Source organism: Gobio gobio (assembly GCF_949357685.1).
Source record: "Gobio gobio genome assembly, chromosome: 1".
Lineage (NCBI taxonomy): Eukaryota > Metazoa > Chordata > Actinopteri > Cypriniformes > Gobionidae > Gobio > Gobio gobio.
In genome coordinates, this window is record NC_137097.1 from 62082915 (window position 1) to 62155003 (window position 72089).

The 72089-nt window shown below is 38.5% G+C and overlaps 1 protein-coding gene across 1 annotated transcript; it reads left to right on the forward strand.

Moving 5' to 3' along the window:
- Positions 1-6536: 6536 nt before the first annotated feature.
- hs3st2 (heparan sulfate (glucosamine) 3-O-sulfotransferase 2) lies at positions 6537-50172 on the forward strand (the record flags this gene model as incomplete). The annotated part of the gene is made up of 2 exons (XM_079820531.1): positions 6537-7096; positions 49554-50172. The coding sequence occupies exons 1-2, from the start codon at positions 6564-6566 to the stop codon at positions 50170-50172; spliced, it is 1152 nt and encodes a 383-aa protein (XP_079676657.1). The 5' UTR covers positions 6537-6563.
- Between the last annotated feature and the right edge of the window lie 21917 nt (positions 50173-72089).

Genomic DNA, 72089 nt, shown 5'->3' on the forward strand with positions numbered 1-72089 from the left:
AGAGAATAGTCCCATAGCTTGCATATCTGCATGCTAAGCCCTCTGAGGTAAAAAAATATATATATATTATGTAAAATAAAAGTAAATACACCTTATACAATATAAAAATACAAAACGATATATATTTCAACTGACAACTGACAATCCCAATGTGTTAATATTATTTTTGGGTACAGTGCTCATTTCGCGGTGTCAACATCTGTATAAATACAATCTGCACATTCAGTATTTTGTGGGAAATGTCAAACCGACACTAAACAAGATAGTGACATTTGCTGGCTGAAATGCTCTTGTCCTCTTGAGCAATCCATGTCTACAACGTCCAAGTCTTCGGAGATGGCAGAGGTTAGAAATGATTTATTTGCCTCTAAGTAGAAGTACAGGCCACTTAGGATTATATCCAATAAATGCAGCCAAGATTAATAACGTGAATGTGTTTATCACCTTAAGCCTCCTACTCCACACTAAGACCTCTGGACATTCAAATCCTCCGCTCTGAGAGGATGATTGGAATCGTAGGGATTGCACCAAAGCCTTTTTGAAACAAGCGAAATGAGACCTGTCAACATTAATATTCCTCTAGACAGACACATTGAAATAAAGCAGATTAGGGAATGAGGATTAAGGGCCTGTTTGTCTTGATAATTGTCTTTAGGAAATATGAAATATTATTTAACCTTAAAAAACAGCGGCTGATATCTCCAAACAAGAAAGTGGGGATTTCAATCAAGCTGGCTGTCCTGCCTCCTCAATAAACAAGCTACAATTAGTCCAAAATGCAGCTGCTAGAGTTCTTACTAGGTCAAGAAAATATGATCACATAACACCAATTCTAACATCCCTAAACTGGTTTCCTATTAAGTTTCGTATCAATTATAAAGTATTGCTACTGACATATAAGGACCTAAACGGTTTAGCTCCTGTGTATTTAACTGATCTTCTATCGCCTTATAACCCATCACAATCTTTAAGATCACTAAACTCTGGGCTTCTGGTAACACCTAGGATATCCTAGTTCACTAAAGGAGGAAGAACATTTTCATTTTTGACACCTAAACTAGCCTTCCTAATAATGTCCGGGGCTCAGACTAGATTCAATCTAGATTAAAGACGCATCTCTTTAGCCAGGCATTCACTTAAAACATCTCCTAACCTTATACTCCAGTTATATCAGTGCACACGATTGTCTTTGCTTAATGCTTTGAACAGCAGCTACGCTAATTATTTTTCTGTTCTGTTTTATCTCGGGACGCCCATCCCGGGGCAACTAGAGAGTCCGTCAGCTCCAGGGTTCCAGCCCCACATAAAGACTGCAGATGACCAACAGCAGCTCTGCATCAACCCAAATCATTAACAACATGTTTTCTTATTTCACTTATTTCTGTGCCTTAATTTAATTATTATATTGATTAATAATACATAGCTAATCTGTGTGCTTTGTATATGTGCATTTCTAAAATGCATAACGCGGACAAAACTTTAAATTGTAATGTAGACGCATGCATTTTCTGTGAAGCTGCTTTGAAACGATATGTATTGTGAAAAAAGCGCTATACAAATAAACCTGAATTGAATTGAATTGAATTATCAGCACAACAATTTGAGTAAAAAGTTGGATTTGGCAATCGGTAACACATTATTTTAAAGTGTCCTTGTTACGTACTATAGCAATAACAGTAAATTATGCATAATTACAAAGCAACTAACCCTAAACCAAACTCTACTCCTATAACCCTTTGTGCATGATGTTAATTACTGCTACTCAGTACTTAAAGGGATAGTTCACCCAAAAATGAAAATTCTGTCATCATTTACTCACCCTCAAATTGTTCCAAACCTGTATGAGTTTCTTTGTTCTGCTGAACACAAAAGATGATATTTTGAAGAATGTCTGTAATAAAACAGACAGAGCAAAGTATTTTCCCCCTACTTTGGTAGTCAATGGTTGATCTATAATAATAATTTGTTACATTTATATAGCTTTTAATTTGTTACATATATATATATATATATATATATATATATATATATATATATATATATATATATATATATATATATATATATATATATATATATATATATATATATAATATTATATATCTTTTCTAGGCACTCAAAGCGCTTTACATAGAAGGGGGGAATCTCCTCAACCACCACAAATGTGCAACATCCACCTGGATGACATGCTCTATTTGTTACAAACATTCTTCAAAATATCTTCTTTTGTGTTCAGCAGAAGAAAGAAACTCATACAGGTTTGGAACAACTTGAAGGTTAGTAAATGATGACAGAATTTTCATTTTTGGGTGAACTATCCCTTTAATTGTATAATTACACAAGGATGCCTTAAAATGGTGTAAAAAAGTGTAACAGAATATTAACATGAATTAAAGAATTGCTTAATATTTAGTATGCTCCCTTTTGTTTTAATGAAAACATGCACATTGTAAACACTGTTTGGGATGTATTTGTTTAATTTGCATGTAGGCTATTATTTATTTAAGTAGAATAAGTTGAAATAACATGGTAAAATGTAGCCAATAGATGCATCTCTTTCTGAGCAACAGTAAAGGCAATCTAGAACTTGAGGCTCAAATAATTAATAAAAACACTTTTTACATAGTTTTTATGACAGCAATAAAACTTAAGTTTTCAGAGCAATGGTACTGTGAACATCAATGTGCTCTTAACACCTCTGGTGTGAGAAGCTCATAAATTATAGTTTTAAGCAGAGAGCTGTTTACTTTCGAGTCTAAGAGAAGTAATCTTGTAAAACTATAAACATAATTTAGTATTGAAGACTCCATTAATAGGCTATTCCATGTCGCGGTGGCAAGCAATTCGTTTAGACGCAGATCGCACTTTAATGTAATTGTACACGCAGCTGGGCAGTAGGGGAGAGTGGGGACAGTTGCAACGTGTGGCAGTTGCAACATTGCTGATTTATCCAATCAGGAATGAGCTGGAGTCATGACACTCCTACTGCACATGCTCAGTATGCCCCTCCTTCTTTCTGGAAGTTAACAGCCACATGTGAAACTACCTTAAGGGAGAACTGAAATTAAAGGTATAAAAGTAATTTTTTTTACTACTAGATTTTTTGTCATACTGTCTAAACAGTTTTAGTATTGATCTTTATAGTTTTATAGTTTGAATGTGCAGTTTCTTAGCTCTTAACAGATCTAGGTACAATGTGTTCAAGCTAATGTGTTAGGCTAGCATCACTAGTTTTAAGATGGCTGCCAGGGGGTGGGACAGTTGCAACACATTGTTGCAACTGTCCCCACATGGTGTTGCAACTGTTCCTCATGACAATAATAATGACAATTAGATAAAAATAAATAAAAAAAGGCAAATCAGTGGTTTGGTAAAGAACATATTTCAATAGCCAGGTGTCTCCTCTTTGTATTTCAGCAAATTGCTTTTTTAAAAGTCAAACTAGGCTGCAGTGTATCCTACATTTTCTGTTCTGTTTTTTCAGTATGCCACGAGACAGGAAAAGGACAACAGATAGGGGTGTCCCTCTACCTATTCTGTCCTTAGCTGCTGCTGTAGTGAGCAATGATGGCAGGACAGTGAGGTCTGTGGCAAAAGAGTATTCAATTTGCCACACAACCCTCTACCGCTTTATTAAAAAGAGAGAGAGGTTAAGTCCAGGAGAGGAGATGAGGACAGGTTATTGGACCCCGAGGAGGGTCTTCTCAGTCCAACAGGAAGATAGTCTGGCAGAATACCTAAAAAGAGCAGCTGATCTTTTCTATGGTCTCAGCACTAAAGAGGTAAGGATGAGGAAGGTATTAAAGCAGAGAGTAGGCTTAAAGGGAGGGCTGGTAGGGAGAATTATATAAGAATATTGAGACTGTGAAATAATAAGATAAGAGAAATTACCATTCCACCTCCATTTTCATTTACCATCCAATTCGCAGGTTCGTAGATTAGCCTTCCAACTGGCTGTCTATTACAAGTGCTCCTACCCTGAAACCTGGAATGAGTGCTCCCTGGCTGGCAGGGATTGGTTTATGGGGTTCATGAAAAGACAGCCCAGTCTGTCTATACGGTGCCCTCAAGCTACCAGTCTCACACGGAACACAAGCTTCAACCGTCACAATGTATCCTTGTTTTACGACAATCTTGCAAATGTGCTTGCCAAAAACAAATTCGAAGGGAAGGACATCTGGAATATGGACGAGACCGGGGTCACAACTGTCCAAGAACCAGAAAATGTTGTTGCCGGGCGCGGCGTCAGACAGGTGGGGGCAGTAACCTCCGGAGAGAGAGGAACACTGGTAACAGTTGCATGTGCAGGCAATGCATTAGGGAACATGATTCCACCCATGTTCATATTCCCGCGGGTTAACTTCAAGGACCATTTCATCCGCGATGGCCCGCCTGGATGCATTGGAGCCGCCAATAAATCAGGGTGGATGATGGAGGACCATTTCCTTCAGTTCCTTAAACATTTCCACCACCACACGAGGGCCTCATTGGATGCCAAAGTCCTCTTGATCCTTGATAATCATTCCTCCCATCTTTCTGTAAGAGGAATAGATTTCTGCAGAGAAAATGGCATTGTCATGCTATCGTTTCCACCCCATTGCTCCCACAAATTACAGCCACTCGATCGTACCGTTTATGGCCCCTTAAAACGTCATGTCAACTCATTTTGCGATACCTGGATGAGAAGTCACCCAGGCCTGACGATGTCCATCTACGACATTCCTGGAATCGTTAGGTTGGCCCTCCCATTGGCTGGAACACCAAGCAATGTGCAGAATGGCTTTAGCAGCACTGGAATTTGGCCTTATAACCGAGATAAATTCAAAGACAGTGACTTTGCACCATCTTTGGTGACAGACCGGCCGCCACCACCAGTTCTTCCAGAGCAAGCTGGGACATCTGCTCCTTTGGAAGTTTCTCCAGTGCACGCTGGGACTTCTGCCTCTTCTGCAGTTCCTCCAGTGCAAGCTGGGACTTCTGCCTCTTCTGCAGTTCCTCCAGTGCAAGCTGGGACTTCTGCTTCTTCTGCAGTTCCTCCAGTGCATGCTGGGACTTCTGCTTCTACTACAGTTACTCCAGTGCAAGCTGAGTTCTCACCTGAGACTGTTAGACCTCACCCCAGAGCAGGACCACGGAAGATAACAAAAGCAAACAGTAGGAAAAAATGCAAATCGGCCATCTTGACAGACACCCCCGAAAAGGAGGCTTTGGAGAGGGAGAAAGCAAAAGTTAAGAGAAAGCCAACAAATGTTAAGAGAAAACTGACAAAAAACACACTGGAAACAAGCCAACAAACCAAAACCGCGAAGAAAAAGCATACAGAGAAGGACAGTGACTCTGAGAATGAAGAAGATTTTTGCATTGTCTGTTTGGAGAGCTACTCCAGACCGAGCGAGGTGTGGCTTCAATGTTGGCAGTGCAAGGCATGGGCTCATGAAGCCTGCACTGATGGTGGTTCCATTTACGTTTGCCACAATTGTGAGTCAGATGGGGAATTGTGAATACGTGATGCTATGAAATAATTAGTTTGTGTTATTTTGGTGGTTATGAAATTGTTAGGGCCTACATAAATCAGTTTGTGGGATTGACAAAGGTGTTACATGCTTGTGTACTTGTTTTTGTACTTTAATAAGTTAACTCAGTGAACTCTGTTCTCAAATAAACTAAAAAAGAATGTGAAAAATGATGCCGAAGTATGAGTTTTATTACATCTAAATGACTGTTGCAACTACCCCTCAGTACTGTTGCAACTGTCCCCATATATGGGGACAGTTGCAACATTTTTCAGGGTCCATTTAAGTACAAATTACTTTCATATTATCACATGTACACATGTTGCAACAGTATGGGCAGGTAGGTGACACATATGGGTTTAATATATATATTTTTTGTCTTTCTAATACAAACAGTCGCTGAGAAACTTGAGAAAATGTAAAAAGTGTTGCAACCGCCCCCACTCTCCCCTACTCCTTTAAAAAGACAAACGCACGAGGAATATGAAAATATGACGTGACGTCAGGCGTCGTCTTTAAATATTGATCTCGAGCGCTTGACTGCCGCAAAGCCGCTCTTGAGAACTTTAGAAAGACACAAACATGAGCTGAACGGTGACGGGGCGAGCGCTGCGCGGCTTCGCGTTGGGAACTTGGGAGCTAAATGTGCCTTTTAGACCTGGAATATGCGATTTCCAAAGCGGATTACATTTAGCAAGAGGTTGTGTTACATTACCAGGTCAAAGAAAGGGATTACTTTAAACATTTTCAACACAATATCAGCACAGAATCACTGAGGTGATTTAACGTACAAAAGTGACGCGACGTCTAAACTAAAGGGCAGTGGAATTACATTTGTGTTTTGCTAGTAGGAAACTTTATCTTGTTATTGGGAACTGTTCTCCTCAGACTTTCCGTCATCTTGTGTGTCCGGTTGGAAATATTCACTATCGTTTTCCCAAATGAGATGTAAGTTCGCGCAGTCGGAGTTGATGGGGAGCACGAGACCACCAGCAAACCTCACTGAGAAGCTTACGGAGAAAAACATGCCGTGTTTTCATCCATGGAGACATGGCATATAGGTTCCTGTCCAGCCGAGTCGTGCCATCCTCCAACAGATTAAGCAGAAGATTTATTTTTATATTCACCATCTCTTTGTGTTTCATGTATCTATGCTACAGCATCCTCTTCTGCTCAGGTACAATCATGCCTAACCAGAGATTGGAGGATCACCGCTGCGTCCATCCGAAGAACATGGGGAGTAAAAAACTTTTACAGAAGTCACATTATTGCACTATATCCGCGAAAGCGAGAGTTCTCTCGGACGAGACGAGGGCTGTGGGTCTCTTAAACCTTAATGGCAACCAAAGCAAACATTCAGCTTTCCAGAAGACACAAGATGTGGTAGATAACAAGCAGAGTAATAACAGTAATTCGCCAAAATACGGGAATAAGAAGTTGCCCAATGCACTTATAGTTGGCGTTAAGAAAGGAGGCACCAGGGCGGTGCTGGAGTTCATCCGGATTCATCCAGATGTTCGAGCTCTTGGGACTGAACCACATTTCTTTGATAGAAATTATGACAAAGGATTGGATTGGTACAGGTAGGTTTTTTTCTGTCTTTTTGCATTGGCATTCTGGATAATAATGTATAATATATATATATATATATATATATATATATATATATATATATATATATATATATATATATATATATATATATATATATATATATATATATATATATATATATAAAATAGTATATAATAAGGTAATTGTATTACCTTAAAAAAAAAGTCTTTATTAAATTAATGTAATATCACACAAGTGCTGCTGTAGCCTACTGGCAAATTGGCTATGATAATAATAATAATAATAATAATGATATTTATTATATATTTATATTACTAGTAATAATGAAATTAATATAATATTTATATGTATATTACTAGTAATAATGAAGTTAATATTGAGTGACTTGCAGTTCAGTCAAAAACTGGCCTCCTATTATGTTTCTTTTTCTCCAATGAAAATATTTCCAACTTCCAAAATAAGTCAAGTATCAAGCTTTACTGTATGTCATCAAGCAGTGCACTGACTAAAAGCCAGACAGGAATTTATCATATGAGCGGAGTGGAGTGGCACAGATTTCTCTTCCCTGCTCAAATAGCTCTTTACAATAGCAAGAAACAGAAGTTGCGATATTCTTTTCTTCCCTATTGTGATGTACTGTATATCTAGTAAAATGGCTTTTTAAACAAATGTAGTGCAGGGCTTGATTTTATCTATTCATTGTGATTTGTTATTGCCATGTCATGTGAGTGGCAGGTTTTCCTGCCCTGGCATCATCAGAGAAGAGGGGGAGTTATGTTGATTAAAAATAAATAATGACGTGCATACACTCTAAAAAAAAAAAGGTTCTATATTGCACCAAAAATGGTTCTTGGCTCGTAATCATAGGGGAACCTTTTTAAGTGCTATATGGCACCAATTTTGGTGCTTCAGTGGTTCTTCAGCGGTTCTTCACTGGTTCTTTGACTAAGGTGCTATATAGCAACGCTACCATATACAGAACATGTTAAGATATGGTGCTATATAGCACCAAAAGTGGTTCCTCTATGATTACGACGAAGAACCATTTTTGGTGCCAAATAGAACCTTTTTTTAGAGTGTATTTAAATCTTAATAAAAACCGCAATATTCCATTAAAAAAAATACAATTTGGATTTCATGGTGAATTTAATCATTCCAACTTCCGCTCACTCTAGGTTTAACATTCTGTTGGGAACCTGATCATGGAGAGAGATTAAAAAATATATATATATAATAATGTTAAAAAAATTTTTAAACCTGCTCCATTTTTTCTAATGCAGTTTACGGGAAGAAACAAAAAACATAGTTGTTCCATGTTTCAAAAAAAACTTTTTTTTGCTCCAGGTAAATTTGTGGAATTCTGAAGTTCAAAAGGTGTACAAACTGTTTATACTGTGCTTAAAAAATATTCAATTGTTGATATTAAGTTTTGTTTAAAAAAGGGAAGCTATCCCTTTGATGGCAACCATCATGATCCAATATAATACATAAAATAAATATAAACACAGAAAAAAACGAATCAAATAATATTAATTAAAGAGAAAATGTACATTTTAAGCAAAAAATAAAGATAAAAAAATGCACAAATTTGAAAAAGAGCTGCCTAATGGGTGAAATGTCATAAAGGTAATATCAGCAGGTTGCAAAAATGATGAAAACTGCCTTTTTGCGGTGGCAGTAAAAAAAGAGCTGAAAACTCGAAGTGCTGACAAGGAGATGTTAGCAGTAAGTCATACTGAGAGAGCAGGAATGATAGCGTTTTGGCCAGAGACCCAGAGCGGAATGACACAGAGTGATTGCAGTGTTCGGTTTCAGGGGGAAAATATGCAGATAAAGGCCAATGGATCTCTTTCAAGAGTAAACCTTCCATAAACCCTGCCAGAGAACGGCATGGATCATATTGATCAGTGGGCAGATTAAAATCAACTCCTTCCTTCCTTCTTCCCTTTTTACTGATGGGCTGCCGTTCAAATACCCATCGGGGAGCAGCCGCTCGACTGTGCGAGAAGTCAGTGCCGATTCTGTGTGGCGTGTAGGGCCGTGGTGCAGGGGTCTCTGGGAGACAATATCATCCCTCCCTCTTTCAGCACGGCGTCTGCCTGCAGCTCAGCTTCAGTAATTACACACACACATCACATCCCGGCTCAGACAGGACAGAGAGCGAAAGAGCGGACTCCCCATGGGCCATGTCCAAACGTGAGGGGGGAAATCCATAGAAGCCAACAGTACATACCTGTGTGAGAGCAGCCCTTCAGCCATTAGCAGGTGTTGCTGCTTGCTCAGTCTGCTCGTCGTCTGGAAACCGCAATAAAACACACTTCTCCTCTGTTTACATTCGTTCGGGGGCAACTCCACTCACCCACAGCCTACTGTGCTCGAATCAATTGAAGCGGATGTGTTTGTGAGATGTGAGGATCGATGCTAGTCCCTTGTATTTGGACATGGGGAGAAAAAGATGCAGGGGGAAAGATGTAATGAGAAAAAGAGGCAGGATGAAGGAAACATGAAAAGGAATTCAGAGATGTTGCGCTGTGCCGTGTGACTGCTAAACAAACAAATGCCCACAAACAAGCTATTAATAGAATCTATATGTTCTTTTTGTAAACTACAGCAACATGGACCGCCCATTATAAAGTAGTTATTGTGATATTAGAAAAAGATTGGATGCCAGGAACAGTTTGTGTATGGCTTTGCTGGTAATATATAAAAAATGGTGCTATTTTTGGCTCGTAGTCATAGGGAAACCACTTTAAGTGCTGTGTAGCACCAAATCTTGGTGCTTCAGTGGTTCTTCAGCGGTTCTTTGGAATGACTGAGGTGTTATAGCACCGCTACCATATAAATAACCTGTTAAGATTATGGTGCTATATGGCACCAAAAGTGGTTCCCTTATGATTGCGAGCCAAGAACCACTTTAAGTGCCATATAGCACCATTTTTTTTAGAGTGTATTATTATATCAAATTCTTTAAGTCCCGCTGTAGTCAATAATTGTATCCCTTAAAACTCATCTTTAATCAACCAAATGACACTTTTTTTTTCCTGTGAAAAAAATGTATTCATGCCTTAAAATAGCTTGAATGTAACTCTACACCCTTGCTTTTAGTGTATACATTGAGCTATGAATATGCAAATAAGCCCCGCCTTCATCTACAAGTCAATGTATCAGAATAGTAATGCGTTTTATGTATGTATCTTCACAACGTCCGGCACAAAACGGTAGTTGGGAACATGGTTTGTTTAACATCATGATAACGCAGTCAAGCTAAAGTTTATATCGTTCACCATCTGAGTCAGACAGCTGCCTTCTGAAAATCAGCATCCTTAGAAACGCTCTGAACAACTTAGAATGTCAGTGGAGAAAGGTATACAGTTCATCATAACATAATTCACCCGCTATATTGCTAAATGTACCCGATTTTTCATATCAACAGAAAACCAGACCGGGATAAACTGGCTTCTCTTGAGACTCTATGCTAAAGCCCGCCCGCACATTGACGTGATTGGTTACAAGGTAGTTTGTGACGTCAGAAACATCAGGGATTTCAAACCGTGTTTTTGAGACTGTCTTTTTTTCCACAGCAGTTATAAGGGGAAAATAATCAGCAATGGCATTGAATAATGAATTTTCACATGGTTTGTCTTAAAGCATATTAAAAACACCACATAGAGATATACAACATTTAAAACTTGATTTTCACCACAGGGGGTCTTTAAAAGGATAGTTCACCCAAAAATGAAAATTTACCATCAAATGTAGGTGATTTTTTTATTTTGTTCAGTAGAACAGTGAAGATTTTTAGCTGAAATCATGCTTGGTGATTCATATATTGCAAGTCAATGGCTACCGTTGCAAGTGTTGGGGAAAGTTACTTTGAAAAGTAATGCATTACAATATTGCATTACTCCTTTAAAAAGTAACTAATTGCATTAGAAAAAGAATGTATTACGAAGAAAAAAGAAAAAGAATGTGTTACGTTACTTTTGCATTCTCACTTGGGCTGGGCTTGTTTGCTCTAGTTTTTTTTTATAAAAAGTTCTATTTTTGGGCAAATGTAAAGACTTTCACACCAAAGACTCAGGCTGAAGGAAATGCAAATTCACAGCTGTACAGAAATCAAACAAAACCTTTTATCTGTGCTGCTATTCTGGATAACGGAATAGGACGCAGGAGAAAAAAGTTTAACACATACTTCACCAATAAAAACTAAACATCTAAAGCCATTTTTGCTAATGGTTTAACTGAATCGGCGCAGGTTAGCAGCAAGTACATTGGTCAATAAAGTGAGATTAAAATATTAAAATATTTGTTTTATTTAACATATTTGATTATTGGAGGTTTGCATAGTATTCTGATTTTGCATTTGACTGATTTTATTCATTTTGAGGAATACTAAATCTTTTTTTTGGGCAAGTGAGATGAGTGAATGACAATAACTATCATGTCAACACACAACACCACTGCACTTACGATTTCTCTCAACATTGGGACTAGAGAGCTGTCAGTTAATAAATGGGAAAATTCTGATATTTTGTTGTAAATTTTAAGAGTAATGCGTTACTTTACTAATTACACTGAAAAAAATGATTCGTTGAATTTACTAAATGTTTTTATCGTAAGTGGTCGCAGTCAATTTATTTTATCTCAATTTAAACAAAAACACATGCAATTCCCATAAAACCAATTCATTTTTTAAAATTAAAATAAAAAAACTAAATTTAAATTACTTAAACAAGCACAAATTAATTATGCTTAATTTAATCGGGCAATAATCATATTTTTCCTTGTACTTGAAAACGTAATCTGATTACATAATTCAAGTTATTTTACCCCCTACACTGACCGTCACTTTGAGAGTCATATCAAAACAAAATGAATACCCATGGCTACTGTTGATATTTGAGGTCTTATGAAGGAAAACGATCAGTCCGTGCAAGAACATTATTTATAACATTATTACCTGTAATAAACAGCCTCGGCAAACAGATCAAAAAGTTACCTGTATCTTGGATGGCCCGAGGGTGAAACAGCAAATGTTTTGGTGAACTATTCAAGTTTTATCAATACATTTAATTAGAATAATAAGACACTATAGGGCTGTTACCAAATGAAATCATTATCAGCAAAATGTCCACTGCAGAGGAAACACAGAAGCTGCATCTGTAGTGGCATTTAGATGTATTTAGACTTTTTAATGGATCTCAGAAGTGGCATGAATGCATTTACACTGCAAAATTACAACTGCATAAATGTTTTGAGATTCATGCTTTTTTATGTAAATATATAAATACAACATGTTGGGAAAAACGCAATGATACTTTTTAATATGAAACTAAACCACATCTTGCGGCAGCAAGTGAGTGCCTTAAAGGGATAATTCACCCAAAAATTTAAATTAGCCCATAATTTACTCACCCTCAAGTCATCCTAGGTGTATATGACATTCTTCTTTCAGACGAATAAAATCGGAGTTATATTACAAAATTCCAGGCTAATCCAAGCATTAGAATTGTATTAATAGTTGCTCTGTTTTCCATAAGTCCATAAACAGTGCATCTGCCCATCAAATGACATGCTCCACGCGTCTCTGGGGTGTTAATAAAGGCCTTCTGAAGTGAATCGATACGCTTGTGTAAGAAAAATATCCATATTTAAAACTTTATAAAGTAAAGTTTTGGCCGACCGCCTTCCCTGTTCAATTTATGGAAAAATTGTTGAAAGTTCCCCTGCCGATCAAAAGACTAACGCGACCAGGTAGGCTCGTCATGACGTCACGTCCGCATCTTGAGTTTCACTTTCAACATTCAACACTTTTCCATGGAAGGCGCTCTTTAAAAAACTTTACTTGATAAAGTTTTAAATATGGATATTTTTCTTACACAAACGCATCGATTCGCTTCAGAAGGCCTTTAGTAACACCCCAGAGTTATTTGACGGACAGATGCACTTTTTATGGACTTCAAAAACAGAGCAACTATAAGTCCAATTCTAATACTTGGATTAGCCTGGACTTTTGTAATATAACTCCGATTTTATTCGTCTGAAAGAAGAATGTCATATACACCAAGGATGACTTGAGGATGAGTAAATTATGGGCTAATTTTCATTTTTGGGTGAACTATCCCTTCAATAAATGAGTCATTGAGTCATGCATTCAACTGATTTGTTCAGATGGCAGATTAATTTAAGAATGAAGCAAGTGACTGAATAGGTCATTGTGTCATTGACTTTCTTTCAAAAATCATTCTGTAATAAAACTTTGGATATGCACAACAGTTCTGCTGTGGCTTTCTTTGGAACTATTTTCATTGGCGGAATAGAGGAAAAAAAGAGTCAATACTGTGTCTAAAATGGAAGTCACTTTATATTAATATTAACTACTTATGTATTAAATCAATATCACATTTGCAATCTTGCTGATATTTGGGAAAACAAAGCAAATATTACAGAATTTGATGATTACAATCGTAAAAGTCACTGTCCCCATTGACTTAAAACAGACACCCTAATGCGTGCGATGAGTTTTGTGCTAGGTCATTTAAATGAATGGGGAAAAGTCACATGAGAGGAGGCAATGAATCCATCGTGCTATGGATGTGACATGTTATAATTGGATATGATTGGTTCATGCGATAAATCCTGCCTCTTGTTTTCGTGCGTGTTCACGGATCAGCCTGAATAACGATAATATGGATGCCATTGATCGGAAGACTAATGAAAAAGTAAGTAAGCATCTCAGCAACTTAGATACATGAGCGTAAATTTACAGTAAACAACAAAAAATATCCCAAAGGCAATTTTTGAACAATTAATACAGCCAAAATTGGACTTGTAAGTGTATGTGTGGCGTTTTGGTGCACTGAAAAATGATCTGAAGTCTGTTTTTTATCTGGCCAAGGACGCATAAGTATAAATGAAAATCGATGCCCACGGCGTAGGTCCGACGCAGAAGTATAAATCAGCCTTTAGTTGTAGTGGGTAAAAGTATCTGACTTTTTTTGTCATTGCTAATTTATTAACAACTCCGCATCATCTGTATTAAAGAGAAAATAATCACTTTATCCAATGTTTAAAGTAAATAATATAGCCTTAACAGACTACTTATTGGAACTTTGTACTCTTCCACCGGACTTGTAGGTGAGGTGCGTGCTGGACCAAACCACTGCGAGGCAAGAGAGGGGGGACTTAAAATATTTCTAAACTTCTAAACCCCATTTGCGTTTTTATTGTTTTATTACTGTCACATGTCATGTGTCGTTGATCACATGTGGGGTTTTGATATTTTGAGAATGTGCTCTTGTCCTTGTCTGACTCCACCCCTCTTGTTATCCAATTATTGATTATTTGCCCCACCTGTTGTTCCTCATCACCTGCCTTGTTTGTCCCTTATTTAAACTCATTGTGTTCTCTGTCCTGTGCTGGTACGTTGTTCTATGTCATGTCAACGTCTCCTGTTTCCCCGTGTTTGGTATGTTTTGAGTTTGTTTTTGTTTATGAGTTTGACTATGTTTTGCCCCATTGTGGGTTTTGTTTTGTGTTTATGTTTGTTTTTGTAATAAATACCTTTTTTCCCTGCACTTGAGTCCTCGCACCAGTTTCCTTTGTTTGTGTCGTGACAGAACGTACCAGCCCGGAAAGGATTGACAGATTGATAGCTCTTTCTCGATTCTGTGGGTGGTGGTGCATGGCCGTTCTTAGTTGGTGGAGCGATTTTGTCTGGTTCATTCCGATAACGAACGAGACAGGACAGACATGTGACAATTACCTTAATTATTTGAAGTATATATCAATACATTATTTACAATACACAATGTGGTTTTTAATTATATTTTTAAGGGGGGACAACCCTCAGAAAGGGGGGTCCTGACCCCCCCACGATTTATGCCTATCCTTAGATATCACCACTTAATGTCATATCAAAATCACTTGAAACTTGAAATGACCTGACCATGATGACTGAGGTTTTTAGTAAGAAAACAACTTGGAGAGATTAAAGATACATCTTCATGTCTGTGTACAGTGTAGCCTACATGTACAAGCTTGATGATGACTGATGAAAATAAGTTGACTATTAAAAAGAATAGCTGAACATTAGTTCACAAATAATACATTTACATTTACACATTTGGCAGACGCTTTTATCCAAAGCGACTTACAGTGCCCTTATTACAGGGACAATCCCCCTGGAGCAACATGGCGTAAAGTGCCTTGCTCAAGGACACACTGGTGGTGACCGCTGGGATCGAACCAGCAACTTTCTGTGTGTCAGTTCCATGGTTTAACCCACCGGACCACCATCTCACATCTCACAATATATATCAATGTTTCAGTGGTTCCATAATAATTTTTTATTGACATTTTTAAAAATGCTACTTGTCCACATGCCACTTCAGAAAAAAATCACTTATCTCGGCAAGTGTTAATGTCGAGCGATGTACACAGTACCATGCCTATAAAATGTGCACAAGCACACATTAACACAAGTACACTGCTCCTCTTATTCTCACACTAAGAAACTCATCAATACTATTTGTGGACAGGTTAATTAAAATGCCACCGAGGCCAGGACACTGAAACAGTCCCCCTAATCCTCACTGAAAGCCATTTTATTTTAGCCACTGACATCTTGCAATAAGAGGACCAATAAGGCCTGCAATAAAGGGCAGAAGTAATGAGAAAGATGAATTGGCTGATTAAGTCAAAAGTTCCTTTTAAAGCCCTTTAATAATGTATTTTAGAATCTTGTTTTTCATTTTACTTCAGTCTTTGTCTTGGCAGGGCCCATTCATTAAATTCACGTAGCGTTGGTTGAGATTACCCCTGGGTTTTTACTAGAAGTTGTCCTAGATGGAGCAACAAAGTCCTTGCTTGAAATAATAAGATGTCTCCCTTTACCTAACAAAAAGTGCGAGCAAGGTTTCTGCACAATTTCATTAATTGAGTTTTGTGTGCTCTTCTCCAAAACGTACTGGAGACATGCATATGTGGCGATGCTCATTACTTTATTTTTAGAATGGACAAGGAACCTTATAGCCTCATTTGTTGTAGGCAAAACTGTTTTCCCATTACGAGTGGACAATCGTGAGGATGCTGATGTTGGTTTCATATTCAAGCGGTTCATCAAATCAAACAAATATTCTGCACTACACACCATCTAAACTTAAAAGGGCATCTGAATTCCATTTATTTTTACTACAGTTGGAGGTTCTTCAAGTAGATTCCCAAAGAAATCCTCAGATTGTACAAGACGTCTTTTAGCATTTGCTAGAGCCAAGAAATTCCTCCTGGTCCTCCATTAATTGGCTCGAAAGGGAAAGGAGCAGCGGAACCCAACAGTCAGAAAGGTTGACGAGGACAGAAAGTTGGACAGAGCTTATTTAACTGGAAAAAACGCACATTTCTCCATGCACACGAGAGACTTTTCTATTCCCCTGCATCACTAACGGGAATTGCTAATCCCAGCATGGTTCAGAGAGTTGTAGATCTGCCTGTAGCATTAATTACCTACACAATTCTTTCTCGGATGTGCCCCAGAAGGGAACGGCAAGCTACCGAGATGTTTTGATTTGGTGATTTTAGTGTAAATTACTCATTAGACAGGAGTGCCACTAGCAAGAGCACTGAGTAAATATGAGCTACTCCGAGAAAGAGCCTCTACTGATGGGAGTCCATTATGGGACTGACTGGATTAAGGATGAATGTTGAATGCTCCGAGTCACTCTAGAGACAAACCACAGAACCGCTGAGGAGCTGAAGGTGAGCGCTCGGATTCACTTAGAATACTTGAGGAGAAGAAGTCATCATATATTATCATACATTATGGCATTCCCTCTGCGTTGCAGATTAAATTGTGCATATACCGGGCCTATAAAATGCATTCACCCCTTTGGAATTTAGCACATTTGATTGTGTTACTCTATAATGCAAAAAATGAACTAAATGCACAATGCATGCATTTCATGAAAATCTTGCCCTGCTTTTACACATGTGAATTACCCCTGAAGTTTTTTTGGTAACACTTTCTATGAAGACCATGGTTATAAAGTTTAGCTCCATTTTTACTTATTTATAAGTAAGTATTACTATTTTTATAAATATATTTATAAATACTCATTAAGACCTATACTGCATTATAAGAACAGTTATAGTTACATTTATATTATTTTACTATAATATAACAAGTCATTCTTTGTCTTTTTCAATGCACATGCTCATAATCCGTTATACACTGATATTATAAGTATTAATTTTATAAGTACATTATATAAGTAATGTATTGAGTTAATTAGTCAGTCGTATGGTTCCATGAATGTATTTATAAAGATGCAACCTGCATTGCTACAATTTTATTACATTATAGTTACAATTACCTTTTAGTCATTCAGATTTATTTGTCAAATAAGTGTATACATTGTTATTAATAGCGTGTTGTGTTCTTATAAATACTTATTGTGAGTGATAATACAGTTACTAACCGCTGTAAATTCATCATTGATGGCTTTAAGTAAAGTAAAAACATAGGATGCAATTTTTCTAAAGCAAATGTTAAGAAATCATGATGTCCTCATTATACTTTTTAAGTTGTTTACTTGTAAATGTAACTAATGAACAATTCCTGTAATAAAATAATGGGGGGAAATATGGGGGGAAATATGGCATATGGTTGAGGAGATAGAGATTTTAACTATCAAAATTACCATTCATGAGCTCTAATGCAAACATTAGCCATTAAAGACATACCTAATTACTGGTACAGCAAAAAAGTGTCTCTGATTTATAATGATCAAATATAAAATAGTTCCAATTTATAATATATTATGACTGAGCATGCACATTGAAAAAGTAATTATACAAATAATACAAATATGTATAATATGTAACTATTGACTAGTTACATTTTTTTATTATTATTATTCTTATGCAGTATAGGTCTTAATAATAATATAATAGTAATACTTACTTATAAATAAGTATAAATGGGGCTGTAATTCATTATAAGCATGGTCTTCAAAGTGTTACCGTTTTGTTATACACATGAGACCACCAGTGCAGCAACAACAAAAAAACACTTGTGTGTGGGAGAATCTGCTCCAATGTAGTAAATTTCTAGGAAAATTGTACACCATAAAGACCAAGGACACACTTCATAAACCTGCCTCATACAATGAGAAGAAATCTTTTGTTGGAAAAATAAAGTCTTGTGAACCTTTAACACTGTAGGCTGTTCCGTGATAGCCTAACATTGCACATTAGAACAAGTTCCCAACAGTGAAGAACAGGTTTTCATGCTTGAATATGCCAAAAACACATATTTGACATTGTTGCAGCACCTCTCTTCCCAGTCTGTCTGTAACGTTATGTTTCGTTCCTGTCTCTATGAAGCCCCTCCTTCGGAAAAGCACAATGTGCTCTGATTGGTCGGCTGGATTTGTGTGTCGTGATTGGTCAACTGCTACAAGCGTGTTTCAGAGTAATGATGCTGAAAATTCAGCTTTGCCATCACAGGAATAATGTATTTATATAAAAAAAAATTCACAAAAATTCACAGTATTAATTTTTTACTGTATTTTTGATCTAAGAAGTTAAGCGTTGGTGAAGATAAACCCTGATGTTTGTAGATGAAATTCAATGAATCTAGTAGCTTCACTCCATTGGTAGTCACTGATATGCTTTTGCATAAACTCTAATTGTTTGTAATGTTTGCAGGCAACGTCGACAACTGCAAAGATTTCAGATGAAGGCAACTTTGGCTCAACACAAAACGTTCAAATATTATTCTAAATACATTTCTTGTGGATGCTTCTCAGTTCATAAAGACGGGGGAAATTAATGGAGCTGCGGGCAAAAAAAATCTAGAGAAAAATGTGCTGCGGTCTGCTGAAGTACTGAGATGATGATTAATCTTCCAGCAGGACAACGACCCAAAAATATACCGAAAAATATAATTGTTATACTGGAGTGGCCTAAAGGGGAAGAAAAAAAAGAGGGAGAGAAAAGTTCATGCTCTAAAGTGGCCCAAATCAAAGTCACTCCAGATGACTTGAAAAATGACTTATTCATAAATTGTCCCCATCAAACTTGGAGCATCAGCAGTTTTGTTAAGGTGAACAGGCATGTTCTGCATCACCTGTTTCGACCGAAGAAAATAACAGCTGGAGTGATGGAGAGGAATGCTAATGATAGGGATTAATTGCGAAGTTTAACCTTCATTGAGTGAAAGTTTGTCATTAGCACGTTTACAGCACTGAATTCAGTTTTCTTCGATGGCTTTTTGTGCTTGAACGGACACATACAAGCAAAATTATCTCAAAATGTCTATCTTGGCAAGTATCCTTGTAAACACAGTCAGTTATGTCTTAAGTGAACGTAAACATCTGAGAAAGAAAACGGATGTGTATCATTAGATTGGATCCGTTCTGTGCATTAGCTCTTAATGTGACAGCTGCTGTCTGTGTCATTAGATGTTAATCACCCTTACGAAAAAGAAGTTTATTCAAGTGTGCTATTGGTATACTTCTTTTAAACTAAAAAAATAAGAAAGTGTACTTCTCAGAAATATATTAAAATTGCACTTAAGTATACTTGACTTCATCCTTTCAAACATATTATTGTATCAATACATTTATGAAAGTTCTTTTTTTACATTATATCTTTTGATTAGCCTGATGTCGTCATACTCAGATTCTAGTTAGAATATGAGTCTGATACTGCTCCATTGGGCTGTGGTTATGAGGCGTGTTGCAACCGAACCAGGAAAGAAAATGCCTCTGCACTCAATTGGATAGACCTACAACCAAACGCTACAACCAAACCAAACCGACGCATAGTTGTCAACAGAACTCAACTGCACGCACGCTGGAAGAAGTAGAAGAAGAAGAAGAGTGTAAACGATCTTTGCCAGTGTTTAAGGATACACAGAGTACTTTCCAACACGATCATCTAGGGCTGGACGATGAAACGAAAACTAATTGAAACCGAAATATAGAACCTCCAACCGAGGTAATTTTCCCATGTCGGTTATTTATACTCCGCCCCATCAGTCACATCAAGTGCACACGGAAAGATGCAGGAGCAGTTATCTTTGTTTATAGATGCATGTTTTACACAGTTTATACAGGTAAGTTAATCGCCATTCTTGCGCTGATACACACACAGAGACAGCGCGCGCAAGCCCCTAAGCCAGATCACTTTCACTTGCGTCCTCATGAAGTTTGTCAACTAAATGAGTTTAAAGGCTTGCCAGTTTGAACATTAAAGCGATTATGCACTATTCAAGAACAACGTTTTGGAAAACATCTCTGTTCAGTGCTCATGAGCTATTTTCTGTGAGACAGAGAGCCGAGCCGTGTCTTGTCTGTGACCACGCGCACCAGGTCACATTCACTTGCGTCCTCACAAAGTGTTTTAAGGCCTGCCAGTTTGAACATTGAAGTGATTTTAGACCATCAGATGTGTATTATGTTGAACTAATGCCTGATATATTGTGACACACGAACACTCTCAGACAGTAGTTCGCACATCACGTGAATATCGCGCGCCGATAGGAGCGCAGAAACTCATTGTCAACACTGCCCTGTGATTTATCACTAAAGTAGCTTAGAAACTCAACCGTTATTTATCATAGATTTTAATACATTTAAAGTAAGTACAAACCACAGCTTCATAATTAAGAGACGGTATGAGTAATTCACACACACAATCACTCTCTCATTAATGCATTCAAATAAATGTAATGTAGGCCAATGTGCTAATTTATCTGTATCTGATGTACAACAAGCAGAAATCTGCCCCATAGACAATAACCGCTGAAAGTGAACCGTTTCCTTCAAGTATTTTAAAATCACAAAGAAATATCCCACCTTTAATAGTAGAAGATATTTACAGTACAAACCTTATCAGTGAACTATGAGGGCAAGAAAAGGAAAGCAAAAAATAAGAAGAGCAAAATAATCGTTCATTAATCGTAATCGAGGTAAAATGTTCCATTAATTGAGATTTTTATTTTTGGTCAAATCGTTACAGCCCTACAATCATCATTTTTGAGAGAAATAGTAAAGGTGAATGCACATACGAACAAGTTCTCCGTTTAGGATTAGAACAAACTCAACCCAAGCGCTCTTCGGGGATGTGGATGGTTACATTACTGTTGATCATCTGTCCATCATCGTATAAAGCCCGTCCTGACAATTTGATTGGTCCAAACAGCTCTGGTTCGAGCATAGTTGATTATTTTTTACATGATTGACTTACACTTTCCTTTTCTGATCTGAATTGATTTATAGGTGGTTGCAAAGTTCCTGCATTGCTGCCTCTCTTGCACTTGCATCCCGTCCATTGCAAGAAGAGGCTTTTTGCTTGGTTTCCTCTTGTGGCAATATTATTTATTTTGTTACAGATTGGTTTATTGTTACTTTGTTACTTGCAATTAAAAGCTGAGTATTACTTACAAACTCATTTAACCCTTTATTGTTTGTTTTTTTTACCTATAAAATAATAATCTTTGTCTGACTGGAATCTGGATCTCACTGCATCATGTACGAATCCATTATACTGTTACAAATGCATTTTCTTTCTCAACTGTTTACGTTCACTTGAAACACACATTGTGTGTATATTTGACTCTTTAAATCACAATAAGCAGTGAAAAAAGAAAAAAATCTAAGGCCAGATTTACTAAACAGGGCAAATTAGCATGAGATTCCATAAAAGCGCAGATGGGAGTGGAAAGTTCTGCGCGTGATCTACTGACATCATGCAAATGAAATAACACAGACGCAGCCGGATCATTTCCATAAAGACCAACGCAATCTACCCGTTAGCGTCTGGTTTAAGACGTGCTTTTTTGGGGCGGTAAATAATGGTGCAAACACCAGTAAATTGACAAACACAAACTTTTGTAAATCACCTCGCATTATTCATTTAAATACTCCCATAAATTTTGCGTCTGAAAGGGAAACTCCTACAAATGCATATGCAATAAGGTCAGCCGCAAAAATAACTCTGTCCACACCTTTTCAGGGCTGATTTTTCACTGCGTGTCTTTAGTAAATCCTGACAGTAGTTTTCTGCAGCCAAAAGAGGGTTTTATACTGGCGCAAGCTGTTAGTAAATCTGACCCTTAATATGAGAGGTTGCCTTATGGGTGCATAGCCGCACACTTTGTGTGCGAGTCCAAAATCTGTGGGAATTAGGCTATAATCTCCCAGTCAATTAGTCGATTATTAGTCGATACGTTCTAGGTCGACAAAAATTCAGATTGGTCGATTTTTTGCCGCGTTCATTTCATTAGTTTTGCCGCGCCACGTTCATTTCATGACAGTACAGATCCACTTTTACGGCACGACTGAAGCATGGTGTTGTGACGCTTCCCCTCATGTGTATGTTGATGGCCATTCCTCAAGTTTACCGCTATGGGCGTGTGCAAGTCTCTCACTGGTCCTTTGTTTTTCATTCCCCGCTGGCTCAATCGCACGCCCATAGCGATAAACTTGAGGCACGCCCATCAACATACACATTAGGGGAAGCGTCACAACACCACGCTTCAGTCGTGCTGCAAAAGTGGATCTGTACTGTCAGCTTTGCTGCGTTCATTCCGTCAGGTGGAAAGCACTAATTGCTAATGGGGGTGTTTTCAGAGCACCCCTGTTTCACAAGTAACAGTCTGTCTTCAGAACAACCCCCTTATTTTCACTTCTTTTGGATTAGCCCAACCCACTGGAGAAGAGAGACAGATTGAAGTACCGGTAGGGTAGTTTGCTGTGTATTATTTATTTTATTGTGAGAGCGTTTTTTCTGCTCTTGATCTGGCTTGTTTAATAAATGTTCCTTTTTTATTAAAGTGGACGTGCCTTTTGTGTTAAGAGTAAAAGCTTTAAGTTAATAGTCTATTCGTGTCTCAGCCGCGAAGCTGAGCTGATCCTATGTTCGAGCTGCACAGAGCGGCTGAAATGATAGTGTCTGTCAGTTATTATAAAACATATGACAAAAACAATCTAAATGATGTTGCATATTCCTCAAAAGTTCTTATGATGATATCACTAGTTGACAACATAGCCTATGACTTCCAAAAATATAGTACTATGATATTGCGCAGGTGCACGTGATGCAACACTGAGCCGACAGACTCGTGTGTCAGACTCATTTCAGTGCAAAATAATCAGGTCAAAAACGATTTAATATACTGCAAATAGCCTACTAGTTTTTTATGTTTATTTATAATTCATTTAGGCAGACAACAAGGCCGCCAAGTACTGCGCACAGTGTGCAGCTAATTCATTTAACAGTTTTTTTCCTAACGTAATTTTTAGTCGATTTTTAGTCGTAAATTTCAGGACATCAGTCGACCAAGATTTTCTTTGGTTGATTACAGCCCTAGTGGGAATGAGTAAAACTATGCGCAATACGCGCAATGCCACACCGAAATGTAAACCCTGTAACCAACAATATTCATCTAGAGCAAATTAAATGAGTGAGTGAGGGGAGGCGGGTTTGTGGGTCAACTCACTGTCAGAGAGATGAGAGAGTGAGAAAGTGCAGCTAGTGTTGTGTATCTATTCTGTGGAAAATGAGTATTGGAAGGGTTTCAGATTTTTCATTATCTATGTATAGAAAAATAAATATTTTTGACAATATTACATTGCACCTAGTTTATTATTTCAGATGTTGTTTTAAAAGACTACAATTGAAAAAATTGATATGTTATATATACACAATGCAACCCGCCTTGTGGCTAGAAGTGACTGCATTACATGCCACTGCTGAAATTCACCGCATTTGGCGGGTTGGGGGATGATATGTCAAACCCATGGCTGTACCTGAATTCTGTTAGACCTATACCTGAAAAACTTAAACACTATTTATTTAATTTGTTTCTTTGTGTTTATCTATGTTTCTAATGTGTTATTAATAATGTTTGGTTTTTCATGAATTTGGCTAGTAGCTTTTGCTGTGATATAAAATTACTTTTATAAAATACACACACTTTTGTGGTATTAAAGTAGCCCCACACACCAAGTTTTTTTTTGTTTGCTTTTTTTTGCTGATCTGAAAAATGATCCAAAAAAAGCAATATGATCTGAATCGTGAATTTTGGGATTCACTGCACCACTACCTAGTGTATTAAATTATATATATATATATATATATATATATATATATATATATATATATATATATATATATATATATATATATATATATATATATATATATATATATATATATATATATATATATATTTTTTTTTTTTTTTTTATCTGTAGTTCCGTAAAATATGTGTATTTCTCTCTTTGACATCATACAGTACTCTTTATCGATGTGGAAATAAACCAATAAATTGTATGGTGCATATATGGGCACCAGAGAGAGCTATAGATATCATTTATCACTTTTTTCTGGCTCCACTGCGTAAATATAACCATTTCCATTTTAAAGTCCATTCACGCGCCAATGCATATTCACACGTGCACCTTATGGGAGAAGGTGGCAGTGGGAGATGGTGTGCAGTGAAGTTATTTGTCGCTACTGGAAACAATTTTAGTCATGACTATTTTGGGAATGGCTACCGTGTCTGCCATTGTACACATCATCTATGACCATTACCCTTAAATAGCTACATCAAGAACTGAAAAAATGCATATGAACACAGTAGTGCAGAGTATGTTATTTAAGGCTTCCATTTGAATGCCAATAGACAAGAACATCTCATTTTTGTCATTGTGACGATTTGCAATGAAATTCTTTTAAGATCGCCTTTTATCTGTGCTTTAATGGATCTCGTAAGAGATGAAGTGTAGGTATTCTGTATTGCGTTCAGGTGTCCTTTCAGCCATTTGCATTTCTGCCTCATACTAAGTCTGCTTCTTATTATTCCATGGTAATGTTCCCATTATATCCTGCAGCTTTGCAATGAACCCTTTAAACCAGGAGAAAAAGATAGCTCTGAGGAGGCAAGCAAACCAGGCTGGAATACCGTAACACAAGTATACTACTTGCATAGCTGGATATCTGTTCAAATACATAACACTCTGGATACATAACGCTCAACCCAACAATAAATTACAGCAATTAAATAAAAACCCACCAAAAAATGCGCAGTTTGCTGGTCTCAGATTTGGGAGGCCTTCCATAAAGCATTCTCTTTGTGGGTGGAACGGACCCATGAAAAGCTTTGGCTCTCCTCTCTTTTCACTTCCACACCCTTTTCAAGTGTGCAGTACTCTGTCTGTGGCTTTGAAATGAATGATAACAATGATTGATTGATTGATTGACAATGCCACTGATTCAAGACTGAAATTAATTGGCATAATGAAGCAACAATACCATAAAACTCATAATTTTTGTAATCTTTGACGCAATTATAATTTTAACAAAACCAAGCAGTTCTCGGGTGTGTGAAATTTGAAGCCATTTAAAGTGCTTATGAGTATTATTGAGAATGCAACAATATTATTAGACATATGTTGTGTCCAGTGCTTGACATTAACACCCGCCAAATGCGGTTGGATTTCAGCAGTGGCGTGTAACCCAGTCACTCTACTAGGCATTGGTAGGTTGAGTTTTTTCACTCTTACTAGCCAATAGGTAGGTTGAATTTTATATACACTGAACAAAATTATAAACACAAGACTTTTGTTTTTGCCCCCATTTTTCATGAGCTGAACTCAAAAGGCCTATTTCTCTCAAATATTGTTCACAAATCTGTCTAAATCTGTGTTAGTGAGCACTTCTCCTTTGCCGAGATAATCCATCCACCTCAAAGGTATGGCATATCAAGATTAGACAGCATGATTATTGCACAGGTGTGCCTTAGGCTGACCACAATAAAAGCCAATTCTAAAATGTGCAGTTTTATCACACAGCACAATGCCACAGATGTCGCAAGTTTTGAGGGAGCGTTATTTCTCTACCATAAGCCGTCTCCAAAGGCACTTTGGCAGTACATCCAACCGGCCTTACAACCGCAGACCACGTGTAACCACACCAGCCCAGGACCTCCATATCCAGCATCTTCACCTCTAAGATCATCTGAGACCAGCCACCCGGATAGCTGTTCTTAGCATGTATAAAACGCATGTGTAACAGTATTATGGATCCGTGTGTCAGGTCTTAAAGTGACAGCAGCCTAATATACATGCTGCCACATTATAAGATAATATTAAAAATATCTACATAACGGTTTTCCCATGGTATCGATGTCAAAATTGTGGCTAGTACCTGTGAGAAACCACTAGCCACAGTGGCTAGTGAGCAAAAAAGTTAATGTCAAGCCCTGGTTGTGTCCCAAATGATGTACTACAATATGCACTATGTACTCTATGATCTAGTGTATGAACTTATGGTTATTTTTCCATCAAGCATTGGAGTCTGACTGACCTTTCCCTCTGTTACGTAAGGAAAGCACTGAGTGTTGAGTGAGTGCATGAAGTGTCCAACATTCCACACTTCTTTTTTTCAGTTAAAGGGGTGATGAACTGAGAAATCAACTTTCCCTTGAAACTTTGGTATATAAAAGTTCATCGTGATAAAAGAATATCCTGTACGTTTCAGAGCTGAAAACGTCCTTGTTAGTCAAAGAAAAGCTTTTATTGACACCAGGCCCAGAAAACGAGAGCTCTCAGAAATATGTCGACCACTGATGTCACAGGACGCCTCAGCCGATAAATATGTATGCCTGATTCTGTAGCCCCGCCCACCGACTCATGGAGCTAAACGGACGGATTGGGCAACCAAGCTATAAACATGGCGAAGAGAGTAATATATGCCGCTGTGCCTGGTTGTGGAAGAACACAGTTCCTGCATAAGCTTCCTTCTGATTCTACTATTAGGAATGAGTGGTTGAACTTTATTTTTAAGGAAGTTCCAGCTCACATGCGTAAGACGTTGCACGTTTGTTCGCTTCATTTCACCGCGGAATCGATTGTAAACAAGATACAGGTCAAGAATGGATTTGCAGAAGGAATGAGATTAAAACACAACGCTGTGCCTTCTATATTGGATCCGACAGGAACGGTGCAACACACTTATGTGAGTAAAACATACAGCATTGTTACAGATCGTTTGATATCTATTGATTATATACCTTAGCACACGGTCACAGGCTGGAGAAGGTGTTATTAGTTCATTCGTAATCAGACTCGGATGTTAACATCGGGCTGACCAAGTAATACAAAAATAACATTCCTTTCTTGCACACGCGTGTGTGTGTGTACGGGTCGCGGTTATTCACTGATCGGGCCGACCAAGCGTGTGTGTGTACGGTTCACGGTTATTTTCACATCGGGCCGGCCAATACAAAAATAACATTGCAATCAATCGCGGGTGGATGAGATGAATCAGCCCTGTGAGCTTTTCCCCAGACGATTCCCACATGTACTGAGGGGAGCTGAAGCTCATTAAATATGCAAATATTATCCAATCCTAGCCATCAGTGCGGCATGCCCATCAAAACCGAGCGTTTTTCAGAAAGCCTCAAAACCAAGGCAGAAAATAGCCTATTACTTCTTCATTACGATGTTTCTGAATGTAAAAACCACGCAAACGTCATAAGTTGACCTCAGACAACAGTATAACAAAATAAGAAAGCCAGTTCATTTAAAATGCATGTGTTCTTTTTGGAATTTTCAGTGTGAACATACCAATATTTATACTAAAAAAAGGGTGTAGAATAGTGCACAAGTGTGCAAATTGGGATGCACCTATAGAATATGATGCTCGTATTTGACTTCAAATGCGTGTGATGTTGTGCATCGCGCGTTGAAATGTGAGCGTTGGACCACCGTGCTCTGAACTGAAGCCAGTATCCAGGAGACATCACCCCTTTGAGCTCTCCTCCTCCTCTCAGGCATGTATCTGAAGTAAATGAGACCAAAAATACTGTGGCACTGCTGAGGTGCAAAATATGTTTCAGTTCCAACACAAATGAGTTTGGAGATTGACAAGTCTAGGTCCTTTCATCTTTTTATAGTCTCTGTTGAGGAGCTCTTTGACCAACTACACATGGAGTCTGCCAACGCACCGCTCTGAATCAAAATGCACTGTTTCCCGGCGAAGTGTACGGTAAAGTTAATTTATCATCGTGCAGAGGCCTTGCAGTCTATTTTGGGGTTGTCGATGGTCTAATTGTTCATGTTTTTTTCTGGCCAGATCAATAATACCAACAGATCGTTATTGTTTAATTTCATATATTGCAATACGGCAAAGACGCCGCATGATGAATCAATGAGGGCAAGCGGGTCATTTGTAAATGCACACTGAACATGTTGTGTTGACAAATGTATAGCAGCGCTTTAGCATGTATAAATCATTCATTAGAAGTGAAGGGCTTGAAGATGAATGCGTGGCTTAAATGATAACACATTTTTAAGGTGTCATATTGAAGGAGTTATAATTCATTCAAGTGCTGCTTTTAGTCGCATTACTACTGCCAGCACTGTTCACCCCCACCCACGGTATGATGTATGTGTGGATGGTTCATGGTTAACTCCTAATAGACTTTCTCTGAGGCGAGTTCCTGTTGCTGACTGGTCATTAATGGTCTGACATCCTCCCAGAAGAAAATCTGAGCAGTTGAAATATTCATGATCTGTATTACGGTGATGGAAGAATTAAGCCATTCGCTCTTGTCGGGCCAGGAAATGGGGAATATTAGAAATACATCTGTTCATTGTTCAGGGATTATGTGACTTGTTTGTTACTGCACATGATGATGTGACTGGAAAACAATTCACAGCTTCAACAATTATGGTATACTAAATAAACACGTTCAATTAACTTTCCCCTGGCAGTGATACAGAGCATGACGCCGTGCCCCAACCAGATGCAAAATACAATAAAAGTTATATTTTCCTTTATCCTTGTTAAAGGTGAACTATTTTTGCAGTAAAATATCCAGAAACCACTAGGCCAGTGTTATATATTTTGTTCAGTTGAGTACTTAGAATATCCCAAATGTTTCCAACTATTTGTAAATCGTTGTGGACGTGTGAGCTATGCGTGTGAGGGAGTCGCCTGTCGATTGCGTCATATCTACGTCACCCTCGGTTTCCGGTTTTATTCAGTGAAACACTTTACTCTCACTGCAGTGTGAACAAGTGTCATAGCAGCCGCCGAGCGAACATCATAACTTCCTTTTCAACACACTCAGATATATCTAATACGATAAACAGAGTTGCGTTACTTCATACTCATGACTGCAAAAGAGGAAGTGGCGCCGGCAACAGTGTCATAATAAAAGTCCCGCCGGCGACTATGCCATAATAACAGTCCCACTCTTCAATCGCTCCTGCGGCCTTGCTCAGCTCCACAACACTCGGTCCTGCTCTGCTTCACTACAGTCATGTTAATAATCGCATCCAAGAACATGATTTCTGCCCGAGTCCTATCCTGACTGTTTTCCACCGGCTGTGAGGTGAAGACCACATGTCCCAAGATTCTGCGCTCAAACGTGGCGTCATCAAACTACGCCTTTGTTTTGAACAGGCGACCTCTAGTGGACGGAAAAGTTACATAGTGTAGCTTTAAGCAGAGTTTTTGTCCTACCCAGCAATAACACCAATACACAACATGGTTTTTATTTCTGCGATATTGCGGCTGTCAGCTTAATTATTATCCAAGATACTTAAGGTGTGTTTTGTACAATATTAAAATTGTTTAATTCGAGTTCAAATGCCATTTTTGCATGACTTAAAAAGCCATTCTGAAAGTGATAATGGATAATTTACCGGAGATCTTTACATTATATTAACTCTTTCCCCACCAAACAGAATTTTCCGTTATTTGTGAGAAAACGCTTCCCTGCCAAACACAGAATTTTCCGGGTTTCCGTGTTTTCACTGTTATATGCTAGGGGGCGCTACAACACATCTTCTGAATGAGTACAGAATCTCCTGATCAAAACACAGGTAAGGAAGATGCAAAAAAACGAGTGATCGTATGTATGCAGATGCATATGTAAAATAACGTGATCATCAACATTAAAGGGGGGGTGAAATTCTGTTTCATGCATACTGAGCTTTTTTCACTTTTAAAGACTTGAATTCCCATCCTAAACATGGACAAAGTTTAAAAAAAAAAAAGTTAGATGTTTGATGGAGTATTTCTGTGCCAAAAATAGTTTTTTTTTCGAGGGGGCGGAATGTCCTTGTACGGGCCGTACGGGCTCTTCTCCCGGAAGGGGGTGCACGCGCGCTAGAGCGAGAGAGCAAACGCTTTAGGAAAGCTGGCTGCGCTGCAGTCACAGGACAAAATCAACAGTGTCACCAAAGATGTGTGTTTTTGGATGTCAGGGCAAGACAACCCTGCACAGCTTCCCAAAGAACCCAGCGTTAATGGGACAGTGGATGGAGTTTGTTTTTCCTGAGTAGCAACAGAGTTGTGCAAGTGTTTTTGTTTGTTCCCTGCATTTTGGCGATGATGGTTTATAAACAAGGTACAGTTCAACTCCGGATTTGTAGCTTGTCTAATGCTGAAAGATGGAGCAGTCCCAGCGATTAAGGTTCACGGTCGTATGTTGGAAGCAGGCAGTGAGTAAAACTGCTTCAAATGTCTTTGTGTTGTTAGCTATCAACTCGTACATTCAAAAGCGCTACTATTCCATTGTTTTTCTATGTAAACGTGCAAAGCCGTTCCGCTTGCTACTGCTAACATTAAATCGCAGACAGTCCATAAACCAAATCATGTCCTCATAAACCATGAGTAAACACACACAAATGTTGTAAAACTCGCGAACATGACAAGCCGCTAAGCAAGTAACAGTATAATAAGTTACAGTACATACCACAGAGATGTCGTGCTGTAGTCGTCATTGCTGCTTCTCCTGTTCAATTTCAGCCTCTAGATCTGATTCTGGATCATATATGTATGGCTAAATCTGATCGATCTCAATGGTTTATTTAGGAAAATGTTATTTTTTTTCTCCACTTTTAAGAATGTCAGAGCTTTCAGACGCTCTCAACGCAATAGCTGCGCACGCTCGTGACTCTTTAGCTCCGCCCACACGATACACCCCAGCCGCTCGTTTTTTTTTTTTTTGGAAAGACTCTTTTATAAATATAATAAAACTAAAGACTTTTCGGAGATGTGAAGGATGAAATACTAATCTATAGGTACTCAAGATTTAGATGAGATTGACTGAAACTGAGTGTTTCACCCCCACTTTAAACATCATATAAATCAAAACGATCTAATGTTACTGAATGAAATGTCGATCCAGGACGAGCTATAGGACTGTGCAAGTATTAGGGGTGGTGATGGACTCGACTCCATCTGTTGTATCATCACTCTGAATCTGATTAGGATTTTCTCAGCTTTTTGTTCAAAATGTAGCTTTTTTTTCATGAAACTTACCCATATTTAAGTGTTGATAAATGCATTGAAGCTATGAATGCATGAAGCTAGAATAAAATGTTTTTTTAAAGCAGAGGGTCTGCTCTTTCTTTTGATATATTGCATGCTCAGATATTCATACAACAAAATATTCTATTGGCCATAACATTTTTGTGATCAAAAACCCTGACGATGGCTGGCAACTTTTTGAAAACGCTGGCTAGGAAAGAGTTAAAGGAAACAAAAAGGTTCAAACTGTGAACTCTTTGTAAACAAACAAGTCAGTTAGGTCACACTTTAAATTAGGGTCAAATTCTAACTACTAACTAACTATTATCTATGATTATTTTTGCCTCAATAAACTCTCAATTACTGCTTCTTAATAGTTAGTAAGGTAGTTAAGTTTAGGTATTGGTTAGGATTAAGGGATGTAGAATATGGTCATGCAGAATACGGCATCAATATGTGTACTATCAAAGTACTATTAAAAAGCCAATATCCTAGTAATATACATGGTAATAAGCAATTAGTTAATAGTGAGAATTGGACCCTAATCTAAATTGTTTACCATCAATTCCATGACAAAGAGTGTCAGTCACTGATTATGTATTTTGAATAATGTTAAAATCATTTAATGTTTATTAATTTTATTAAGAACTTATCTATTTCTTTGTAAGTGCGAGTTTGAAGAGGATTGGCTGTGATTTGCGATTGATTTTGTTGCGTCTTGTTGTGTATAATAAAAGAATCATAAAACATTTTGGACAAATGTCTGGGCACTTTATATGAGTGCAATAAACTCTTACTGTATGACGATGCAAAGGAAACACTGAAACCAGTTCAATATAACTGCATGATCATATACATAAAACAGCACCTCACTAAACTGCAGAGTAAACTATGAAGCCTTAGATGTCAGTCTGATCCATATGAAGGAACAGGATATTGTTAATGGGGATGAGCTCATTAAGAGTGTCTGCGATGACAAGCATTTGAACTCAAGACAGGAAATGAGGCTCGCTGTCTAAAACGCTGTGAGCGTATATCCCTGCAGCTTTGTCATGGTGATTGATGCTTTTCATTTGAAATACCAATCAGATCAGCACTAGCACGAGTATGATGGTCCAATCCTCTGTCCCACCATAAAGCACTTTAATTAGCACAATGAGGCTCAGATTAATTAGACAGAAATGGCAGCATAACTGCCCAGTTAATAACCGCATATGTAGGTTTAAGCAAGACTTCAGCTAATGCAATATTGGAGTGTGTCTGAGCATGCATTATCTAAATATGCCCATGTTAAGCGTAATACTCGTGGATTGAGTCATTCGATTTCTTTGGTGGGTTCAGTAGAGGGAGCGGACGGCATGTTTAAAAGAATAAGCTGAAAACAAACCTCAGCATGCTGTCACAAATAAATGGACTAAAATCTACCCTGAATCACAAATAGCTTCAGACATTTAATCCTGGGATTTTATATGTGCAGGATTGTTAGACAGGTCAGATGTGCTTAAGTGCATGAAAGCTTCAAGCACACGGTAGGGGAAAACAAGAGTTATTCCCAGCCCTGCTCAAACAGCATTAGGAGGGCGTTCAGTATCATATATCGACTGAACATCCAAATCTGACCTTTTCATCAGACATTGGTACATTTCTAAGGATCAAAATGCTGAACTTACAAGTCCCTGTTTGAAGTGAAGGTTCAGGAGTACAAAATTAAAAAGGAATACGCTATAAAACATTGTGAGTTGCAGCAATCAAAGCCCAGAGATGACTTTGCTGTAGCTGCGCTGCATTCCACAGTCTGTCTGAACTTTTAGAAAAATCCTCATGAGGTTGCATCAGAACAGTGTGTAATGATAACTGTTTTATATATATGATAGGGATCTGCAAAGTCAGTCAAAGTCAAATTCCTAATGCTTCACAGATAACCTAAACAGGCAACTGAAAGTCAAAGTATTACAGAAAGAGAAAAAGAAAGGCAGGTTAATGAGAGCATTGTTTGAAGTAGAATCATAGGAGTTGCTAGATGCTATTTATACGTCTGAAGTTGTGTAAATTCACATTTACATGGTGTTTGAACATAAATGTGTCAGCAGTGTATGTACACAACCACCCTATAAATGGTAAAAATCCACCCATTCCTCTTTTTTATATCCCCATAAATCATAAGCGGCGTCTCAGAAGAAGCCGTTTGAAATGTCTAGCTTTTGTGACGTCCCATTGCACAAGCCCCGCCCACGACTGCCGACAGACTCTGCTCTATTAGCATAGACCCCTTCCCGAGTGAGCATTACACAATCCGCCATGTTTATCTCCTTGCCAGAGCATTTAACAGCATCATTCAAGTAAGATATGTATTCTTATTAAAGCTACTAAAGTTATTCACTTTAACCCTTTCACACATAAGTTTATAATATTCTGGCTGACCCCCCTCCCCCAGTGTGAGTTTTTCAAGGCGATATCACTTTATTGTTTCCATGGTGACACATCTTTGCTTGTCACATGATGCACCGCATTCACAATAGTGCTGTATGACTGAATGATCTGCTTTTATTTCATTTTTCCTTTTTATTAAAAATATTCACAAATTTGTTACCTATAGCATGAAACATCTGATATTCCGGTCGTCAAATATGGGCAAGTGGATGTGTTTTGTTGTTTAAACACCTTTATAATGATCATGTTAGTTGAGCTATATGCACAATGGGCGCCACCATTTTAGTTTATGCTGCATGTCAGAGAATCGGATCTATGGGATTTACAACACATGAATTATACACTTTTCCCGAAATACATAAAAGTAAGTGGCCGGTGAACTGGGAGAAGAATAGAGAAAACTTTAAAAGTTACTTACACAATGTGTACCTGATATGAAAAAAACTTGTCTAAATTATTATTGTCACTTCCATAGACACCAGTGTGTATTTTACAAACTCTAAATGCTTGGTTTTGCTGGTACTTCTGTATATTTAAATGTCTGAAACCTAAAATAAACATTATGTGGTGGAGCCAAAGCAAGTCAAAGCACATTTGAATTTAGCAGTTGATCACGTGATGCACTGAATGTTCTAATCACATGATCGTATTATCAGGGAGCGATAATACGACGTATTATTAGGGAGCGTGTAAGAAAGAGATGATCTTAATACATCTATTCCGCTGTGGACACATAGGTGTCAGTCTTTAGCATTGAGCGTTGCTTCACCAGCCAATATAGACGTATTGACTGCTCCTAAAAATATTTACACATCTTCAGGAATCCTTGATACAAAAATATTCCATACAATACAAATAGAATAGTTACAATTTACTTTATAGATGTAGGTATTTTCTTTTTACACTAAATATAGCGACAGATGCTATTTGCTCCTCAGTGTATTGTAGTATATTATAAATCAGTATGCAATAGTCAAGTCAAGTCTCCTTTATTTATATAGAGCTTTTTACAATACAGATTGTTTCAAAGCAGCTTTACAGTGATAATAGGAGATTAATGCAAAAAGATTGATCTAGAAGAAAGTCATTGTCCAGTTTATGGTCAGCGTTGATCCAGTAAGTTCAGCGTTGATTCATTTCCGTCGTAAAATCGTTATTTATTAATTTAGAGGCTGTTTACACAACACCTTTTCTGAAACATTTTATGCGTTCTGGTTGTTCATTTACACACGCTTTGGAGACCTGACAACGCAAACTTTGAAATAGGTTTTTTTAAGTGCACGTTTTTGAAAGCGAGTTTTGAAAACAATACCATTATCATCTTCAAAACGTGAATCTGTGAAAATGGCGACGACATGCACTTGCGTATTACATGCACATGCGTGTTTAGTCTATAGGCATGCGCATTTGAATGCGTATGTGCGCGGGCGCATAGTCTTTCTTTACAAAGTGACATTGCCAATTCACCCTTCGCTGCGAGTTTGATTAACAGGCAATCTGACCAATCATAATCCGCCATTCACCGAATCCGCCATTTTTTGTGCGCCAAAGCAGTAAAGAGAGTTCGTAGATTAATGTCGGTGGACTTGAACTTGGAAAACGGTGTGTACTGACGTCTTTTCGCGGTTAAAACAACATTCCTTCCGAAGTTCATTCATGTTTATTTGATACTATAAATGAACTAGAAGGAAGAGATGATCGGTTCACGAGCAGCTTTAACTGAGGCGCTACAGCTATCTGTCACCACACATTAAAGAGACACAAAACGGTATTTATTGTTTACATTTCTTTAAAAAAATGACAGAGTTAGAGTTGAGACTTTGTTTCATATTAAAAGTAACCTGCTCTGCCCTGTCTGTCAGTGCGTTGTCAGTATCCTCTTTGCTCTGCGATCAGTGCGATGTGTTTTTTACTGCGCGACTATAGCAATAGTAACTAAAGGGGGCGGGACTTTGCGAATGGTCAATTACTTGTCTGGCATGCATAATACAGAGTAATTAGTTGTTTTCGTGGTTTCGTTTAAACAGGAATCATTTTGATAACTTTTTCATCCGTACAAAGGAAAAAACTTTTCAGTTTTTACTACATTGTTGTTGTATAAAACATACCCTTAGTTAATTTATATACAGCAGCGCTGGAGAAAAGAGTGATGTCATTGTCCAGCTCAGGTCAGTTCTCATACAATGTTGTCAAAGCAGGCCGATCAAAAATATTGTTGAGTAAAATCATATTCTGTGTTCACACATTATTTCCCTTTTTTATTTGAAATAAACCCTACTACATGCTAATATGTGATGGGAAAAGAATGAGTTTGGTAAAAGGCGGATTTGAGCTTGGGTCGGTCACGTCGAAAGCTGATGCCACCCGCCACTGATTCTGGCAACGGGATATATTTTTTCTGGCTAAATCAGATAATGGTGGGCAGAGTTAGTGTACATAGCCTCTGCCAGCAAGATGGGCTATTTGCACTTGGTGTAAATAGACACTCCACCACATGTATCCTAAAACTAACCACTTCTGAACTGTGTAAAACTATGCTGAAGACAACATTCCATAACAATATGTTATTAAAAAAAAAATTTAACCGTAATTGTGTGTTCATTAATTTAATTCAATGTTGGGAATTCAATGTTGGGAACTTCAGGTGAACAATTGACCAGTCCAGAGTCCCACAACAGAGGTCTAGACAGGAGACTTGGGCACAGGATTGAGTATCCCAGGAACCAGCAGTCAGTGGAGTCGCTGGGCAGGACAGGATTAAACCGTAATTATGTGTTCATTAATTTAATTCAATGTTGGGAATTAAGTTGAGACTACTATTTTGGAGTGTTGTGTAATGACATAATGTGTGTGGAGAATGGAAGTGAAGAGTAAACAAGATGGATGAAGTTCTCTGTGCAGTTGAAGTCAACTCCATTGACTTCATTATTAAATGAACCTAAAAACCTCTAAAGGTGTTGATTATGTAAAATTATTAAGTTTTAGACGTTGTCAATACATTAAACACATTTGAAGTGTCTATGCAAACATATGAAACTGTGTGTGTTCTAGAACCACATTGTACTTATGAATACTAATGAGATCATGTTGGCACTTCGCTGTCACAGACACGCTTCATTTGTACAGTATCTTTCATCCGAACACTTTCTGGGTATTGCATCTGTGGGAAAAATCGCAGATGCAATATTAATTTATTTACAAAAGTTGTCAAAGCCTCATCATCTCATTGTCAAGACTGAAATCCTTAAGTTGGCTCAGAGTAGAAGAGATTAGATCAGGACTTTAGCATCACTTTATTCTGTGTCCATTTATTGCAAATCTGCACTGTCATCTATTAGACAAACGTACCGCAATGTGTGAAACACAAAGGTGCGGCACTGAAGAAAGTCATCTCAGCATGCAGGTTGGCCAGAAGCCTTTTTTAATCAGAATCAATGACCTCAGTAGAAACGGCACATTGGTTTGCGCTTAGCACGGCGTGCACTTTTTTTTGTCTGATGTTGTTTTTTTTTGCATTCGTCGTCCAACATACCTCACAATATGGCCCAAGAATAGAGATGCCTGGAATGACAAAAGGCCTGCAGGATACTTTTCATTTAAGAGGATAACTTTAGGTTGGTGGCATTAGTATGACACTAGCTGATGCAATTCACAGAGCTTGTTCTCCAGAGCTCTCACGACCTTGTCAGCAGATCCCAGACATATCATAAGAGCTGCCTGGCTCTCTGAAAACTTATCTTCAGCAGAAAGGACTACAGGAATACATCGTGCTCTGGCAGACAATTAACAGCACTGTAACTTTCAGATGTAATATCAGACCTTTGCCTGATGCCATTTCTCATTTCTCTGAGGTTGTGGATCTGTTGGCAGCAAGTAGTGATTCATCCCCCTGATGAATTAGAATGTCAATCTGAATTAAAAGTGAAAGCCAGTGAAACCAGACATCAGGATATGCTCCATTATGTAGACCTGTGTCTACAAATACAGTGATCTAATACATGCAGGGCTCGGAAAGATAGCTGGAGTAAATGTTGCGATGGAAGCGCTCCCCTAGGAAAACGCTCAGTTTTAAACTGGCAGTAATTGTTTCATGTCTTACTTGTTTATGATAGAAATTCAATTAGGAATTAATTATCTTTAATTCTGCAAGAGACTGACTTCAAAGTTAATTCAATGGCAAAAGATAAAATTGTTTCCTTTGCTGCACCATGATAAGCGTATTAATTATGTAATTGCGGAGGAATTATGCCAGTGATTAAAAGGTTTACATTTTTGGCATCTTGCTGTTGCTATTAAAATCTTCCCTATTACAGGGTCTTGGCAATTTCAGGACTTTATGTACACAATTTACATTCAGAATGTCTTTTTATTCTTATGCTAAATCGAATTACAACAATGGGCAACAGTTGGTTTATGACTGATTAGCATGTGTTTCCCAAACAACAACGTAACTCGCAGCTTAAAGGAATAGTGTCAGGATGCACTGGAAATAACAGGACCCAAGCACAGAGATGGGCACAACAAAGGGAGCAAGGTGAACAATTGAACAGTCCAGAGTCCCACAACAGAGGTCTAGACAGGAGACTTGGGCACAGGATTGAACATCCCAGGAACCAGCAGTCAGTGGAGTCTCAGGCTGGGCAGGACAGGACTCGAAACACACACAGACATACAGCACAACAGGGGAGAAACAAGACAGAAGAACTAAAACACTCAAACATTAAATAAGTACCAGGCAGGGCAAACACTAGAGTTAAGTGACTGAAAAACGAACCTAAAGGGAAATAACTAACAAAAGCTAAAATAAATAGCTGAAGCAAAACAGGACTAGAGCAAAAGAAGGCTAGGTATAAAGCGATTGAGTCTTCAAAACATTGGACTAAACTGCGCAATTCATATGGATTAGATTTACAATCTCTTTATGACCTTTTTGAAGCATCAAAGCGATAGTTGTGTAGCTGTCAATGGAGGGACAGAAAGCTTCATTTGTGTTCTAAAGATGAACGAAAGTCTGACGGGTTTGGAGTAATTCTTGACGGAATATTCATTTTTGGTTGAACTGTCTATATATATATATATATATATTAGTGGTGGGCATAGATTAATTTTTTTAATCTAGATTAATCTCACTATAATCTTGGAATTAATATAAATTAATCTAGATTAAAATGGCTCATTTGAATTCTGCCGAAGGCATTCAAAATATGTGTGCTCGTAAGTGATCGTTTGTCTTTTTGTAGTTTGAATAATAAATAACTTCTGTCCCTTTACGACCTGACGCACGCATGGATCCCAAACACTGTTCCTGTGAGCTGGTTACGACTGTGTTTATGTTAAAACTCACCAAGATGGGCATTGAGACATTTTTGAGTGTATTTGACATTAATAAGATGGATTCTTATTTTTATTCTAATTTTTACACTTGTATGTCAGAGGCGGCTTTATTACGGTATGTGTATGTGCACTTCAGATGGGAGCGCGAAATGTGTGTGAATTAGTAGAATTAACGTTATGTGCAACCCCGCGCAAAAATCAGACCGGTCACACCAATACTAACACGCTGTCATGAGGAAAAATCCAGCAGAACACGCATTCGCCGTGTTCAGAGCGTTAACCGGACGGAATGAGAGGAGGCGGGTGCATGATCAAACTCGCTGTCGGTCGGAGAGGAGAGGAGAGCACAGCTGATATCGATACTGTAGAAAATGAGTATCGTATCGTTTCAGATATTTCAGTATCGATACATATCGAAATATGGATATTTTTGACAACACTAGTAGGCATACACACAGGTTCGAAGACTCGTTCTCTCGCCCCTACAGTGTAATTTGGCTAGGTATACATCCGCGCTAAAATATCAAGGTGAAAGTCATCATAGCTTGCGTAGTATAGACCCAGCTCCCAACCCAACTTTAAGAATATATTAACGGCGATAACGGCCCACCACTAATATATATACACACTAGGGATGGCTCGATACCACAATTTACGGTACGGTACCACAATCTAATACCGAAGTACCGATATTAAATCGATACCATACAGGGTCTGAATTTTGATGCGGGTATTGCGCATAATTTTACTCACTCTCGCAAGTTTTGGGTTTATGAAGCGGGAAATTACCGCAAATGTTTATTACTAAATTAATCAACAAAGATTATCACATCAATCAGTCATTTGGAAACTTTTTTGTAAGTAATTTCAGCATTACTGCGCGTCTCCATTTTCTCAAAATGAGCAAATTGCTTCTGGCTTCAAAAGACATCGCAATTGCACTATAAAAGCATCTGCGCGCTAAGATTCAACACTTTCGCTTCCGTTGCAGGACAGCTGACGGAAATCACTGCCCACGTCTTTTTAAACCTCGCCAATTTGAACATGCAAGTGATTTTATAGCATTTCGTAATACATATGGGATGAGAGCTTAGAGAGAGTTTTCTTTGCGCCCATGCCAACAACAAACACACACACACACACACACACACACACACACACACAAGCCTAAAGAGCTCGCGCATTCCAAATTAAGTTGTTTTTCCTCAGTCAAATACACACAAAATTATGTTAAAAATGTCAATCTTTAGTGAGTAGTTACATAAACACAGTTGGGTATGTCTTTCGCGGATGTAAATAGTGCAATAGTGTGCAAATATTATGAGGTCTAAACGTCACTGGTTGAAACGAACGGTGGATATTTCTTTATATTTAAACGATACGATCTTATGTATGTGCGTTAATCAGTGTTAAAAGAAAAATGTCTAAATTAGATCGTTAGAATTATGCACTCACCTGTCGATCTCTTAATGTCTTACAAGTCAGGAATTAAGGGACCGATGCTTGGCAAGGTTTGATGGTTCTTCAGCAGTTTTAAAAGCAAAGTACTTCCAAATTTCACGTCTACTCCTCTCTTTATTAATGAGTTTTGTGCGTGTTGAGTGAGATTCAACTGCTGTATTCATCTTGTTCTGTTGCCACATTTGCCGGTTTCACGTCAGTTTGGGTAGCGCGCTGCCACCTAGCGGTGAACTTCGGAACAGCAGCATATACAGAAATGAGCAAAATCATGATATCGTACCGTTTGAAATCAAATATATACCGGTATTTTTCCAGTACCGGTATACCGCGCATCCCTAATACACACACACACACACATTGATGTGGCTTGGGAGCCCAACACCCTTTCGCTGGTATTTGGTTTGTCCCTCCTCGGTCCACTGTTGGTCAATTCTCGCCACTGTTGACTGGAATCAAACCATGAGTTTCAGAGATACTCTGATCCAGCCGCCTTGCCATAACAATTTGGTCCTTGTCAAAGTCGCTCAGATCTTTATTCCAGCCCAATTCTCCTGCATCCAACACGATTATAAGAACTGATTGTTTGCTTACCATCTAATCTACCCACAAATTAATAAATATCATCGTTAGCAGATGATAATTTTTTGAATAGTAAAAATTTGTTATAGTAATTGTTGAGGGCTCTTAAAAGTGTTATATTTTCCTTCCCCACCATCTTTCTTGTTTCTTGCTCTGGATAGTAAGTAGCAAAAGGCTTGTTCTTCCATCAACCAATGAATTTTAGTCACATTCACATGTCACAAGTGAAATGCTCAAAAACAGGTCAGGGGTCCAGAACTGAGCAGTCATGATGGCATATTTCAAAATCACATATTTTTGGGTGGTCCTGCGCCAGCTGAGGAACTGCCATTGAGATTAATAAAACGCTTTCTAGAGGTTTTATTTTGATAATCTTAAATAAAAACAGTATTATTTTGATTGAAAGTGAAAATTAAGGGAAGCTCTAACAAACCTTTACCTTTATTCAGTTTTATGTTTATTTCTTGTTACCAGCTAGTTTAATTTCTGCATTAGCTCCACACAAAAAAAATCAAAGCTTTCAAAAAAATAAAAAATAAATAACGTTTTACAAAGTGCCAATAACTTCTTCCACTTATGGCTACTTCACTGGCTATTCTTCAGTGTGGACCCACCAGTACGCTTCTGTGCACCACTTTGCAATTAGCACCTCTCTATTCCAGCTTTCAGCTTTCACTCTTGTCACTAAATGTATTTTCTTCTAAAAGACCAGACTCTTATGTAAGCAACAGAGCACCTGCCAGCCCCCGTCTCAAGACAGCAGATGAGAGACACATCAGTGATGTGATAACTGGCAGACTGGCAAATTCATGGCATCTTTTGATTCTAGCAAACGCAATTAATTAAAGAACTGCAAGTACCGAGGTAGGCAAAGACTAAATAAATTGGAGCATTGGACGGAAGTCTTTCTTTTGATAAATATTCTGTACTGGAGCACACGCAATTCTAAAGAAATGCGTTTTCCATGCAATTTAATATTAATTTCACAAAAATATTCACATAATAAAAAATTCCATTCAGTGAGGAAAATTATAGTGCACTTCATTTCGGTTAAACAAAGCATAAAATTCTCCCTTAGTGGTGCATGAAATATTACAGTTTGCAAGGAAAAGTCTGGTGTTACAACTTCAATATGACAGATTCAGAAAAAGTGAGTGCATTTTTGATGGATGTCTGAAAAGAAATACACGTTTGATTATGTAATTGAAGTATGCATTGCATCAGGGTGTGATTGGTGCTATGCATTCAGACACACAGTAAAGGTTGTTTAGTGGGTGAAGCTCCATTGCACCGAATGCAAGATTAATGGCTGCCCCTGGCCCTGAACCGCTAAGGCTAACAGAGACACCCTGGCCAACAGAGCACCCTTTATAAATCAAGCTAAATGGATCAATATTTTCAAGACTATGGAGGTAAAGTATAGCGACTCCTGCTTTAGGGAAGCCCATTATGAATCGGGATGAGTCTGAAACTCGAGGTAGCTGGTGGAAACTCGAGGTTATTCTCTGACCCCTGTGTTCCATACAATAAGACGGTCAATAAAATTTCCATCTTTATTACAGTCTTTCACTAAGATTTAAATTCTTAAGCCCTCGCTAATCCTGTCTTATAGCTGTAATTCTCAATTTAATGGATGAACGCTGATGTAATCATAAAAAGTTCATTTATAGCTCTGGTTTTATATCGTCTGAGGGGAAAAAAGGGATTTGTAAATGTATAGCACAAATCTCTATATCAACTAATGTTGATATCTTTCAAGTTTGCTTGATCAATCATATAGCAAAGTCCATTGTGTGTTTCATTTATAAATGTTTGTGAATTTTTTTTTTGCCAAATTGATTCAGTGATGGTGAAAGGACAGGAAATCGGAATTAGGACATTCAGGTTCGAGCTCATAAGTCAAAGTATCAAACAGGCACCATGTCTCAATGTGCTCCAACATATTTGTGCAAACCTAAGTGAAATAAATATTTCATTAGAGCATTTCAACACAATCTCATGGGAATCTGTAACTATTTAAAGGTCCCATGGCATGGCATTTTTCTATTATTTTATAGTGTTTTCTGAGGTGTACTTATATTGTTAGTATGATTTTTACATCATAAAATGTCATAATTTAGAAATAAAAGGCATTTTTTCTATACTGCTGTTTGCCCTGTGGTTGAATGCCCTGCTTCAAGAGGCGTGTCTGCTGTGAGACTTCAGTAAAAACGCCCACTGTTGTGATTGGCTGACATCTTTGCATTTTAAATTAGCGGAGGGGGCGTGGTTTAACGAGGCACGAGCAGGCACGAGTCTGCCAGAGAGACGGATGGACCTGTGTTCACTTCTCATCAGTTCTCTCAGCATGTCTCAGTTCAGGGTGAACTGTTGTAGTTACTAGAATATACTTCAGGTTATTAGTTTATTTATTTCTAGTCAGAGGGGCTGTCACTCATGTCAGAAAGTTAGTAACTTTAGTAAATTATGGATCAGCGCTGACTCGAGACGCGAACCGTTTAGAACGATTCAGTCCGATTTGGTGAACTGGTTCGGTTCACTAAAAAGAACCGATTCAAAAGAATGATTCGTTCGCGAACCGGACATCACGGAGACGAAGATTGCTAACAAAGTTATTTATAGTAACTACTGAGTTATGAGAGCGCTGTCTGTCAGCGCGAGTTTATTGTGTTTGTATCTGAGAGTTCTGAATAAACACGAGTCCCAGTCACACCGAGTCCTCTTCATCATTATTCTACCAACTTTGTAACACATGCAATGTACCATTACAGCGAGATGAACGAGTTAGTAAGTGTTGAGTATAGCATTATTTCTAGATATGTTCCAATCATATGAATAGCGTCATTGACGCGCATTGAGTAACGTTACACAGCGCAAACAAAGACACAACAGCTGTAATCGAATGTAATCCAGTTTATTGTGGGGAAAGCTGGCTAGCCTAGCCGGATACCCTCACGCTTACCCTCCTTCTGCTTAATCTCACGCCGCGTTTGGTGCCTCCGCTGTGGGCCAGATGCAGTACTGGGGGTCGGGGATGTTGGAGGCCGAGCTTCGGCGTGCGTGAAGTTTATCTCTAAAGATGTGACTGCTGATGTTAAACAGAAAAGACTGTATGCACATTTTAGAACAGATAGACGCGACAAGGACGTACAAAAACACTGACTCACAAGATAGAAAACACGAAAACACCGTTCTGTCGGGAGAGAGAGAAGCCGCTGCGTGTCCACAAATAATAAATAATAAGCTACACATAAGAAATCAATGATCACAGATCAGAAGGAACTAAAGAAAGACTTCTGTTTTCATTTGTACATCCAAACACTGAGAAACTGCCAGTGTTCACTCGTTCACAAGTAACGTTAATGATCTCGAGTGTTTGCATGGGTGTGGCAGATTCTCTGGGCGGGGGAAAGGGAGGAAACCGCTCCTGCTTGGACGTCAAACCAGGAGACTTCAGGATTGGCTCGTCTGGCCTGTCATTTTCTCAAAGGCAGAGAGAGACAGCCAGAACTCGGGTTTACACCGATCAACATTTCTATCCACTTGGGGACAATATTCAGGCTAGGGGAACTCATATTAATGTTGAAATACCTCATAAAATGAAAAATTCATGCCATGGGACCTTTAACATTTTGGCAAATTGCTGGCTAATTCCTATCAGTTCTTACAATCTCATTCAAATGTTTTCATACAATCTGCTTACATCAGTGATGATTACGTTTAGGGGTGTATCTTTATTTATTTATTTTAAATGATACATTTTCATACAAATGTATACAAAACTACCACATTGTTAAAAAAAAAAAGTTACGTTTTCTTGTGAGATCAAGTTGGACCTTTACGCCTTGTCTACACCAGACACGAGCAGTGCAACGCGACAAAAGCAAATAGAACCCATTATAATCAGTGATGCTGTCTACACTGGTAGGCACTAGGTAGATCTGAATGCAAGCTTGACAAAGGGCAGTTTTAAAATGTTAGTTCTCCCAAAAATGTTAATTCTTTCATTAATTACTCACCCTCATGTCGTTCCAAACCCGTAAGACCTTCGTTCATCTACAGAACACATATTAAGATATTTTTGATGAAATCCAAGAGCTTTCTGACCCCTCCATAGACTGCAATGTAATTGCCACTTTCAGGGCCCAGAAAGGTAGTAAAGACATCGTTAAAATAGTCCATGTGACTACAATGGTTCAACCTTAACCCATTTGTACCCCAATTTTTCGGAATGGTTTCATGCATATAGTCATGTTAATAGTGTCCTATGTGAACATGTTCTGCATTTATTTTCCCCAGGTTTTAGTTTTTTTTTCCCTTGAAAATGATATTTGAATGTGTGGCAACTATAGTTGCCGGTGGGCAAATATGTTGTATGCAGCCCTTCAATGTCAAATTTGACTAGGATGAGAACATTTGGCATCCAACTCAAAATAACTGCTTTCAACAGATCAATCTTTATTCATAAACAAATGTATTATGTATAAAAGTCGAAGAACATTCCATGCAAACTCAAAAAAGCTGCATCTGTCTTATAAGCGGTTGAATATGAAAACACGACAAACGACAAATACATTTGTCTTAAAGTGGTGGTACATAGTGCAGAACAACGTGCAGCCATTAAGTTGCCCTAACAGGGCATTGTGTATCAAAAAGTTAAATGAAGATAAGTTAATATAATGACGAAAAAATTACATCTATATAACAAAAATAAATAAATAAATAGTTTCATAGTATTCAATGGCTGACTGTAGTAGGTGATTTCATATTATAATGTAAATGTAAACTCATTGCTTGTCTGAATTTCCACATTATAAAGGTATCATAAGCTACTAGTCATAAGAAGAATGAGGGTCCTTCACCGATTAGAATGAAACGCATCCAAACTGGATGAACGGTCCTCAGTATCTTGGCCCTTACAAGACATAATATCATAAAATATTATATTTTTCCCTATTGAATTAAGGTCTACTGTACAGTAATGTCAGTTAAAGGGTTAATGTTTTAGGTGGGATATGATGAAAGCAAAAAGAACTAAACAAGACCAAAAATCTTGATTTATTAACCTGTTAACGCAATATACCCCATTTCCCCATTATATGTACTTACAAGTCATTTGCCCACCGACAACTATAGTTGCCACTTGGACTTTTGACTAAGTATACAAAAACTATAGATCTGTTGTAAGATTTGTTTTGTTTGGGTGATTCTAGAGACCTTCACGATTATGTAGATTTTATATAGATAAATGTCAAAAAAAAATACTTGTTAGTAACATGAAAACAACCTTTGGGAGGGTTTGCCTTAGATATGCTTCCTGGAAGTAGGGGCAGGAAGTTTGCAGTCTCATGTGACAGGAAGGAAGTTAATACCTTTTTTTTCTCTTGAAATCCTTTATTTGGTTGTTTTCTTGCGTGTCATTGAGATATAAAACATGGATACGAGCTAGAAAAAATTACAACTATACACTGCGGAAACTATAGTTGCCGGTGGGCTTAAATGGGTTGTTATAAAGTGACAAGAACACTTTTTGTGTTCAGAAAAAAAAACTACTTTATTCAACAATTTATTTCTCTTGCATGTGATGCTAACGCAGCAGCCGGCCAATGCTGAGCCGGCGTTCTGACGTAGAACCCAGAAGCTCTGCACTGTGTTTACAATGTGAACAGCGTCAGAGACTGACACGGAAGAGACTAAATTATTGAATAAAGTCGTTATTTTTGTGGGGTTTTGGCGTACAAAGAGAAATTCTCATCACTTTATAACATTAAGGTTACTGTAGTCACATGGACCTTTCTGGGCCTTGAAAGGGGTAATAACAGTTCTATCGGGGGTCAGAAAGCTCTCTGATTTAATCAAAAATATCTTAATTTATGTTCAGAACATGAAAGGAGGTCTCACAGGTTTTGAACGACATGAGGGTGAGTAATTCCTGACAGAGTTTTAATTTTTTTCCCTTTAAGCGAACAAAAGGATTGGAGAAATGAGCGGGTTACCATCTGGCATACGTCACCAGAGAGGTCATTCTACCATAAGGTCCAGTCCAGTTATGATGTTTTAATTAAAACTTACGAGCCCTTTTATTTTTAAATGTGCATAGATGAATCGTTCACATTAAAATTACACCACTGAATTATACTGTCCCCTCCCTCTAAAATCCCACCCTGGATAGACATGTTAGGACTCAAACTGTCTTAGCACTTCAGAGCATTCTGACTAGCTAAACGGTAACATCCTGCATTCAGATAGCAGTTTTTCTGCCTAGGGCTGTTGCAGAAACGAGTGTGATTTCTCAAGACACCTGTTTCAGTGATATCTGTCAGGTGAGAGGGAAGTATTCTGCGTGCCGTTCCATAAAAACTGCTTACGGCACTATTAATACGCTCGCTCCTTCAAAGAGGTTGACAGGGCAGCCAGCTATCTGCTACAACAACAGAACTGTGACCGAGTGGATATCACCTTATGTAGTTCATCAGTTCAAGTCAGAACAACTCTAAAGCTGGACTCGATGGTTTCATGAAGAAACTTGTGAAAATAAATGACCCATTTCGCATGTCCCAGATTTGCCGAAGCCTTTCTCTCTATTGTCCATCTGTAATGCAGGTAATGGTGATTTATGAGCAGGAGTAAAGGATGTGCCTGAGATTTGATAATTTCCCCATACCCTTCAGCATCACACTCACCAGGGAGATAAGGGACTGGAAATGTTGGCTGCGAGTGTTAAACCTCATGTGTGTGCTCTGATTATTTTGTCACTTTCTGTAACTGAATTCCTATTTGTCATACTGGAGTCTACACTAATCTGAAGGGTGACCACATTCCACAAGCTATCTCACTTTTATCTCACAAGGCTGTGAAAAGAAAATAGCAATGCATAGTTTAATCAAATAAATACAATACATTTTAACCACTTCAGCTCTGCAGCATATTTAGATTTTTTTAGATAATAAGGCATATCTAAATTTAAAAGAGCGCCCTACCCCTATACATTGCAGTAAATTGATAAAAATGGTCTCATTTTACAGAAAACATTCTAAATTTGAACAAATTTTTAAATTAATTGGTTATTTGAAAATCTATAATTTTTAATCTGTTTGGTCTTCTTCCCTTCAGAAAGTTTCTGTGGATTCCACTAGGTGTCAGTAAACAGGGGGAAACGAATTTTCTTGATATCTCCTTCCAAAAAAAAGTTATTGAGATTAATCTGTGCAAACTATCTAATAACTCCTGCTCATCTCCATTGATTTTCCATAGCCGCTAGGAAATCGAAAAGAAGGCTCCGCCTCCTCAACTTTGTAAAGGGAGATCTCGGGCTCTGATTGGTCTAGAAGCATGATCAACATGTCTATAGAGAGCTGAGATACTCCGCTTTTTTGACGTATGACGCAATACGTGATGACGTCCTCAAAAACCGCGGCTAACAAAGACGATCAAAACTGAGGATAAGAAGAGTATTTGTCTGCATCACATGTTTTGATCTGGACATCGGTGACATAGTACAGTGTCGTTTGGCCATGCATGCTCACAGACATGTGAAAATGGTCTCATTTTGAAGAAAACAACCTAAGGAACGAGCTGATATAGCGTTTGAGGCTATTAGCTCCACAACACGTTATTGATCCGAACAGGAATATGACTCGTGTTTGCTTGTTCAAAGGAGTCATTTTCATCTCCGTGATTCTTTTAATAATAATGTTACTGTAAAGTGTTGGATTGGTGATATTCTTGAGGTTAAGAGCTTTCATTTGATATATGACTTGTCTATTTTTGGTGAGATTGTGTGATATGGTCATATGGTATCATATGGTGATATGGTTGAGGGGGGTCATTACAGGGGGTCAAATTCAGGCCTTATTATCTTTTTCTATGTAACATAAATGCAAAAGTGATTGGGTGATCAAGAAAGCTGAGGTTCTAATCCTTCAAACGATACCATATATGTCTAGTTTTGTGCTGTACAAATTGTAGATTTTTTCAAATGATTATGATGATGCAATATTGGACCCACGGGTGGGTCGGTGCAGAGCTGAAGTGGTTTTAATATGTTCTGAGGAAATGTGAGTGCGATTTCTAGGAGATTACAAGATGGCTGCTTACTCAAGTCAAAAGAGTGGTTCATCCTTCAATGTATGTTTATAGAATTGCACACCCCGACAATTTGATGTATCATTCATGTCTGTAGGGACATAAGTAGGGAGTTGCATGCTGAATTTTAAGACTTTTTTTATTGTTGTTCTGCACATATTTTACCAAGGGTGCCAATATTAGTGTAGGTGGAACCTTACCTATGGTTTTCATTCCTTTTGATTAATATTTCTGTTTTCACAGGGGCCTTATGCCGCGGACTCTGGACAGCCAAATCACCATGGAGAAAACGCCGAGTTACTTTGTGACACGGGAGGCACCGCGACGCATCTCAAACATGTCTCGTGAGACAAAGCTGATTGTTGTAGTGCGAAACCCGGTCACAAGGGCGATCTCCGACTACACACAGACCCTGTCGAAGAAGCCCGACATCCCCTCTTTTGAGGAACTAGCATTCAAGAACGGGAGTCAAGGCATCGTGGACACCTCCTGGAATGCCATCCGCATAGGCATGTACATCCTACACCTGGAGAACTGGCTGCAATACTTCCGCCTGTCACAGATTCATTTTGTCAGCGGGGAGCGGCTCATCACGGATCCGGCCGGAGAGCTGGGCCGTGTGCAGGACTTCCTGGGGCTCAAACGCATCATCACAGACAAGCACTTCTACTTCAACCGAACGAAAGGCTTCCCGTGCCTGAAGAAGCCGGAAAGCAGCAGCCAGCCCCGCTGCCTGGGCAAGTCCAAGGGCAGAACTCACGTTCAGATCGACCAGGAAGTCATTGAGCAGCTTAGAGAATTTTATAGGCCATTCAATGTGAAATTTTATGAAATGGTGGGTCATGACTTCAGATGGGACTGAGGAGGAGGACCCTCTGAGGATGAGTACGTCTTCAAGGGATCCGTTCACCCAAAAATTAAAATTCGGTCATCATTTACTCACCCTAACGTCATTCCAAACCTGTGTGACTTTCTTTCTTGTGTGGAGCACAAAAAAAGATATTTAAAAGAATGTGCCGGATGCGGTTTTGTCATTTTATATCAAGTAATATGAACAACTTTTATAATACTTTTATGGTGTTTATGCACCCTTTTTAAAGCTTGAAAGCTCTAGTTTATTATATATACACACTAGCATTTAAAAGTTTGGGGTCAGTGCTTTTTTTATTTTAAGAAAACAATACTTTTATTTAGCAAGGACGCAATTAAATTGATTAAAAGTGACAGTAAAGACATTTATAATGTTACAAAGATTTGTATTTCAAATTAAATGTAACGCTGGACCACACAACCAGTCATAAGTCACACAGGTAGCTATATTTGTGGCAATAGCTAACAATACATTATATGGGTCAAAATTATCGATTTTTATTTTATGCCAAAATCATTAGGATATTAAGTAAAGATCATGTTACGTTAAGATATTTTGTACATTTCCACCTGTAAATATATAAAAAAAAATTATTATTAGTAATATGCGTCGCTAAGGACTTAATCTGGACAAATTTAAAGGCGGTTTTCTCAATATTTAGACTTTTTTGCACTCTTTAGATTCCAGATCTCGACCAAATATTGTCCTGACAAACCACACATCAATGGAAAACTTATTTATTCAGCTTTCAGATGATGTATACATCTCAGTTTCAAAATATGTACCCTTATGACTGGTTTGTGTCCAGGGTCACAAATGCTATTCTTTTGAACTTTCTATAAAAATATCAAGAAGCTCAACTGTTTTCAACATTGATAAAAATAAATGTTTGTTGAGCAGTTTGGTGGGTGAGTAAATGATGACATTTAATTTTAGCTTGAACTATATGTTTGAATCAATTTGCGGGACGAAAGGAAACAGAACACCTCAAACTAATTAAGACCCAATGCTCTTAATATATTAAGATGAAGAAATGTGGGCAAAAAACAAAGACGTATGTACTGTAGCTCAAGAGACTTTGCCTTTGAACATGAAATGCTTTAATACATTTAGAACTCATGCAAGGTCATTAAACGAACAGAATAAGTGAGAAGCTCTTGTTCAGTGTCACAGCGTTTGGTATGCACAGCATTTGTTTCATTCATTGCCCTCCTGTTACTGTTTAAAACACTCAACAAAGTCAATCATCTTGATATGAAACAGAAACCCATAAAGCATACAGTGACTGCTGAGGTGTGTCATTACGTTTATCTCACGAAATGTAACACAGAAAAACAAATTAAACAAATCCTAAAGAACCACGTTCACTTTCATCCTCACTGCAGTATGAGAAGTTGATTCAAGTTCTTTTCATGCAATGAGAACAACTACCTCTGTGTTTTATTTCATTTTATTTATTTAATGGAGAAACTTGTCCAACAGGTTAAAGGGGTCATTGCATGTTTTTATTTTTATTTTTTTATTATTTTAATATTTTTCTTGAGGTTCACTTATAATGTTAATTTTCAACCCTTATTCTGACCCCGTCTGACATTTTTTTAATGGGCAGCTCCTTATGATTGACTAACGTCATTGCATAGGAAACAGTATAAATGCCCTATTGCACTATTTTCAAAACATTATAATTTACAGACAAAGCATTATGAAATCATTTACTTATGGTTTGTGATGCAGCTGCTGCCAGATCCTTAATCTGTCAACAAAGGTTTCTTTGCAAACTCTCCATCACACTGTGCCTCGTTTATAAAACAAAATGCTCTGAACAAACATATATTCCTCCGACGTGATCCAGAATGCCATTAAAATAAACTTGCAGGGTGTTTTAATGGTACAAAGATGTCAAAAGATCCAGACAAATATGGTTTGTCATGTCATGACCCCTTTTTAACATATTTTCATTATTAGTCAGCGCATGACTGTTCAATGGTAAAAAGTAATATAGGATTTTCTTGATCTTTTGATGCACTATGTAAACACAATCTAACATTCAACACTCAGCGCTCTCCCCAGTCATTCATAAATCATCACAACAGTGATACCAGAGCTATGAAAATATTTACATCGGGCCATTCATAGTGTTAGCAACAGCAATGTCAGAGGTTTGATTTTCTGATGAAACAGAGATTAAATGCATAACTTGAATGCACTGTCAACCATGAGCCAAATCATAAATGTGTATCTAATGTTTAGGTTTAAATGTCTAAAGATCTTAATGAAGAGTGTGAACTATTGTGGCATTTACATGCAATACAAAAAGTCGTATAGGTACAGTGAGAAAAAGAGTCTAATTCTCAAGGTTATACTCGGTGGATAACCGTAAAAACTCTATGGAAGTAAATGTCTTTGAATCAAAAAAGCATGTTCAATTGCAATTGAAAAATTAAAAAAACTAAACAAAACTACTGCTGTTCTTGGATGTGCAATGCTGAACATCCAACCAAATTTGAGCTGCTGAATTTGCGGAAGCAAATTTCTAAAGTGAAATCAAATAAATCGAAAATTGCCTCGAATAGGTGTCCAAAAAAAAGTTTGGAAGGAGAATATTTATGGAATTATTTTAATAATGAAACTGTGTGAGTAGGCTAATAATGAAATGTTTCCAATTGAAATATCCACGTGAATTTCAGCCCTTACACTGAAAAAAAGTAACCTAAAATCTTAGCATAGCTTCTAGTTTTTTGTCAAAAATATTTTTTAATATCGCTGAATACGTAAATACATTACCTAAATACATTCATTTACAGTAACAAAACTAGTTTTTATGGGTTAAATCAGGCAGAAGCTCTTTAAAGTGGCAATTGCAGTTTACCAAAGTAAACAAAAATCTGCACACTGTTAATACTGCTCCCAAAGATTTAAAACATGCAACGTTTCAACCCAAAAGGGTCTTCGTCAGGCAAACAACAAGCACAAACAGGTATAATTTGTATCTGTGTGAACCATCACACCTGACCTCATTAATGAGCTGATTACCCAATCATCCAATCAAAATAATAGACACAATCAAAAAAAAACAAAAAAAAAATTCCTAACCCAAATGTAATTCAAAATATCATCTTAAACAATTTACTAGCAAGGAAAAAGAACAAAGAGAAAAGGGGACCTTTTTATAACAATACATGAAAAATAAAAATACAAAATGAAATGGCAAATATTCACAAAAAAGGTTTAAAATCAAACTCCATATTCAAACCTTTTGGGGAAAGAGTATTTAGCGTGTAATTGCAGTTTACCCTATTTTTCCAGAGTAAAAATACAAGCCCTGAAAATACAGTTTGTGAAACTGTTAATGCAAAAAAAAAATCCAATTAGTGAAATTCAATATGCTTTTGCGTCATTAATTTACTTCCATAAACTTCTATACTTAAAACCAGAAGCAACTCAAGGTATGTTTACTCAACAACAATGTTATGTTAATGTCATTATGATTATTATTATTGCTAAATAAAAATAAGAAATATTACTATTACAATAACATTCATTATTAAAAAAATAATAGAGCATTTAAGAATAAATATAATAGTATAATAATATTTATATTTTACAGAAAACTAAAAAAAATGATGGGTTAACTGTCAATAGACAGCCTATGACAAAAAAAATCAGTAGAAAGGTCTGAGGATTTAATTAAAACAAATATATATATATATAATTATAAAAATCTGTGCTTTTTATCTGTGATATAAATTTCTTAAAGTCAATGTCTTTAATATGAAATATGAGCCTCTTATGCATCCACTATGGGGATTAAAACACATTGGATTGTCATATACATTTATTTAGAAGTATTATTTTTCTTATTTTCTACCCAAAAGTTTAATTCATACTGGAGGCCAGAGGGCGCCCTCGAGCAGAACTCCACATGTGCATCAGAGAAGTAATCGTTCGTTTTCAGGAAATCCCTAATGTGAAGCTCGCGCTGTAGGCTGAATAAGACAAAGATAGAAACGCTTTGACTGATTAAACATGAAGATAATACTTCTGCGACAAGATATGGTGTATTTCAGTTCTTGAAGCCTTTTCGGGTATTTTCATAATAAAGAAGCATACAGTGCTGATTGACATAATGTGATAAGAAGCCACATCAGCTTGACTGACTAGGCTATATGAAGTGAGTCTTAACATGTCATTAAACGTATTTTGTTGGTTAACAGGTTTATGAACACTTCACATTACTAGTTTGTGAAGATGTTTGACGCGTGTTGTTTTTTCAAACGCACATTATAAGCGACTCAAACTCGCAGTGCTTTCAGAGATTGAGCAGCGTTTACTCCTGATCACAGAGCCGATCTTCACAGACACGCTGGGCATGTATTTATTTCATTAAAAATCGCAGCCTTTGCGCTTTCATAATTGCACATAACCCAAATCGCAATTGCGGTTCGATTTTGATTAATCGTCCAGTCCTAATGAAAATGACTAAAAACGCTGTATTATGCATGCCGCCAAGGTCAGAATTATTATAGGGGATCTTAGAATTTGGCATATGAATGTCCAAAACAGTGTCGTGTAAACAACCCCTCAAATTACAGTGGTCTTGGTGTAAGAAACATTATAAGTAGATGTCAGAGGAAATATGGCCCTATATCATCTCCTCATTTACGAAAATGGATTCAGCTATACAGTGCTTTGGTAAAAATCCATAAATGAGAAAAATATAGTGGGTTTACTCTTCTAATGGGCATTTATCTTTCATCTTTTATGTGCAGTGATGTCCTTTATTATGAATGCAGTATTGCAGCATTTTGAATGAAGCAGGGCCTCAGTCCATCTGTCAGAGCGATGAATCAAGCATTAGTCCTTTAAAGCACATCTGTGAGCTCTGAAAAGGTCTACCATTGATTTGCTAAGATCATGAGGGAGAAAACAGCGCAATTACTGGTAGAGGCCAGTTTAACCTTCAAAGTAAATACCGAGAAATAAACAGACAGCACTGAAAATGTCATGAACTTTGAGCTTTTCAGAAGCATCTTGTAACCCGCCCTTAATAAGTAATGTCAACAAAGTCAGGTATGCCTCGTCTGCCTGTCAGAGATGGTTGGAGAGTGTGAAAGTACATTAGGATGTTATTCTTGTGCTTTTAAATGGCATATGAAAGCACCCCACATAATGATCAACCAGTGTGGAGTTTTCAATGGCTGATTCAGAGAGATGCAGTGGCTGATGCTTCTCCAAAATTAAGATTCATTTCAATGAGATTTTAATTTAAATGTGTAGCTAGTGCTGGATGTTACAGGGTTAGTTCACCCAAAAATGAAAATTGTCATTAATTACTCACCCTCATGTCGTTCGACACCCGTAAGACCTCCGTTCATCTTCGGAACACAAATGAAGATATTTTTGTTGAAAGCTGAGGGCTGAGAAAGGCTTCAGATAGGCCTCCATTGGCATTCAGTACATTTACACTCCCAAGACCCATAAAAGGCACTTAAAACGTTGTTACAAAGTCCATCTCACCACAGTGACTCTACAATAATTTTACGATGCGACGACAATAGTTTTTCTGCGGCAAAAAAATCCAAATAACACTTTTATCCAACTTGTTCTTGTCTTCGAGAATATGCGCGAGAATATTACGCAGATCCGGCGTTCGGACACATGACCCAGAAGCGATTTGTTTACAAGCAGAGGAAGACGCGCGTATCTAAGCTGTTGAATTCTACTTTGATCGTGCTTTAGGTCTCGGCGTAGTTCTCAAAATGGGGTTAAAGTGTGCATTTCATGAATTCCCGAACCCCGGCGCTACGTCATATTCTCGCGCATACGTCGTGGAGGCACACACGGAAGACAAGAACAAGTTGGATAAAGGTGTTATTTTGATTTTTTTTTGCGCACAAAAACTATTGTCGTCACATCGTAAAATTATTGTAGAGTCACTGTGGTGAGATGGACTTTGTAACAATGTTTTAAGTGCCTTTTATGGGTCTTGGGAGTGTAAATGTACTGAATGCCAATGGAGGCCTATCAGAAGCCTTTCTCAGCCATCAGCTTTCAACAAAAATATCTTCATTTGTGTTCCGAAGATGAACGGAGGTCTTACAGGTGTCGAACGACATGAGGGTGAGTAATTAATGACAGAATTTTCATTTTTGGGTGAACTAACCCTTTAAAGGTACGATGTTTACTTCGGCCATCTGCTTCGGCGCACTGTCCGCGGTAAAGGCGTTGCGTGTACATCAGCGCATGCGCAACAATTGTACCTGGTCATCCGCACTCATCCATGGTTGTGTATACTTTGAAAGCTGTGCGGACACGACTGAGTACGAGACGTGTCCAGATGTGGAAAATTTAGTATACCTGGGACTTTAAGTCCGAAAGTATACTTCATCTTTTTAGGCGTACGCAAGCGTATGGGCAGTCGCTCGGCACGAGTTACAACCCATGTCAATACTGCAAAAAAATTCAAAATGCATGTACAACATCTGCACCTTTTCTTCTGATTATGAAATTCGACTTTACTCGAACTTCGTACGCTGACCCTCACGTAAAAAGTGACGAATACTTAGGCCTTTAGACGGAACATTGCAAAGCTACTTACTTTAGCTTTTCATCTAATGCAAAATTAATTTTCTATTATCACTGTAAAGCTGCTTTGAAGCAATCGGTGTTGTGAAAAGCGCTATATAAATGAAGATGACTTGACATTGCAGCCTACCAAAGCCCTGCATCCAAATATGCCTACTTCCATACAGTAGACAAAAAAAACTGTATTTGAAAGAGTATTATGTCAAAAATACCTAGATAACTGAAGTGCGCATTCCATGGTGCTCCAGTTGTTTATTGTCAACATTTTCACAACTGCAGCACAATAATATGATGCTGTGCTTTAACTGAAACTGATTCATTTAAAACTGCAGGATACCAAACTTAAACATCAAGTAGTTGTAATTGATCAGTTTAATTTTGGACTTAACATCACCTAACATCTTAACACCCATGCTGACAAACATCTTATGCTGACATAAATCCTAAGGGTTAGGAAATGCATTGCAACAATATGTTGCACCATTACAAACATTAAAAATAGACGTGCTAATGAGCAAAAGGAAGCATATTGCTCCACACTTGAAACATCATTGGAGGTGCTTAAGAGTCATCATCCATCTGCTGAAATTCAGAAAAACGGTGTGTCCTTCATATGCTCACACAACATGCATCAATATTACAATACAACTACACGGACCTTGCTTGCCCGGGTTGGCCATATAAATTATAGTGGAAAAGCATTTTGTCTTGCTTTGAGGAAGAAGAAGAAAAAACATCTCCCAAGACAAAAGTATACCCAAAATCCCACAGATGTCACTGGGCGGAAATACCAACTAGAACTGTTCAAAAGTGAGAGCACCGAGGGAAAGCAGGGTTTGCTATAGCTGATTTTGTGCATCACACATAAAATATGCAATCTTCTGTACAGAAAAGTGGTTTGTTTCAAATGTCTGCACAAAAGCACCAAAGTTTTTCTGTGAAATGCCTCTCAATTAGCATTCCATCTTGATTTGATAAGGCCAACCCCTTGTCACGGCTGTCTAGTCAGAGACGGTTTTGTGTCCTGCAGCGGTTTCAGTATTTAGAGCTCAGGCTGGCATGTAGAATGAGCAAGGCCATCAGAGGTCCATGAGTGTCACAACACTGTCTCATCTAATGAACAGCATGCCAGAAACGTCTGTCTTCATGCAGTATTAGTTCATCCTTGTTAGAGAGAGAAAAAAAAATAGCTGCTTTTGCACTGAATGTGGTCATATTTATTTAGGCCACAAGACTGTGGATTTATGCCACCTGATTCAAATGGCAAAATGAAGCACTTTATTTGGGTCCTTTAATAAGCCATGTAAATGGAAATTTCCATGAATAAAATATGAGTTTTATTTTTCAATAATAGTAAGTGAAAAGAGGTGACCAGATTAAACCAGCTCATGACCAGCTAAGGACCAGTTCAAACTGACTCAAACCAGCCGCCATGCTTCAAAAAATACCTAACCAGCATATGTTGTTTTTTTTCAACAGGGTCAGTAAGATTGAATTAAAATGATGGTCCCACTTTATATTAGGTGATCTTAACTACCCTCTCCTTGAACTGTCACCTTATCGTGGTGGAGAGGTTTGAGTACTCGAATGATCCTGGGAGCTATGTTGTCTGGGGCTATATGCCCCTGGTAGGGTCTCCCAAGGCAAACAGGTCCTTGGTGACGGGCCAGACCAAGAACAGTTCACAAACCCTTATGTCCACAACCACACCAAGGACCGTGACGTCGCCCGGCATGGCGCAGCCGGGGCCCCACCCTGGAGCCAGGCCCAGGGTTGGGGCTCGTACGCGAGCGCCTGGTGGCCGGGCCTCCCCCCATGGGGTCCGGCCGGGCTCAGCCCGAAGGAGTGACGTGGGGCCGCCCTCCTGTGGGCTCACCACCTGCAGGAGGGAGCGTAAGGGGCCGGTGCTTTGTGAATCGGGCAGCAGTTGAGGGCGAGGACCCCGACGACCCAATCTCTGGACACGGAATCTGGCTTTAGGGACGTGGAATGTCACCTCGTTGGCGGGGAAGGAGCCTGAGCTTGTGAGGGAGGTCAAGAGGTACCGACTAGAGATAGTTGGGCTCACCTCCACGCACAGCTTGGGCTCTGGAACCACACTTCTCGAGAGAGGCTGGACTCTCTACCACTCTGGAGTTGCCCATGGTGAGAGGCGGAGGGCTGGAGTGGGTTTGCTTATAGCCCCCCAGCTCAGCCGCCATGTGTTAGAGTTCACCCCGGTGAACGAGAGAGTCGCTTCCCTGCGCCTTCGAGTCGGGGATAGGTCTCTCACTGTCGTTTGTGTCTAAGGCCCAAATGGCAGTGCGGAGTACCCGGCCCTCTTGGAGTCTCTGGGAGGGGTGCTGGAAAGTGCTCCGACTGGAGACTTCGTCGTTCTACTGGGGGACTTCAACGCCCACGTGGGCAGTGACAGTGACACCTGGAGGGGCGTGATTGGGAGGAACGGCCCCCCCTGATCTGAACCCGAGTGGTGTTCTGTTATTGGATTTCAGTGCTAGCCACGGTTTGTCCATAACGAACACCATGTTCAAGCATAAGGGTGTCCATCAGTGCACGTGGCACCAGGACACCCTAGGCCGGAGGTCGATGATCGACTTTGTGGTCGTGTCATCAGACCTTCGGCCATATGTCTTGGACACTCGGGACACACTGGGACGGTTTGCGGCCGAGTGTGAAGCGGCTGGGATGAGAATCAGCACCTCCAAGTCCGAGGCCATGGTTCTCAGTCGGAAAAGGGTGGCTTGCCCACTTCAGGTGGGTGAAGAGTTCCTGCCTCAAGTGGAGGAGTTCAGGTATCTTGGGGTCTTGTTCACGAGTGAGGGAAGGATGGAACGGGAGATTGACAGACGGATCGGTGCAACTTCTGCAGTAATGCGGTCGATGTACCGGTCTGTCGTGGTAAAGAAGGAGCTGAGCTGCAAGGCAAAGCTCTTGATTTTTCCGGTTAATCTACGTTCCTACTCTCACCTATGGTCATGAGCTGTGGGTCATGACCGAGAGGACAAGATCCCGGATACAGGCGGCCGAAATGAGCTTTCTCCGTAGGGTGGCTGGGCGCTCCCTTAGAGATAGGGTGAGGAGCTCGGTCACTCGGGAGGAACTCGGAGTAGAGCCGCTGCTCCTCCACATCGAGAGGAGCCAGCTGAGGTGGCTCGGGCATCTATTTCGGGTGCCTCCTGGACGCCTTCCCAGGGAGGTGTTCCAGGCACGTCCCACCGGGAGGAGGCCCCGGGGAAGACCTAGGACACGCTGGAGGGACTATGTCTCCCGGCTGGCCTGGGAACGCCTCGGGGTTCCCCGGAAGAGCTGGAGGAAGTGGCTAGAGAGAGGGAAGTCTGGGCGTCTCTGCTTAGACTGTTGCCCCCGGGACCCGGCCCCGGATAAGCGGAAGATGATGGATGGATGGATGGATGGATCTTAACTACTATGTACTTGTACAATGTACCTATTGTGTTCATGTTGCTCACTCTAAAAAAAAAGGTTCTATATGGCACCAAAAATGGTTCTTGGCTCGTAATCATAGGGGAACCTTTTTTAGTGCTATATAGCACCAATTTTGGTGCTTCAGTGGTTCTTCAGCGGTTCTTCACCGGTTCTTTGACTAAGGTGCTATATAGCACCTCTGAAGAACAGTGTAATTAAAAATGTAATTATAGAAATTAATTACAGATGTAATTACATGCAGGTAATTTTTTAAATGTAAGTACAATTTAAGAGCATGTATCTACACAATACTGTAAGTGCATTGTATCTAATGAAGAAATTAAATATTAGTACATAGTAGTTAAGGCCACCTAATATAAAGTGGGTCCAAAGTTACTTTTATTTATCAAGGACACAACTGTTTTCAATAATAAGAATAAATGCTTCTTGAGCATCGAATCGTCATATTAGAATGATTTTTGAAGGATCATGTGTCAATGAAGACTGGAGTAATGATGCTAAATGAAAGTTACCATTATTGGAAAAGAATACAAATATCACTATTTATTCATTCATAATTTATTTGTGGAAAGTGCCATATAGCTGTAGTAACTGAGACAAATCAGACATAATTATTTGTTATTTTTAAACAAACAATCGGTGAAACTCACTCTGGTTCTAGAAACCCATCCCCCAAAAGACCATCTAAAGCCACAAGCGCCTCAGTTACCATGGATGCCAACTGATAAGATGGTTTATTGCCCCAAAGAATGTAGCCACATGGAAAAGGAAAGGGGCCACATTTAAGAAACAGAACCTGTAAAACCACTCTCTTTTGACTCAAGTTATAGACAAACTGCTCTATAAATGAACATGCACTCCAATCCAATACATTTTGTGTGTGTTTACAACCGTCTTGCGCAGTGTTCTCTGAATGGGATGTTTGATGCACATTGTATGACAGAACCAACGGTTAATGTAGCTTCACCTATACCATGTTTGGTGTCTATGAAGTTGTAATTTAAAGATCTGAATGATTGTCTATGATATATCGATACCTGTGCAATATAGTAGTGTTACAAGAATCTTTAACAGTTTCTTCATCGGGCACCAATTAGAGGCTTCACATACAAATGAGTAAGCTGAAACAAAAAGCTACAAAGTCTCCAACATTGGAATCTTCCCGCTTGGTGATTCGACCTTTCCCATTGGTCAAATGACGAGGCGGGACTTCTCCCCCAAACCTTTAAAGGGGAGGTAAAACACATTCTTTCGAAGGCTTGATTGTGTTTGTGGGGTGCACTGTAACATGTGTTCATGCTTCGTTTTTAAAAAAATTCATTATTTTTCATATATTTTACCTTTATTCTACACTGCTCTGTCCCTCCTTGTAAAAATGGTCTGATGGTTTCCGGGTTTTATGAAGCCGGTCCCTCAAAAATACTCAATGGGCTCAGATTGGTTAGCTGGCCCAGTGTGTTGTAATTCGTTAACCGCCTAGTGCACGTTTGTCAGAAACGACACGCCCCTTACCTTTACCGGTAGACTGTGCTTTGGTAGTATTAGAAACAATGGCGTCAATAAAACCATACCAATTTGAGCCTGAATCGGACCCAGACAATTTTAGTGAAGATGATCAAGCAGAACCTGTTCAGTCCTCAAAGGGATTTTTTGAGTAAAGACTGCTGATCTATAGTGATCGCTACTGAATGGCACTGTTACTTTTGTATTTTTAGAACGATTATAGCCAAATATCTGTCGCAAGAACTATTAACCCAAAACGAACAGTAAACATTGGCTTTACTATAGTAGTCAAACACAGAACCATGTTTAGCATGCCTGTAGATAAACAAGCATGTAGATAAACAATACATAAAAGCTCTAATCAAAGAATAATTTACACTATTTCCAAGTTCGCTGTTGATATTTTAAAAAGTTTGTAACGTTAGGTGTTTGTCGGATAATGTTAAGTATGAATGAGCATTTAACAAACTGGTTTGCAGAGCCAAACAGCGTTGTCATTTGTTTACTTCCTTGCTACAACGTACAATTAACAATACAAACTATTACAGGAAAACACATCGACGAAAAATAAATCATACTTACAGGTTGTGGCCCGTCAATAGCTTCTGTTTTTAAATCCATCTTTCAGGACAGGCCGTTGTGCGAATCCTGCATTGAACTCGCCAAGATTGTGGAAGCTTTCCTCCGTGAAATGTGCAGCACAGAGAGCGAGATTTGGGTAATAATTATGAGGGACCGAGTTAAAAATACGAGTATAAAATTTAAATATATTAAAAAATACCATTGATCCCTAACTCCCCCGTCCCTATGAAGGCTGAACAAAGTGGACCTGCAATCCGGATGAAAATAACAGCGTTTCGTCGGCATTGCGGCAACAACATTCCAGCCTACTAACTATACCGCAACAACTCTTCCCCACAGCAATACAAAATGGCCTCGCCCCCCTTATTTAATATTCTCGGAGGAGGGGTTTATGTAAATCTTGGGACTGGTGATGTCAGCAACCCTGCCCTACCGGCCATTTGCTGTAGTCCTTAGAAATTGATTTCTTTAAAAGCAAATATCTGCCTTTGCTTTAAACTTTGAACGTTGTAACTTTGCAGATGTTGTTTAAGCTCAAACAGCAACATTACACACTAGCTAAAGTTAGAAAAGTGAAATTGTGTTTTATCACCCCTTTAAAAGAGAGACGGACAGATCTCTCACTCTCTCACGCCTACGAATGACACGCTGCATCTGCGGGCTTTCCCCCTGCCAGGCATGGTGGGCCTACATGCACATCAAACCATGTGCAGATTCCTTGACCATGACGAAGACGAACTAACCGTGCAAATGCATCATATCTTCTTCAGGCAAGACAGAAGAAATCGATTGCAACCTCAGCAGCATCGGACCGAACTATCAGGACTTTCTCCCGCGACTGTATATCTGGACGCTTTTTCCCCCCGCGAAGGCACAATGCAAGTAACATACGATATACTAAATTGTTGTGTGGTGAGTAAAGCTGCGAGCTCCTTTGGTAACAAATGAGTTTGCAGTAAGAAATACTCCATTTTCCTGTTTCATTCTGTCCATTTCCATCTGACCCAGGTATGTGTGACTTGTGTGTATGCATTTTTGTTTGATTAGTTTTGTTTGTGATTTGGTTAATAACATTTGTGCACAATACATCTCTGATTCTGACTCCCTGCAGCAAACAAATTGTCACTTAAATGATCGATTTTGTTACATGCTCTAAGCATTGTAAATGCTAAGGAAGAATTATTTTTCTGTGGCCATGGAAATTATCCTTCTCTTAGAATTAATTAATAATCAATACTGAGAGTTCACAGGATGAACTGGACGATTGATTGTAATGTGTATGTAGCTACATCAAGTTAATCTCATTAACTAGTTCAAATATTCATAATTAATCAGTTAATATTTCCCCTTTGAGCTAATTAACTACATAGGTGTGACAGGCCAAAAATCCCAATTTTAAGGGCAGGGAGACATTTGATGCATATAAAACTAGCTACTTTTTATGCTAGGTCAATTATTTGTTTTGAACATATGTAATAGTTCTCGAAACATTAAAAAACATGGGATTTGTCTCTTTAATTCTTAACAAAAAAAGGTAATAGGACACCAATTTGTGTACTGTATTCATTGTAAGTGCCAAATTTATCATGCCTCTTTTCATTTCCATTCAGAATACATAATCATGTTATAATGTGCAGAGCTGAATGAATGAATAAGACATGAACTTTTCCCTCCATTTTCTTGGAAGTGCTTTTAAATAAGAAAACAGCTTTTTATTTATAAGTAAAAAATTAATATTTAAGTTAGTGCTTTTATCAGTCTTCCATAACATTAAAACTCATTAAATAAAGTTCAATAGGGAATAAACAAAGCAAACTCTCAGAGCAGTATTACGGCTCAAGAACGGTTCCCTCAGCATTTTAAGTGATTAAATCTAATTCTCTAAAGTAATCACCTCTGCTCTGCTGCGTGCGCTGTGAAACTGATGAGCAAAGCACAGAGCTGGAAAATGGTTCCCTCTCCGTAAAAGTACATGACACTTGTAAAAAGCTCGTCATGTTTTGATATGGCTTTAAATCAATTTTAGCGGTGCTAAAACCACAGTGTGTTTTTCTCATCCCTCTCCTCATCACATTCGCATGAGAGCGAGAGCCGTTAATGGTGACGGCGACTTTGTGAAGTACTTTTATCAAAGCATCTCACCTCACCGCTCTTCTCCAAGAGGCAAGCCCACACCAGATAATGAGAACGGTGCCTGGCCACGCTGCCAGAGAGGAATACTTGCCTATGGATGATTTATAGGATGACAGGCATGTCCCACCTTCAAAGGATTACTTATTATGTACAGGGAGATCACGTGAGCAAACCTCTTCCTGCTCCAGGACACAACAGCTTTGAATTCGCAACAGTCATCAGCACCACTGCACCCTTTTCCTAAAATAGGCATTGGGTGACATAAAGGGGTTTGGTTTAAAAAGCAGCGGTAACAGTGGCTGTTGAGGGTGTGTAATTGAGGGACCTGGAAGCGGCTTCTCTGATTCTTTATGCTTGACATACTCAACCTGACATCTCCTGTGCCACACTAATGAAGAGGAAGCTATTAGAGCCGCAGCACACACAGTTAGCAACTTTGATGAAGTCAAGGTCTTGACATATCCATGCAGAGAAAAGACAATGAAAACCACACACACTAGCCCACACAAACACCATTTTCTACATAAAAAACTCCTTTTTTATCGATGTGAATATCCGGCTTCATTCAAGAAACATGAACAAAACAACAAGACACTGTAAAATAAAGTGTTGCCATATTTTCTATTAAAAAAATTATCACAGTTTTCACAAACATATTAAAGGGATAGTTTAAATGAAAAAATGAAAATTCTGTCATCATTTACTCACGCTCGAATTGTTCTAAACCAAACAGCTGATGGGTTGATAGTATTTTATTTCCCATACTATGGAAATCAAATGGGTGTTTGGTTCCCCATGTTTTTCAAAATATCTTCTGTCAGGATCACTATCGTCAAAGTGATAGACAATTAGAATATCATTCAGATTGGCGGTATGGTTCTGTTCTGGGCAAGAACTCCCTGCAGGCCTGCACATCCATGCAGCCTAGCATGGATAAGAGCAGGGAGATCAGTGATAAACCCCCATAGGGTAAACATAACAGAAGCAACTGTGTATTGCAGATAGCATTAATGTCAATATTAAAATGTACAACATAATTCGGGAATTTAGTCTGATTCAGGGGGAATCAGAATGCCAAATCCTGACTGGCGAGAGGAGGAGCTGGGGATGGAGGAGGGTAATTAGCTCCAGAGAAACGCAATAGCAGCTGATAGTACTGAAGGAGGTTATATACTGTATATGCATGCTGTGATAGGCATCATATTCCTATAGGTAGACGTGATCAGCTGACAGTCAGCTGATGCGAACTTGACTAACATGACCTGCCAGAACTAACGCTATACGCTTGATTTTTTTGGTGAACTATCCCTTTAAGCAGCACAACTGTTTTCAACATTAATAATAATAAGAAGAAGTGTTTCATGAGCCCCTTGTTCTTGATGGTGGCCATAAGAGACTTGAGCCAAAAACATATATAAGAAATATTTCTTATTATCAATGTTGAAAACAGTTGTGCTGCTTAATAATTTTTGTAGGAACTAATACAATTTTTTTTCTGGATTCTTTGATGAATAGAAATGTGAAAAGTTCAGCATTGATTTTAAATAGATAACAGATAGAAATATTATTGGTAAGAATGCAAGTCTTCACTGTCACTTTTGATCAATTTAATCTTATTACCCCATTATTTTGGGGTGAACTATTCCTGAACCTAATAAGATATGGATGAAAGCATCGTTCAACTGTGAAAGCAGTTGGAATCAAATTTTCACATGATAATTTTTCTTCAATTTAACCTATTATTCCAATCCGATTGAAACTCCACTTAGATCAAGCTCAATTGGATCCATTTCTTTTTTCCCAATCATGTTCCCCCCTTTTCCTTCAGTCATTTTATTAAGGCTGCATTTAGCTATCTTCTAAAATCTGATAATACTTATTGCCTGTTTCTGATGAATGCAAAATCGGATACAGTCCAGCCCTATCTTTAATGATTAACGATGATTTCTGATGATTTAATGATTTCTGTCTTTGATTAACAGCAGGAATACTGATAAAACTTTCTCAAGGTATCTTTAGACAAGACACTGTCTGGGCAAAGACTCAAATGCCTCCGCCATCTCCACCTCCTCTCCTAGTTGGGCTTGTCAGAAACCTCCTTGGTGCTGCTCATTTTCCTGTGGCCTGTTGAACACGCACCGGTCGCTTACCTCTAGGAAAGGTCAAGCACTGAACACTTCTCCAGGCAACAGAGTTGGGCTAATTAAGCTCCAGCAGTGGAGAATTCTGAATCCCCAGACGCCCGGCTCAGAGAGAGAGAGAGAGAGAGAGCGAGAGAGGAGACCTCCGCAGGTCATGGCCATCTTGTCCCAGATTCATGCCTGTGTATGCCATTTGCATTCTCTTGTAGTCAATGCACGATAAAATCCCTCAGGAACATCCGTGGTAAGTTCGAAAATTTCTATGACAGGAAAGGAGAGCGGATTTTGAGATGCTCTGAGCAAAAAAAATGCTTGATGAATGAGGCTGGGAATGTTTTCTGTCACTAGCCCTGCCTTGGCGACAATCACTAAACTAGACACTAAACTGAAGGTCTGGCTGTATTCATCTCAAAGAGCAGAGCTGGAGGTGAAATGTTACAAGTAAGGTTTGTTAGGTGATCAAAGTACTTTAACTCTTTCCTCGCCAGCTTTTTTGGTCATTTTCACAAAAAATGAATGGCCCCCACAATATTTTGCTGTATGAATTTCTGAGCATGCAATATATCAAAAGAAAGAACAGAGCCTCTGCTTTTAAAGAAAAAACTTGTTTTATTCTAGCTTCATGCATCCTTTTTTTTATTAACACTTGAATAGGGGCAAGTTTCATAAAAAAGCAACATTTTGAGCAAAAAGCTTTTTTGTCAAATGTTTTTGACTACGTCATGATTGGATTCAGAACGATGATCAAAACATAGCTGGAGTAGATCGAGTCCTTAAACACCCCCAAAGCTTCACAGTCCTATAGCTCATCCTGGGTCGACATTTCATTCAGTAATGTTAGGCAGTTTTGATTTGAATGCTGTTTAATGTTGATGATCATGTTAATTTACATCTGCTTACATGCTATTTCATTATTTTTGCTTCTTCTTCGCCTGTGTTTTGATGATTCATGGTGCGTCCCAATTTGCATACTATCCATCCTAAATAGTATTCAAAAATAGAATTAGTACATCCCAAATCATAGTATGTTGAAATGAGTATTCCAAAGATACCCGGATGCTCTACTATTTCTGGTTAGAAAAGTGCTGATCCGTGCTCACTCCGATGGTTAAAATTGCCCACAACCCATTACGCGACAGGATGCACGTCACTAAGTTAAAGATGATGAAGTAGTATGTCCCAGAACTTGCCTACTTTTCTGCTACACACTCAAAAGTGTGTACTTTTTCTTCACAAAAAGTGTGCATACTTTTAGGACATAGTATCAGTACTCTTTCAGACAATGTGTAATAGTGCCCCCCTACCGTATAACAGTGAAAACATGGAAAGCCATAAAAACCCGTCTTTGGCAGGGAATCGCTTTCTTATAAAAGACGAGATGGGGAAAGATTTAACCTGTTAATTGTTAAATTTACAACTTTTTAAAAAATAAATAACATGGGATTTTCTATTTATTTAATTTATTTAAACGTTGTGTGGAGAGATCTGATGCCATGAGAACGTAACAACATTTCTCGTTGAGGTGATTTATTAAAAATTGTTTTAAAATATTGTCTCGTCTTGTAAACCGGATATTGTGAATCGTCTCGTCTTTTGAGCTAAATGTATCGTCACACCCCTATTATTTACTGAGAAATACAACTAAAAAAGCTCTCCTTTCTTCATGTTGGGGGAAATAGGAGGCATATTTAATGTGCATAAGCACTGAAAAAGTTGTATAAAGTCCTCAAACTGGCATCCTGCGTGAGCGTCGAGTGTGATGAGGAGGGGGCGGGGCTAACAATATTTTGAATTTGGACTGCAGTACCCTTTTCAACCACTAAATGTCATTCTTACATACAGCACCTTTAACAAATGGAAAGTAAAGTGTTACCATTTTATTTCGAAGTTATAAAAGTAGCATCCCCCATGGTCAAAGAGTACGCAACACTTCCTGATTTGATTCTTCTTGTGTTTACTTACGTCACTTAGGTACTTGACAAGGATGCATATACTCTGATTGTGTCACATTCAGAAGCCATTGCGCTTAACAAAAATTGGAGCAATTCTACACCATTTACCGGCGCTCGCGGTTCTGCGTTAAATACATTCTCACAGAGCTATTACTGCCGGTGAGATCACAGACAGCTATGCTTGGAATGACGCATCAACCCATTACACAACAATGGTCATAATGCCAGTGCATTAGCTAAATCCCGCGTCCACTACTCTGGCGAGAGGCTGTGCAGATGATATTCTCAGATGTAAATGAGCACCAGCGACTGGGTCTGCATTTTAAACATTCCTGGTGAGAGAGATAAATTATCTCACATTCACACCCCTAAAACGCCTTGTACACTTTCTGTCCACCTCCACACTCCAATGAGTGAAATACTAAATACGCACCACATGAGCTAACAACTGAAATTACAAAACCCTCATACATAATTCCTCTGGTCTGTGATATAAATTGGAGCTAAAACAAGGAACGGTGCATTGTTTTGGAAAGAAAAAGAGGAAACTGGTTGCATTGTTAGTTGTCTCATTGAGCATTACGGAACAGTATAACAGCATCCTAAATTCTGATATATTGCAATGGTTTTGATATAAAGAGTCAGGAGCAATTTGTTCCAGTTGAGCTGAATACAAAAGGCATCCGTGAGAATTATGTGTTGTGGGCAATAAAATAACTGTAGGCCTTCATAACGCAATTTGTGGCTGCCAGAAACTGCGGTTAACACATTGTTGTGACAACTGTTCCTGTAACAGTTAATTTGCTCATGTCAAATTCATGTTTATACAGCATCAGTAACTCTGACAAAATAGTGACAAATATTGACTAAAAGGTCTAAAATTGTCAAATATGTGCACTTGCTTATTCAGCAACAAATTAAATAGCCTACGTAATGATTCACTTTATTTTGTGGAACACTATAGGGAAGAATATTCGATGAGAATATGAATGAGAACTATGGCTTCAAAGATGCCAACCTTTTAATATTTTAAAAGTATATGATTAATGTGCTATATTTTAACTGTTCTGAAGCTAAATAAAAGCTTTGTGTGATGAAACAGACCAAAAGTCAAGCTGATAAAAAAGTCAAGTTGATCTTAATCTCTTTTTTAATTATTAAACAAATGTCTTACTGTGGCGAGGCAGAGGGACCGTGAGAACGGGGCGAGGCCGGTTGTGAGTGATAATGAGCGTAGGAGGAGGAGGTCGGACGCATAAAAGGAGGAGTGACGACAGTGAAGGACGAGACCTGGATTTTGTGTTGTGTTTTATTTATGTTTTGTTATGTGTGTGTTCGCGGTAGTCGTTCGTGAGGGGCTGTCGCTTTTACTTTCAGTTTGTTTGTTTTTTGGATTAAAGTGTGTTGAACGTTCCCGCCTCCTTCCCATAACCCTGTTACACTTACAAACAACTACTGTAGTTATTAATATAAGGGCAATAAATAAATACATGTTTTATAAAAATGTATAGTGCATCATATCAATGGATGTGCAAAAATTAGCATGAAACCAGGCGGTACAGTACAGCAACAAGGGGAAAAATATAACTAATGTTAGGCTACATACCTCATAAGGAGCAGGTCTTTGTAGAAATTTTGTTAAATGCACAGATTCATTGAACATAGTTTCACATCGTTTGCATTTGCCTTGAAAAAACGTGACATGTCGTTTATACGAAACGCATCAACTTGAACTTGACATGGCGCCGTAAACGCGGCGCAACGTTCAAATATGTCCGTCAAGCACACGTTTACATAAGAATTTGCCACAACTCCAATTTATTGTAGTTTAAAGTGCTGTTTCTGACATTTAAAATTCATTGAACAAAGCAGTGTTTTCGCTACTTGTTTTCTGCATTTCTAATCGAACGTGCGAACTTGCACTAAAAATGTGTAGAATCTGTGGATAGCAATTCGGTTATAGATCATTATCCCAACAATGCACAATTTCTTGTGCAGATGTTACTGTTTATTGGTTTTATTTATATTGTTCCAGTTTTTGTCATATGGTGACTATATATTTTTGTGAGTCTGAGTCTTAGCTCTTTAAGATTAGGAAGATTTATGAAGCTTCTATCTAGTCCACGAAGCTCAAAATATCCTTGTTGATTTCTTAACTGTGATATAGGAATTAATGGATGTGTAACTATCTCAGAATAACTGTTTATCAAAAGAGAAAGATTATTATCTAATATATAATTGTAATGCAATTTAAGTAAAAATAATCATTTCATTTTCTTTCATTATTATTTAATAATTCTTGCAATAAAGTGGTAAGACCGTTGCATGCACACCTAGAGGGGGTCCCAGGACGGTCCGGTATCAGATATCTTTTTTCTCTTGCAAACCTGCCAGAGTACAGAACTGAAATGGCTTGCGAACGCAGTTTCTGACTTTGAAAGCAAGATTAAATTTTGCAGAAAGGCCTGTTTTCTTTGATTGCCAGAGATCAGCTTTTCCAATTTTCCCTCATGAATTGACAATCCTACATTTGAAAGTGTCGTACAGGAAAGGTATCGGATAACACAAAGAGGAATCATTCAGAGTAATTGCTTTGTTGATACTGAAGGCGACATTGGAGATGGACTGCTAGTGGCATGCTGGGGAAGGAAGTCCATATCGGTCTAGAGAAGTCTTTGAAAAACAACCCCTGCGGGGACACAGGAGTGCTGGCTATGTTTCAGGGGATCCACACAAGGGCCCGAGGAGAGGTCGATACAGCTAGAGACACACAGGCTGGTCCTCAGAGCTGGTCTCAGCCCTTCAGCGCTGTAGACTTCATACAAGGTCAGCTCAGGCTCTGTATTTATAGAGCCACATCACGGCTTCCTGTAAACCTGCATCACCTGCATGTTTTATATCAACTTACATAGGAGATTATTTTAGCCTTTAATTGAGAGCATAAATCTCGCTTCTTCATTATTTACAGGTTTCGTACACTCGAAGGAGGTGTCGTCGCATTTTGCTGACAGCGTACAAAAACAAAAGGGCTGTCTTAAAAGGGGGGATTTTTAATTACTGTGGACATAAAAATAACTTGAGAGCACATTAAGCATGCGTGTCAACAATGCAAGGGTGGAAATGAATGGAAGATCAAAGACTGTGTGATCACACCAATCAGATTTGGCTTTTACTATACATCTGGGGCCCGTTTCAGAAAGGAGGTTAAGTGAAAACTCTGAGTATGTTAACCCTGAAATAAGGGAAACTCTGGGTTTTCAGTTTCGGAATGGGAGGTATGTCAAACCCGAGAAAGCAGGGTAAGTCAAGCCCATTTCTAAAAGAGAGGTAACTTATACTCAGAGTCAGTTACCAGGGTAACTACTCTGTGAACCTAACCTGGTCAGGAGCAGGTTTTCTTTCTTTTCAGTCTCCTCCCCTTTTAAAAGCGCCAGCTGTGTTTAAATACTTCATTCATTCATTCAAATGCCACAAATGCTTTTCTTACTGAGTATTTTGGTCATATTTCAAGTATTAAAAAAAAATATATATATATACATTTAATCTAAATCTAAAGTAAGTGAAGTTT